This window comes from Mirounga leonina, unplaced genomic scaffold (genome assembly GCF_011800145.1).
Source record: "Mirounga leonina isolate KUSES-001 unplaced genomic scaffold, KU_Mleo_1.0 Mir_165, whole genome shotgun sequence".
NCBI lineage: Eukaryota > Metazoa > Chordata > Mammalia > Carnivora > Phocidae > Mirounga > Mirounga leonina.
Genome location: NW_023270415.1, coordinates 9,085,048 through 9,157,136, shown reverse-complemented (window position 1 = coordinate 9,157,136; position 72,089 = coordinate 9,085,048). Strand labels below are relative to the sequence as shown.

Below are 72,089 nucleotides of genomic sequence, written 5' to 3'. Positions count from 1 at the left end.
TAAAGTTACTTAAAACTCCTTTTGGTCTCAAATGCTTCTTCTAAGACAAGTAGCATAGCTACAAATCTAGTAGTCAGCTTAATATTGTTAGTAACTAAACTTAGTCCCTCACAGAGTTATATATATATATATCTTTCGCTGCAAGTGTGCTTACTGCAACAGTACTGCACTTGTTCCAATTTGTTATTGATGAAGCCAGCTTGTCCAAAACAGAACTGAATTGTAAAGTGCCAAAATGTTCTATAAATTCAAATAATATGCTCCACACCCACCACCTAAATGTAAACTATTAACAGTTTACTTGCTCCCAAACCACACAAGTGAAAATTTTTTGAAAAATATTAATTTTTTTTTCTGCTCCTCTGCCCAAAACTTCTTGTTTGTAATGACCTTCATATGTAAAATTCACCAACTGAGGCAAATTTATTTTGAAAGGAATAAGATCTTAGATGATTTCTTGTGATATTTTGAACTTGTACATGCCACGAATAGAAAAATTGTGCTAATATGCTTCTAAACTGGGTCTCTTTTTCTTATTATTTGGATTCAGAAGGGGATGACAAAGCAAAGACTTCTGATATGTGAGGGAAAAAAATGACAACCCTGAGGAAGAGTAAAACTTAACATTTGGATGGAGGAGACCAGACAAGTAAAACCAAACTGCCCATTCTAGGATTCAAGACAATGGCTGCTGGTACATAAGATTTAAAAGAGTGAGGTGACTGGATTTTGTTATTAGGACCACTGTGACTTCCATTTAGCAACAGTAGTTTCTGTGACTTGTGGAGGGCAAGGCCATTGCCAATGGACCAGACAGTTACAGCGAGGACTTGATGTAGAAGCTATACTTGGGCTGTTGAGGAAAAAGGGGGGAACAGAAACTTTCAAAAGGGATAAGATACATATGTTCTTGGGTTTGGGGTTTGGTTTAGTTGTCTTGGGATGAAGGAACTGAGTTTATGTGTGAGTGAAGCAAGAAGAGACAAAGATAACTGACAAAATTTAAGAAGTTATAAAAGAAATGAAAAGTAGTACCTAGGAAAAGAGACTATAGCTTTGCAGAGAAAGAGCATCTCTTCCCAGATGTGAGCAAAGGAAGGTGGGACAACTGCCATGGAAGATAAGTTTCTACATAAGAAAAAGAGACACTGGGGAGGTTCGCATCTGTGGACTTCTATTTTTCCTGTTAAGAGTGATTGAGAGTAGGAGGTCTACAAGGAGATCATGGTTTGGAACTGTTCTTGAGGGAAGCAAAAGGGAGCTGTCCATGACTACATAAAATATTGGTTCAGTTCTGCTAGCTCTGTCCGTGTAGCTTAGAGAACAAACCACCCATATACCAATGACTAATTTCCTCCTCTGTTCATTGTAGCAACAGGAGTTCATGTTGGAAAGTTTAAGATACAATGGCTCACAAACAAAATTATGACAAATCTGTTTGTTCCACCATGTGTGCTAAAATGAGATTCTAATTATGCTGAATACCTCATTAACAGACTGTCAGTGAGCTACATGAGGATCCTCTATGAAAAGTATTAAGGTCCAGAATTCACTTCCGGAATGAACATGGCCACAGCTTAGATTCAAATATCTTCCCTTCTCCTGGAAACCAAAGTGGGAGGTACCTTGTAAATTCCATAATCAGTGACATGAGGAGACATAGAAAATGTACAGACTCTGAAAGGTATGCAGTGATGCCGGATGACTGGACGGAGCCTGTAGGAAAAGAGTGCACCGAGCAGCGGAGGATAGCTCAGGGGAGGATCTGTCAGTGGCAGATCTCAGAAAGTCTTGGCAAACATAGATGTCCTGAAGAACAGATACACACTGAAGTGCAAATGTTGAGGAAAAAACTCCTGAGGAGCAGGATGAGGTCAGACTGAGCTGAGCTTACAGGAGTTGATAGAGAAAGAAGGAACAGAGTGTTGAGGAGGGTCTAGCCACGGCAGAGCTCAGAAAGTGGAAGCAACTGAGCCCTTTCTGGAGGTGCCTGAGTGGCTCAGTTGGTTAAGCATCTGTCTTCAGCTTCGGTCATGATCCCAGGGTCCTGGGATCGAGCCCCGCATGGAACCCCATCCCAGGGTCCTGGGATCAAGCCCTGCATCAGGCTTCCTGCTCAGCGGGGAGTCTGCTTCTCCCTCTCCTCCCCACTGGTTCTCTCTCTCTCACTATCTCTGTCACTCTCACTCAAAGAAAGAAATAAAATCTTTTTTTAAAAAAAGGAAAAAAAAAAAAGCCCCTTCTGCACATGAGAGAGTCATTCTGGGGGTGGGGCCAGGGAATGTAAGACAGACACAGAAGCCTCCTAAGCCTGGTTTGCTTGGAGAGAGAAAAAGGTGTGGTTGCCTGAAGAAACCCATAGAAATGCCATACTTGAAGGAAACAAATACAGTCTGTGGGGTCAGAGAGAAAGGAAGTCTTTGAGCTGTGGGAAGACTGCTCTGACAGGAGGTAGAGTAAGCATGTGGACTTCTTCATCTGTAATAGTTAACAGTCAAAGGAAGTACAAAGATAAGTATTAAAGATATTCTATTGACTTAAATTGGGGCAGAGGAGGACAGAGGGAAAGGGATATAAGCTGTCAGTGTTATTACTGTTCATAGAAGTAAGCTCATATATATCATCTAGGATTAAGGAAATTATATACAGTTAAATAATTGAACAAAGATACAACAAACATCCTTCCTCAAAATCAGAACTATTGAAACAAAACAAAAAGGCAAAAGAACCAAGCACAGAATGCAAGACAACAACATAAACTACAGAAACAAAATAACATAAAATGTGAGAGTTAAGATCAAACTCATCTGTCATTATCAATAAATGCAAGTGGCTTAATTCACCTATTAAAGAAAATCTTTGTGCTGTAAGATATAGTTCTTTTTTAAAAGCACAGACAAAAATATACCAACTAAATGCAAGCCAAAAATAGGAGCCACAATTTTATAAGAGAAAATGGAATTGAAGCCAAAGAAGGATATTGGACAATGTCAAAGAATACAATTCACACTAAAGAAACAAAAGTTAGAAATAACTGTGAACCAAACATTATAGTAACAGTTTTCACAGACCAGAAATAACAAGCAGTATAAGAACAAATTGAAACATTATCCATAAAAGACTAACAGATTAGATGGGCACAAAAAAGAGATATGATGTAGAAGACATTGAAAATTAATAGAATACATTTAATTGTAACATAGACATTCAAGACCATAAAAAATAAATATAGCTTCTTTTCAAGTACCTGTGGAAAACTGATCCATACCATGAAGAAAACTTTAAATTCCAAAACCTAAAAATAGTAAAGATAAATAAAATAGAAATTTTAACAAAATTTTCAAAGCACCTTTTTCTAGAAATTTTAATACTCTTAAGTAACTGTGCATTTGGGGCGCCTGGGTGGCTCAGTTGGTTGGGCAACTGCCTTCGGCTTGGGTCGTGATCCTGGAGTCCCGGGATCGAGTCCCGCATCGGGCTCCCTGCTCGGCGGGGAGTCTGCTTCTCCCTCTGACCCTCCTCCCTCTCATGCTCTCTGTCTCTCATTCTCTCTCTCTCAAGTGAATGGGTAAAATCTTGAAAAAAAAAAAAAAAAAAGTAACTGTGCATTTAAAAGAAAAGCTAGTCAAAATTGCAGGAACTCCAGAGAGCAACAATAATGAAAACACATATATTAGAGCCAAAGGAAAACAATGAAGTCAAAGAAAATTTGTAGTCTCAAGTAGTAATAACACCTACAAGAATATATAATATTTTAGAAAACTACAATTTACCAAATATGGCACCAGTGAAGATAGAAAATCTAAACAGGCCAATTTCTACAGAGTAGAGAAGGTTGTCCAATCCTTCCCCTCCCCACCCCATAAGGCATAAGACTCAAAGTCCACTGACTTCTAGCAAACCTTAAGGACCAGGTAATCTTGGTGCAACTTAAATTAGAAGAAAACTTCCAAATTCTTTTTGAGAATAACACACTGAAGCCTGATAAAGATTGCTTTAAAAAGAAACTACAGACCAACCTCATTTATAACTATCAGTGTAAAGGTTCTAAATAAAATATTAGCAAACAGAATCCAACAGTTAAATTTTTTTTAAGATTTTTATTTATTTATTTGACAGAGAGAGAGAGACAGCTAGAGAGGGAACACAAGCAGGGGGAGTGGGAGAGGGAGAAGCAGGCTCCCAGTCAAGCAGGGAGCCGATGCAGGGCTCAATCCCAGGACCCTGAGACCATGACCTGAGCCAAAGACAGACGCTTAACAACTGAGTCACCCAGGCGCCCCATCAACAATTATAAAAATCATGCACATATACATGATTAACAAACATGCATGATAAATAAACATGGATTTATTCCAAGATGCAAGGATGGTTCAATATTTAAAAATCTATTAATTCAGTGGGGGGAGGAGCAAGATGGCGGAGGCGTAGGAGACCTAAATTTCATCTGGTCCCAGGAATTCAGCTAGATAGCTATCAAACCATTCTGAACACCTATGAACTCAACAGAAGATTGAAGAAAAGAATAGCAGCAACTCTCTGAACAGAAAAGCGACCACTTTTTGGAAGGCAGGATGTGTGGAGAAGTGAATCTGAGGCAATATTTGGGAAGATAGACGGGGGGAGGGGGCCTCTGTCAGCCACTACTGGCAAGTGATAGAGCAGCAGAGCACAAAATCGGAACTTTTAGAAGTCAGCTCCACTGAGGGCCGTCACTCCAGTGGCTAAGCGGGGGGTGGAACCCTCACTGGGACAGTGTGGTCTCAGGACCCCCGGAGTCACAGAAAGACCAGGGGTGCCTGAGTGCAGCAGAGCTCTCAGGTATCGGAGTGGGGAAGTCGGCTGCAGAGACGGAGCCAAGAAGCAGGCTCTCAGCTTGGGGTTGCCATAAACCGTGATCCGCGGTACAGTCAGGCCACTGCTCTTCCAGCAGGGACCCAACAAGCAGCAGATCAGGGGAGACTCCCCTGCCGACTCTGGGAGGAGCAGCACAAGAGTGCACCACAGGAAATCTGCTGGGTTTGGAGACTCCACACGGGGTCAGATGCCAGAGATAGAAATGCTTGGTCACAGGCTGGGTGAGCATGGAGTGCGGCTGGAGACCGGGGAGATGGGCGTGATTGACTGCTTTTCTCTGGGGGCTTGCTGAGGAGTGGGGCCCTGAGTTCTGGGCTCCTCCACCTTATTTTTGGTATATATATAAGTTGTTCTCTCTTTAAAATTTTGGGATACAATTTCTTCTAACAGACCAAAATATACCCTAAATCTCTAGTGTATGGCTTTGTTCTAGTCTCCTGCCTGATCACATTCTCTCCTTTTTTTTTTTTATTCCTCTTCTTTCTTTTTTCAACCAAATTCTTATCTTATCAATTCATTTTATAAAATCTTTTATAATTTTCATCTTTACAGTCATATTCCATCCCTTCATCGTATTTACCCTTACTTTGTACATATATAAGTTTTTCTTTCTTTAAAATTTTGGGAGGCACTTTCTTCTAACCAAAATATGCCCAAAATCTAGTGTGTGGCACTGATATGCACCAGCCTGCTCATATTTGATCATATTCTTTTTTTTTTCTTTTTCTTTTCCTTTTCCTTTTTTTTTTCTTTCCCTTTCTTTTACCCTGGTTTCAGGTCTCTTCTGACTTGTTTAGCGTATATTTTTCTGGGGTCGTTATTACCCTGTTGACATTTTGTTCTCTCATTCATCTATTCTCCTCTGGACAAAATGACAACCGGAAAAAATCACCTCAAAAAAAAGAACAAGAGGCAGTACCAACTGCCAGGGACCTAACCAATACAAATATTAGTAAGATGTCAGAACTAGAGTTCAGAATGATGATTATAAAGATACTAGCTGGGCTTGAAAAAAGCATGGAAGATATTAGAGAAACCCTTTCTGGAGAAATAAAAGAATAAAATCTAACCAAGGCAAAATCAAAAAGGCTATTAATGAGGTGCAATCAAAAATGGAGGCTCTAACTGCTAGGATAAATGAGGCAGAAGACAGAATCAGTGATATAGAAGACCAAATGACGGAAAATAAAGAAGCTGAGAAAAAGAGAGATAAACAACTACTGGATCACAAGGGCAGAATTCGAGAGATAAGCGATACCATAAGACGAAACATTAGAATAATTGGGATCCCAGAAGAAGAAGAAAGAGAGACAGGGGCAGATGGTATATTGGAGCAAATTATACCAGAGAACTTCCCTAATTTGGGGAAGGAAACAGGCATCAAAATCCAGGAGGCACAGAGAACCCCTCTCAAAATCAATAAAAATAGGTCAACACCCCGACATCTAATAGTAAAACTTAAGAGTCTCAGAGACAAAGAGAAAATCCTGAAAGCAGTTCAGGACAAGAGAGCTGTAACCTACAATGGTAGAAACATTAGATTGGCAACAGACCTATCCACAGAGACCTGGCAGGCCAGAAAGGACTGGCATGAATCTTCAGAGCACTAAATGAGAAAAATATGCAGCCAAGAATACTATATCCAGCTAGGCTGTCATTGAAATTAGAAGGAGAGATAAAAAGCTTCCAGGACAAACAAAAACTAAAGGAATTTGCAAACACGAAAGCAGCCCTACAAGAAATATTGAAAGGGGTCCTCTAAGCGAAGAGAGAGCATAAAAGTAACATAGACCAGAAAGAAAAAGAGACAATATACAGTAACAGTCACCTTACAGGCAATACAATGGCATTAAATTCATACCTTTCAATAGTTACCCTGAATGTAAATGGGCTAAATGCCCCAATCAAAAGACACAAGCTATCAGACTGGAGAAAAAAAACAAGACCCATTGATATGTTGTCTGCAAGAAACTCATTTTAGACCCAAAGACACCTCCAGATTGAAAGTGAGAGGGTGGAAAACCATTTACCATGCTAATGGACACCAAAAGAAAGCTGGAGTGGCAATCCTTTATCAGACAAATTAGATTTTAAATTAAAGACTAATAAGAGATGAGGAAGGACACTATATGATACTTAAAGGGTCTATCCAACAAGAAGATCTAACAATTGTAAATACCTATGCCCCTAACATGGGAGCAGCCAATTATATAAGCCAATTAATAATAAAAGCAAAGAAACACATCAACAACCATACAATAATAGTGGGGGACTTTAACACCCCCCTCACTGAAATGGACAGATCGTCTAAGCAAAAGATCAACAAGGAAATAAAGACTTTAAATGACACACTGGACCAAATGGACTTCACAGATATATTCAGAACATTCCATCCCAAAGCAACAGAATACACATTCTTCTTTAGTGCCCATGGAACTTTCTCTAGAATAGATCACATCCTAGGTCACAAATCAGGTCTCAACTGGTACCAAAAGATTGGGATCATTCCCTGCATATTTTCAGACCACAATGCTTTGAAACTAGAACTCAATCACAAGAGGAAAGTCGGAAAGAACTCAAATACATGGAGGCTAAAGAGCATCCTACTGAAGAATGAATGGGTCAACCAGGAAATTAAAGAAGAATTAAAAAAATTCATGGAAACCAATGAAAATGAAAACACAACTACTCAAAATCTTTGGGATGCAGCAAAGGCAGTCCTAAGAGGAAAGTATATAGCAATACAAGCCTTTCTCAAGAAACAAGAAAGGTCTCAAATACACAACCTAAACCTACACCTAAAGGAGCTGAAGAAAGAACAGCAAATAAAGCCTACAGCCAGCAGGAGAAGAGAAATAATAAAGATCAGAGCAGAAATCAATGAAATAGAAACCAAAAAAGCAGTAGAACAGATCAACGAAACTAGGAGCTGGCTCTTTAAAAGCATAATAAGATTGATAAACCCCTGGCCAGACTTATCAAAAAGAAAAGAGAAAGAACCCAAATAAATAAAATCATGAATGAAAGAGGAGAGATCACAACCAACACCAAATAAATACAAACAATTATAAGAACATATTATGAGCAACTATATGCCAGCAAATTAGACAATCTGAAAGAAAGGGATGCATTCCTAGAGCTGTATAAACTACCAAAACTGAACCAGAAAGAAATAGAAAACCTGAAAAGACCTATAATCACTAAGGAAATTGAAGCAGTAATTAAAAATCTCCCAACAAACAAGAGCCCAGGGCCAGATGGCTTCCCAGGGGAATTCTACCAAACATTTAAAGAATTAATGCCTATTCTTCTAAAACTGTTCCAAAAAATAGAAATGGAGGGAAAACTTCCAAACTCGTTTTATGAGGTCACAATTATCTTGATCCCAAAACCAGACAAAGACCCCATCAAAAAGGAGAATTACAAATATCCCTGATGAACATGGATGCAAATATTTTCACCAAAATACTAGCCAATAGGATCCAACAGTACATTAAAAGAATTATTCACCACGACCAAGTGGGATTTATTCCTGGGCTGCAAGTTTGGTTCAACATCTGCAAATCAATCAATGTGATACAATACATTAATAAAAAAAAGAGCAGGAACCATATGATCCTCTCAATAGATGCAGAAAAAGCATTTGACAAAGTACAGCATCTTTTCTTGATCAAAACTCTTCAGAGTAGGGACGCCTGGGTGGCTCAGTGGATTAAGTGGCTGCCTTCGGCCTGAGTCATGATTCCAGGGTCCTTGGATCGAGTCCCACATCGGGCTCCTTGCTCAGCAGGGAGCCTGCTTCTCCCTCTCTCTCCCTCTGCTTGTGCTCTCTCTGTCATATAAATAAAATCTTAAAAAAAAAAAAAAACTCTTCAGAGTATAGGGATAGAGGGTACATACCTCAATATCATAAAAGCCATCTATGAAAAACCTACAGCGAATATCATTCTCCATGGGGAAAAACTGAGAGCTTTCCCCCTAAGGTCAGGAACATGGCAGGGATGTCCACTATCACCACTGCTATTCAACATAGTACTAGAAATCCTAGCCACAGAAATCAGACAAAAAAATAAATAAATAAAAGGCATCTGAATCGGCAAAGAAGTCAAACTCTCACTCTTTGCAGATGATATGATACTTTATGTGGAAAACCCAAAAGACTCCACCCCAAAACTGCTAGAACTCATACAGGAATTCAGTAAAGTGGCAGGATATAAAATCAATGCACAGAAATCAGTGGCATTCCTATACACCAACACCAAGACAGAAGAGAGAGAAATTAAGGAGTCGATCCCATTTACAATTGCACCCCAAACCATAAGATACCTAGGAATAAATCTAACCAAAGAGGCAAAGGATCAGTACTCAGAAAACTATAAAATACTCATGAAAGAAATTGAGGAAGACACAAAGAAATGGAAAAATGCTCCATGTTCATGGATTGGAAGAACAAATATTGTGAAGATGTCAATGCTACCTAGAGCAATCTACACATTCAATGCAAGTCCCATCAAAATACCATCAACTTTTTTCAAAGAAATGGAACAAATAATCCTAAAATTTGTATGGAACCAGAAAAGACCCCGAACAGCCAGAGGAATGTTGAAAAAGAAAAGCAAAGCTGGTGGCATCACAATTCTGGACTTCAAGCTCTATTACAAAGCTGTCCTCATCAAGACAGTATGGTACTGGCACAAAAACGGACACATAGATCGATGGAACAGGATAGAGAGCCCAGAAATGGACCCTCAACTCTATGGTCAACTCATCTTTGACAAAGCAAGAAAGAATGTCCAATGGAAAAAAACAGTCTCTTCAACAAATGGTGTTGGGAAAATTGGACAGCCACATGCAGAAGAATGAAACTGGACCATTTCCTTAGACCACACACAAAAATAGACTCAAGATGGTTGAAAGACCTAAATGTGAGGCAGGAGTCCATCAAAATCCTAAAGGAGAACACAGGCAGCAACCTCTTCGACCTCAGCCGCAGCAACTTCTTCCTAGAAACATCGCCAAAGGCAAGGGAAGCAAGGGCAAAAATGAACTATTGGGACTTCATCAAGATAAAAAGCTTTTGCACAGCAAAAGAAACAGTCCACAAAACCAAAAGTCAACCGACAGAATGGGAGAAGATATTTGTAAATGACATATCAGATAAAGGGCTAGTATCCAAAATCTATAAAGAATGTCTTAAGCTCAACACCCAAAGAACAAATGATCCAATCAAGAAATGGGCAGAAGACATAAACAGACATTTTTCCAAAGAAGACATCGAAATGGCCAACAGACACATGCAAAAGTGCTCAACATCGTTCGGCATCAGGGAAATCCAAATCAAATCCTCAATGAGATACCACCTCACAGCAGTCAGAATGGCTAAAATTAACCACTCAGGAAATGAAAGATGTTGGTGAGGATGTGGAGAAAGGGGAACGCTCCTACACTGTTGGTGGGAATGCAGGCTGGTGCAGCCACTCTGGAAAACAGTATGGAGGTTCCTCAAAAAGTTGAAAATAGAGCTACCATACAACCCAGCAATTGCACTACTGGGTATTTACCCCAAAGATACAAATGTAGGGATCCAAAGGGGTATGTGCACCCCAGTGTTTGCAGCAGCAATGTCCCCAATAGCCAAACTGTGGAAAGAGCCAAGATGTCCATCGACAGATGAATGGATAAAGAAGATGTGGTATACATATACAATGGAATATTATGCAGCCATCAAAAGGAATGAAATCTTGAATGACGTGGATGGAACTGGAGGGTATTATGCTAAGCGAAATAAGTCGATCAGAGAAAGACATGTATCATATGACCTCACTGATATGAGGAATTCTGAATCTCAGGAAACAAACTGAAGATTGCTGGAGTGGAGGGGGGTGGGAGGGATGAGGTGGCTGGGTGATAGACACTGGGGAGGGTATGTGCTATGGTGAGCGCTGTGAATTGTGTAAGACTGTTGAATCACAGAGCTGTACCTCTGAAACAAATAATACATTATATGTTAAAAAGAAGAAGAAGATAGTAGGAAGGGAAAAAGGAAGGGGGGGAAATCAGAGGGGGAGACGAACCATGAGAGACTATGGACTCTGAGAAACAAACTGAGGGTTCTAGAGGGGAGGGCGTGGGGGATGGGTTAGCCTGGTGATGGGTATTAAAGAGGGCACATATTGAATGGAGCACTGGGTGTTATACGCAAACAAGGAATCATGGAATACTACATCAAAAACTAATGATGTAATGTATGGTGATTAACATAACATAATAAAATAAAAATAAATAAATAAATAAAAATCTATTAATTCATTATATTACTTGGTCAAGAGAAAAAAAATAAGAATATATACTGAGAAGACATTTGACAAAATTAGACATTCATTCCCAGTTTTTAAAAAGAGACTAAAAAAAGAGGAATCCTTAATATTTTTAAAAACACTCTACATACCAATGTTAATTTCTTAGTTTTTATAAATGTATCATGGTTATATAACATGTTAACATTAAGGGAAGCTGGGTGAAAGGTATACAAGAATTGTCTGTACTATCTTTGAAACTTTTCTGTATTTCTAAAATTATTTCTAAATAAAAATTTAAAAATCATAAAACACACACACATTTCAGCCCAACAGCCACCATCTTAATGGGTAGTCACTGGAGGCCTTCCCACTAAAGTCAAGAATAACAAGTATGTCCTCTACTGACCTACTATTTAACACTCTATTTGTCAATGAAATTAGAAAAAAGCAGGAAATTTAGGGTCTAATAATTGTAAAGACAGAGGGAAAACTACCTCTGTTTACAGATTCTATTTTCAGAATGTATAACTGAAAATAAAAAGAATTAATAGAAAAACTAATGAGCAATGAAAATATTTTGTAAGGTAGCACTATATAAAATTAACATGAAATATGTCAACTATATTTCAATAATAAAAAAATTAATATGAGTCAATAGATTTCAAATACGTAAACAATTTTTAAAAACCCAGAATATATAGAAGAGAATTCCTTTTACAATAGCAATGAACAAGAGAAAATATCCTTCCTGACACATCCATGGCCTGCTTGGTTGGCGATACTTGGGCTATTTGGCCAGTGTGGGAGGGATATTAGTTGTATACCTAGGGGCTGAAGAAGTGAACATATTGAGGATAATGGGAACCATATTTCACAACTGTTGGAGAAGGGGGCTATAAGTACAGAAAGGAGGAAGTCCATAAGAAATTGTATTCTGTTGGATTGAAATAGGAGGTATCAGTGTGAACTCACAGTTTTTAATAGAGATAGGTGGCTAGAGAGATACAGATAGATACAGAAATAGACATAAATGTGTGTGTATATGTATATGCACATACATGTATTTCCTAGCTCTGTCCTTTGAGAGGGTCTAAAATAATGATCTTTTGAAGCAGACTTTAGCACCAGATCTTATTTTGTGAATTCTGAGTTTTTAGTTTCTAAATTCTTAATTATTCACAATAGAAGGAAGCCAGAGCTTCTTGAAAAAAATGACTGATTCGAGAGCAGGAAAACACAAAATGGACCTAGAACATCTTATGCCCCAAATAAGAAAGTGCTCCAGGAATGAGAGGGACATGTCAAAAGGACACAGGACAAGTCTCCACTGGCCAAACCTAACACTATTTGAGCATTAAAATAATAATAGCAAGTAAAGTAGGAACAAATAATCATAGTGAATGAAATAGGAATTCATACTAATATGAATAATTAACTAAATAAGGGAGAAAGTAAAGTCCTACCTTACAACAGAATTGCTAATAAGTATAAAATACTTATTAATTAATTATTATCCTTATAGTGGAGAAGACCTGCTCACATTATTTTACAAGTGATATAGATAGATATAAGCTATTTTAATCAAGTTAATATCACCAGCAATGGGATAAATTGACATCATGTGCCTCCTGATATGGTGCACTGAAAAAAACAGCACCATTTCTGTGATATTCCTGAGAAAGATATATAACCTGATTCAAATTGAGGAAACAACATACAAACCCAAATTGGCCCGTGTAGTTCAAAACTATCAAGGAAAGACTGAGAAGGACATGACAATCCAATATAACACACAATCTTGAATTGGATCATGGTCCCATAAAGGACATTATTAGGACAACTGGCAAAATTTGAATGGAGTCTCTAGATTAGATGCTTCTATTATATCAATTTCTTGATTTCCATAGATATACTGCAGTTATGTTGCAGTGTGTTCTTGTTTTTAGGAAATACTCACTGAAATACTAAAAGGTTAATGAAGTGTCCATGTCTGTAACTTACTCTCAATTGGTTCAGAATAAAAAATAATTGGTTCAGAATAAAGAGAAAAGGTAAATGTGGTCAAATTTAACAATTGGGGCAATCTTGGTTGAAGAGAATTTGGGAGACTTTTGTGTCATTCTTGCAACTTTTCTTTAAGTTTAGCATTATTTAAAAACAAAACAATTAAAATAAAGAGAAAAATGTAGGTATAAGTTTAATAAAAATGTGCAAAATCTTTATGTGGAAGACTTTAAAACACTTAACATAAGTGGCATCCAACAAAATTAAGACTTACTATGAAGGTGGCAATTCTTCCTAAATTATAATTTTAAAATGATTGCAATTTTCAATATATGTGTGGGGGGGGGGCGCCTGGGTGGCTCAGTTGGTTAAGCGACTGCCTTCAGCTCAGGTCATGATCCTGGAGTCCCAGGATCGAGTCCCACATCGGGCTCCCTGCTCAGCAGGGAGTCTGCTTCTCCCTCTGACCCTCCTCCCTCTCATGCTCTCTGTCTCTCATTCTCTCTCTCTCAAATAAATAAATAAAATCTTAAAAAAAAAAATATGTGTGTGTGTGTATATCTCCAACTGGAAATCAGACAAGCTGACTCTAAAACTTATTTGAAAAATAAAAAAACAGGGCGCCTGGGTGGCTCAGTTGGTTAAGCGACTGCCTTCGGCTCAGGTCAGGATCCTGGAGTCCCTGGATCGAGTCCCGCATCGGGCTCCCTGCTCAGCAGGGAGTCTGCTTCGTCCTCTGACCCTATCCCCTCTCATGTGTTCTCTCTCTCTCATTCTCTCTCTCTCAAATAAATAAATAAAATCTTTAAGAAAAAGAAAAAAACAAAAAGAGCCAAAAAATTCAGAAAGAGATAAGCAATAAGGAAGCACTAACCCTATTAAACATTAGTATGTAGTACAAATCTAATTAATAAAAATATGGTATGAGGTATGAATACACAGACCATTCAAACAGAAGGAATGTCCAGAAAAAGACTCATATGCATATGGGAATTTGGTATACAATAAAGATGGTTTCTTAAATCTGTGGAGAAAAGATGGACTTTTTTACTGTATGGTGACTAACATAACATAATAAAAGAAAAAACAAAAAAAAATTAAAGATGGACTTTTCAATGAAATTATGTTCGGACAGCTATGTGGCCAACTGGAACCAAAATTAGGTCTAGATCTCACAACATATGGATATATTCTCAATGAGTCAAAGATTTAAGAGTAAAAAATGAACTAATGAGAACTACCAGAGGGAGGAAAAAGAGTAAATTCCTTTATAACATTAGAATGGAAAAGTGTTTCCAAAGCCATGAAAGGAATAATTGGTATTCTCAACTACAAAAAGAAGGAACATATCTACATGGGAAAAAATTAACAATATAGATAAGGTCAAAAGAGAAATAACAAACTAAGGGGAAACTATTTGTACTTCAAATCACAGCAAAGAGCTAATCTCCCTAACATAAAAAAGAGCTCTTAGAATTTGATAAGAAAAAAAAAACAAAGGATGAACAATCAGTTCACAGAAATAGAAACATGAACAGTCCTTAAATATATGAGACTTCCTAATTAAAGCTACTCTGAGATACCATTTTCTATTATAGAAATTGAAAATAGATCACCAAAATGTAAAAAATTGGCAAATATCATTGTCGAGGCATGGGGAACTAGGTCCTCTAAGACATTGCTAGTTCGTTACATCTATTAAAATTACAAAATCATTTCCCCTGTGATCCAGTAATCCTTTTTTTTTTTAAGATTTTATTTATTTGACAGAGAGAGACACAGCGAGAGAGAGAACACAAGCAGGGGGAGTGGGAGAGGGAGAGGCAGGCTTCCCGCGGAGCAGGGAGCCCGATGCAGGGCTTGATCCCAGGACCCTGGGATCATGACCTGAGCTGAAGGCAGACGCTTAACAACTGAGCCACCCAGGTGCCCCTGATCCAATAATCCTACTTCTGGAAATGTATCCTGTTGATATACTCATAGATATATGAACAAGCTTATTCATTGTAGCATTTTTGTAATAGCAAAAGATTAGAAGCAAGTCAAGTACCTTTCCATAAGAAATGGTTAGATTATGATACATCCAAATACTAAAACACTGCTTGTGAGCAAAAAGAATAACCCTTTTACTGTTACTGAGAAATCTGCATAATGTATTTTTAAATCCAAAGCAAGGTGTAAGACTAACAAATGCAGTATGCCACGCTATGCTTTTGTGAAAGAAGGAAAATAAGAATATATATTCATATTTCTTTGTATTTGTATAAAAACCCTAGAAGGAAAAACAAAATAAAGGTTATTATCTGTGGTAGGAAAAGAGATAGATGGAGCAGGAATGGTAAGGAGAGTTTTTAATGCATATCCCTTCTATTAATTTGATATTTGAACCATACGGATGCATTGCCTATTCAAAAGTAGAACCATTTAATAGTAACAAAATTTAAAAATAAAGTCAAACCTCAATCTGTACAAGTTTGCCTTAAACCACCTTGAATCCTCTCACCTAATTGTTCCCTTCATCCAGCTTTCCTCGAGCCAATGAAATCATGGTAAACACGCTTTTAAGTATGCCAGGAAATTCGTTTCTTTCTGGCCTTTCTCAGATTCAAAGCAGAGAGCAGCCGCCAGGGCAATGGCCTCTGAAGGAAAAAGACTAAAGCTCATCCAGGTTAAGTTATATCCTCCGATAAACATTCCCGTCACACTCTACATCTCCACAGCACCCATCACTCTTGTAATTACTATCTTTACTGCTTAGAAGAATCATCAACGTCAGAGCTTAACACTATTCGGAGCATTATGTACCAGGAACGGTGAAGTGTTTTACATAGATATCAAATTAAATCCTCACAACTACTCTTAACATATTTGCTATTATTATTTCCTATATTTATTGCTATTTCCTTGTTAAATATTGAGGAGACAGACACAGAGAGATTAAGAACTTACTTGGGTCATACAGCTAAAGGATAGGGCCAGAACCCCTGTCCTTAACCATTTCACTCCAGCACCTAGGATGGTGATAGGGGCAGGAAATACCTTATTCTTAACTTCATTATTTCAAATGTTTAAACAATTTCTTTTATCTAATTCATAAAAATCAACCAAGAAAATTACTATTTAAGGCATTACTTTGTACAAATAGTAGAATAATGCAGTTGAGGATGATTTTTAAAAGGAAACAGAAGGGGTGCCTAGGTGGTTCAGTCATTAAGAGCCTGCCTTAGGGCTGGTATCCAAGACCTATAAAGAACTTCTCAAACTCAACACCCAAAAAATAAATAATCAAGTCAAAAAGTGGGCAGAAGATATGAAAAGACACTTCTCTGAAGAAGACATACAAATGGCTAACAGACACATGAAAAAATGTTCATCATCATTAGCCATCAGGGAAATCCAAATCAAAACCACATTGAGATACCACCTTACACCAGTTAGAATGGCCAAAATGGACAGGGAAAGAAACAACAAATGTTGGAGAGGTTGTGGAGAAAGGGGAACCCTCTTACACTGTTGGTGGGAATGCAAGTTGGTACAGCCACTTTGGAAAACAGTGTGGAGGTGCCTCAAAAATTTAAAAATAGAGCTACCCTATGACCCAGCAATTGTACTACTGGGTATTTACCCCAAAGACACAGATGTAGTGAAAAGAAGGGCCATATGCACCCCAATATTCATAGCAGCAATGTCCGCAATAGCCAAACTGTGGAAAGAGCCGAGATGCCCTTCAACAGATGAATGGATAAAGAAGATGTGGTCCATAAATACAATGGAATATTACTCAGCCATCAGAAAAGATGAATACTCAACTTTTACATCAACATGGATGGGACTAGAGGAGATTATGTTAAGTGAAATAAGTCAAGCAGAGAAAGGCAATTATCATATGGTTTCACTTATTTGCGGAACATAAGGAATAACATGGAGGACATTAGGAGAAGGAAGGGAAAAATGGGAGGGGGAATTGGAGGGAGAGATGAACCATGAGAGACAATAGACTCTGAGAAACAAACAGGGTTTTAGAGGGGAGGGGGGATTGGTTAGCCTGGTGATGGGTATTAAGGAGGGCACGTACTGCATGGAGCACTGGCTGTTATATGAAAACAATGGATCATGGATCACGACATCAAAAACCAATGATGTATTGTATGGTGACTAACATAACATAATAAAATTAAAAAAAAAAAAACAAAAACAGCCTGCCTTCGGCTCAGGTCATAATCCCAGGGTCCTGGGATCAAGCCCCGCATTGGGGTCCTGCTCAGTGGGAAGCCTGCTTCTCCCTCTCCCACTCCCCCTGCTTGTGTTCCTTCTCTCACTGTCTCTCTCTCTCTGTCAAATAAGTCAATAAAATCTTAAAAAAAAAAAAAAAAAAAAAGGAAACAGAAAAGATATCTGAGAAGTATATGGTGCCCAAGGCTGAAAAAAAGAAAATGGTTATAGTCTGTACTTACTCCTTTCCTTCACATAAATCTAATCATAAAAATCATTCTTATCCATGTACTCACATATTCAGCAAGGCTATATTTCATCACCTAATATATCCTCAGCACCATGGCAGGCACAGCATGAGAAAGCCCAGGGACAAACACAGACCCAGGATTTGATACTGCATTCTAGTTGAAGAGGTCATGCAATACTACATATAATTTAAAACTTTGTGGATACTGATTTCATTATTGGTATATTAAATACATTTCCAAAATTTAAAATTGCCTGACCATCCTGGAAATTTTGGAACTTCCAATGAATGATAAAGGGCAAAACATACTCATTTATCTCTCTCTTCTGCCTCCTAGAGCTCCATATTGACAGTCGATGAATTTTTTAAAGAATTAATTCATAAGGACAAAGAGAATGAGAGAGCAAATTATAGAAATAAAATCTTGGAAGCTGACAAGTTCAGTATGCCCCAGAATGCTTGATCCTGAGCCAGCAGTAGAGGAAACTGAGATACAACCTGAGTTGTAGCATAGAATGCCCAAAGGTCTTAGCATTGGTTGTTTAAGTTCACAGAATCTGGCAACTGAGCTAATACTCTGTAGGCAAAGAAATATGAATAGTCCAAGAAATGTGAATAATCCAACAGTGGAGGTTCCCCAGTAAAACAGCCAGAATAACCTACAGTGAGGCTTTCATTCTTAATGGTCCATCCACATGTACAGAGTTACCAGTCAGGTTTTTGGTACCCTACTATTAAATAGGAGCAGATAGTTCAGCTTATTTTTTTTTTTTTTGAAGCTCAGCTTATTTTTAAAGAAAGTCTTGAATATGAAAGAGTAAGATCAAAAACCCTTAACTATCCTCAAAGACATATATATAAAGGGAGCTATTGGCAACATGAAAAAAATAGGGTTTTATTTAAAAAAAACCCTCAAAATAGTAAAGAGCTCTTGAAGTTAAAGCAATGATAACATAAATGAAAAATTCATTAGAAAAATTGATACACAAAGATAAGTAAATCTTTCAGAAAATAGAGAAAAACATTAAAAATAGAAAGACAAGACAATGGAGGGTCAGTCTGGAAAGTCTAATATCCAAATAATAGACGTTCCAAGAAGAGAAAATGGAAAACAGGAGAAGATTATTGACAATTTAAGAAACAAAAGTTTCCAGACTGAAAAGATGCAGGATTGATTGCCCAGACAATAAATGAAAACAAACTACATGAAGGCATATTACCATAAAATTTTAGAACAGTAGGGACAATGAGAAAGTCCTAAAAGCTTCTCCCCACAAAAAATCACATACAAAAGATAAGGGTCCTAAAAGGCAATTGAGGCTGCCACCTCCAAACTTCTGAGGGAAAACCATTTCCAACTTAGAATTCTATACCCAGCCAAACTATCGAGTGAATATGCATCTGACTGAAATCCTTTCCAGGCATGGGAAACTACTTGAGGAGGTATTCCACTAAAGCAAAAGTATAAACTAAAAAAAAAAAAAAAAAAAAAAAAAAAGAGAAGAAGAAGAAAATATGGGATCCAAGAAATAGTTACAGCTCAATAGAGAGACAAAGGGAATCTCCAAAGATGGTGGTGACTGAAGCTCACAAGCTATCAATCATGCAGTAATGCAGATTACAGTAGATCTGAAGACTCAAGAAGATGAAACTAATGAATATCTGTGTTTGAGTACACTGAAAGAACATTTCCATAATCTGAGGAGAGTTTGGGGTTAACTGATGAGTACAGAGAAAACAAAGCAAATGCAACAAAAAATTAACTTCAGGGGACACAAATAATTGGGCAATACAAGAAAAGCAAATATGGCATAACAAATGGTTCAATTCAAAATAGCCTTATGTAGCTATAATAATGCAATATTGTATGTCAATCTAACCAAAGTTATAAATAAGGTTATAACGACAAAGTATGAAACAATATTACAATGAAGGAAAGACCAATGGAGGGGAATTTTGATCATAGGTACTGGAGATAGGAGTGGGGAAAAAACTAAATCCTGATCTTCTGAAGACAGAAGTCAATAGGTAATTCCTAAAACTAAGGGGAAAAAAATCAAGAAATGTCCACATAAGTACATTACTTCCAGGGACCAGACACACATACCAAAACCAACAGCAAAAGGGAGTTGGAAATGATTGCAAGACTCCAAGAGTTGGTGTGGCATTCTAGAGGCCTTTTTAAAAATATTTAGCAATAATCCCAGTGCAGCCGTTTGACTCTTTAACTGATGTTCATGTGTAACTGATGAAAAGTAAAACTAAATTTGAGAAAGAAAAAGAAAATAAGTCTGTGGGTGTGTCTCAGGGAAAGGTGGATGATAGGGAAATACTTTAATGTGCTTTTTCTATGAAATGAATTTTAAGAAAAAAAATCAAAGTAACTAAGCTAAATATTCTCTTTGGTACTTTGATACATGTTAATCAACTCACTATGTGAAATCCATACTTTCTTTATAATAGTATGATGAAATAGTACAGCTCCCTCAAAAGGGGAAAAGCTTAAAAGAAGGAACAAGCCACCCATTCAGCTAAGGAAAGCAGAAGCAGCAGACTAAAGTAAAGCAAGACAGCTTCCTGAACACTGCTGAATAGGGCATCAAATTACAAAGAGGGAAAACCTAAAGGTCTATGGAATAATAGAGTAGAGCCAGAAGAAATTTAAAGGGAAAGGAGAGAAAAACTTGACAGAATAATGGCAGCCAATGCCAGAAGCAAGTCCCTTTACAGAGGAGTCAAGTTACAGCATTTCCCTGACTTCAGAACTGGAAGTAGATTTTCCCCCTTTCAGGAACAGTGAATCATATTAGAACACACTGTACAGTCAGTCTGACCAAACATTTGTCAAACATTGAGTAATCTTTACTGAAGTCCTTAAGAAATTGTGATTCTGCCACAATCTGAAGAATAAACCATTAGGAAAAAAAGATAAGAAAATAAGCTGTTTTCTCCCCTATTTCTCAAACGAATGTCATGGCAGGGTCACGCTAGTCTACTATATATAGGTAGATCATATAACTCATTAATTGTCTACTGAAGTGTATCTTTCCATAATTATTTCAGAATTTCCTGCTAGTAACTTGAGCTAGAATTACCCATCACAAGGACAATTCTGTCTCTGTGATAGAGTCTACTTAATTCAGGCTTGAGTATGTAATTCATGGATTGTTCAGGATCTGTCTTCTGGGTTTCCTGCTGTCCATATTTTGGCCATTCTGGCACTCCTTAGCACCTTGACTAGGGTGTAAGAGAGAAAATGATGGAGAGACATTCAACAGTTTATTTTTCTAACAGGTGTGTTATCCAGTATTAGCTTTATTTGGATTTGAGAACTACTTTTAGATTTCATTTATTTGTATCCTCTCCACCTCCTTATTTTACAGATTCCTCCTTAGGCAATAAAAATTCAATTTTAAAGAGGTGAGGTTTTTTTGTTTTGTTTTTTTTTTAACTCTTCAATGAGATCCCAGAGTCAGACCTATAGTTGGAACTCACAACTGCAGGTATCGGTGAGGGCCAGACTAGGATTTTGTTTGTACAAAGCCTCAGAGACTTCATGGAAGAGATCGCTAAGAAGTTGGGGCTAATAGCTGGCCCCCACCCACAATCCCTGCACCTCTCCCTATCAAAAAGATAAACAGACAACCCGGAAATAATGACCTCTCCTTGACTGAGGAGGAGTTTGTTCAAATGGAAAAGAAATTTACTCTGAAAAGAGTATCAGGGCAAGTAGGTTAGGCTACCTTCGGGACTGAGAAAGAAGATCTTTTGAGGTGCCTTCCAGGAAAAATTACCAGTGGGGAGGGTGGACGGTTTTATGAACAATTGAAATCAGAACAATTAAAATAAAAAGAGGCGCCAGGGGGCGCTGCTGGCTAACAGCTGGGGTAGCCTTTTCCCTGCTTCTGAGAAGGTAGACATCCGCAAGGGACGACAAAGGCAGCAGCCCCTGGGGAACTGTCATGATACCAGCAAGGGGACAAGCACTTGGTGTCTCTGAGCAGAGAGAAGGATGGGGGACCCATCTTTCCCGACTGTAGCTTGGCTGCTGCAGCCAGAGGAAACAGAGGCCGTGTTTAGCGAGTCTTCTGTCTGGGAAAGTGGAGGAAACCAGAGTGAAAAAGTCATGCTTCCTGTTTTCAAGGAGCTTTTAGCCTACCACCGATGGCCTTCCTAAAACTATATATTTTTTTAAATAAATACTTTACATACCACACACTAAAATCATTTCCAGATGGATTAGAGAGCATCTGTAAGACTGGAGGAAGACAGAATTGAATAGTTAATACAAATTCGAAGGAGGAAGCGATTTCTAAACTTTTCTACAAGCAAGTGTAAGAACTATAGAGATTGCCACATTTAATTACATAAAAATGATAACCTCTGGATATTAAAATAAAATAAGTAAAATGAAGACAATGAGCTGAGAAAAATATTTGGTCAAAATGTGACTGATAACAGGTTAATCCTTTTTCTATAACAAACACATACAAATAAAAATGAAGTATCACCATGCTCTAATAGAGAAATGTACAAATCTTGAAAAATCGATTCACAGAAAAGAAAACACATTTAGGAGACAAATACGAAAAATAGGAAAATGTTAATCTCACAAGTCCTTGAAGAAATGCAAATTGAAAATAGGGTGTTTTAAAAATAGACAATGCACAAAATTCTTAATGCTAATGAAGCTGCGGTAAAACTGAATCTTCCATATGTTGCTGGTGACAGTAGAGATTACTGAAATTTTTTGGAAAGCCCTTACAGTTTGGCAACAAACATCGAGAGCCTCAAAAATATTTTTATTCACTGACTCAGTAATTATGCTTCTGGAACTCCATCCTAGGAAATGCTACAAAATAAGTATTTTAATTAACAAAATTTTCACTAAGAGCCATTTATTTTGAGCAAAATTTGAAACAAGATAAATGTCCAAAATGGTTAAATAAATTACAATACAATAGTTAATTAAAAAATGTTATGGTGATTATAGCAACACAGAAATGGTTATACTACATTGTTAAGTGAATGGGGCGAGATACAAAATTATCAGTTTGGTTATAACTTCTTTAAATAAACAAATCATTTTCGAAACATGTAGAAAAAGAAAGAAGTTTTTGTTTGTCTGGGGCTGGTTGTCTGGGGAACTGTGGATGTCTCTTTTTATTTTTTAAAAGCTTTTCTTATTTTCCAGTTTCTAAATATTCTTTATAATGTAAATACTTACTTAAAAATAAATGGCCACCGGGACGCCTGGGTGGCTCAGTTGTTAAGCGGCTGCCTTCGGCTCAGGTCATGATCCCAGAGTCCTGGGATCGAGCCCCGCATCAGGCTCCCTGCTCGGCGGGAAGCCTGCTTCTCTCTCTCCCACTCCCCCTGCTTGTGTTCCTGCTCTCGCTGTCTCTGTCAAATAAATAAATAAAATCTTTAAATAAATAAATAAATAAATGGCCACCAAAATCACTTGCATTTGTATACATTAACAATGAACAATATGGAAAGGGAATTAAGAAAATATTCCAATTTACAATAGTATCAAAAAGAAGAAAATAGTTAGGAATAAATCTAACCAAGGAGGTGAAAGAGTTATACCCTGAAAATGACAAAATACTGCTGAAAGAAATTAAGGAATAAGTTAAGTGGAAAGATATCTTATGTTCATTAATCAGAAGACTTTAACATTTTTTAAGAATGTCCATACTACCCAAAGCAATCTACAAATTCAACACAATCCCTATCAAAATCTCAATGCCAATTTTCAGAAATAGAAAAATTCACCCTAAAATTCATATGGAATTTCAAGGGACCCCAAATAACCCAAACCATTTTGATTAAAGCAGAACAAAGTTGAAGGCCTCACAACTTCCTGATTCAAAATGTATTACAAAGCCACAATAATCCACAGTGTGCTAATGGCGTAGACAGACAAACAGACCAATAGAATAAAATAGAGAGCCCAGAAATAAACCCTCACACATACGGCCAAATGATCTTTGACAAGAGTGCCAAGAACACTCGATGAGAAAAGAACAATCTCTTCAACAAATGGTTCTGAGCAAACTGGATATGCAAAAGAATGAAGTTAGACTCTTATCTTACTCTTATGCAAATATTAAGTCCAAATGGATTAAGGACCTAAACATAAGACCTAGAACTATAAAACAAGGAGGGGGAAAGCTTCATGATATTGGACTTGGCAAAGATTTCTTGGATATGACACCAAAGACACAGGCAACAAAAGTAAAAAAAGGACAAATGAAACTACATTGAACTTAAAACCATTTGTACATCAAAGGAAACAGTGAAAAGACAACCTACGGAATGGGAGAAAATCCTTACAAATCATATATCTGACAATGGGTCAATATGCTGAATATGTAACAAACTCATACAACTCAATGACTAAAATCAAATAACCTGATTTAAACATGGACAAAGGGCTTAAATAGACATTTCCTCCAAAGAAGACATACAGATGGCATATGAAAAGATGCTCAACACCACTAATCATCAGAGGAATGCAAATCAAAATCAAAATGAGATATTGCCCAACACCAATTAGGATGGCTATTATCAAAAAATTAAATTAACAAAATAACAAAAGTTGAGGATGTGGAGAAATTAGAACCCTTGCGCACTGCTGGTAGGATTGCAAAATGGTGCAGGCTCTATGGAAAACAGTATGCAGGATCCGCAAAATTTTAGAAGTAGAAGTACCCTATAATCCAGCAATCCCACTTCTGGGTATATGTCCAAAAGAATTGAAAGGAGGGTCTCAAACCACAACCCTGTTCATTGCAGAATTAGTCACAACAGCCAAGAGGTGGAAACAGCCCCAAAGTCCATAAACAGATGAATGGATAAATATGTAAATAAAATGTGGTATTTATGCAGTGGAATATTATTCATTATCCTTAAAAAGGAATGAAATCTGGCAATATGCTATGACAATGATGAAGTTTAAGAACATTATGTTAAGTGAAGCAGCCAGTCATAAAAAGATGAATACCGTACAATTCCATGTGCATGAGATATCTCAAATTGTCAAATTCATAGAAACAGAAATTAGAATGTGATTAACAGGGGCTGGGAAAGGAGGAAAAGAGGACTTGTTAATAAGTACAGAGTTTAAAATTTTCAAGATGAAAAAGTTCTGGAGATCCTTTCCTAACAATGTGAATACACGTAACACTACTGAGCTGTACACGTAATGCTTTAAGTGGTAAATTTTATGTTTTTTATCACAATAAAAAATTAAGAAGTCAAAAAATATAATAAAACGAAATAAGTGGCTTATGTACCTACATGCTTCCATTTAAAGTAAAAGTTTTTCAAAGAGTAGTTCCCACTTCAAACCACACTAATACTGTCTTGAAACATCTTATATCAAGGTCACTCCATGGCTTCCACTTTGTGAAATCGATGATCCATTCTCTATCTTGTTTTTTTAAAAACAGCCTTATTAAGATATAATTCACATATGCAATTCACCTATTTAAAGTACACAATTAAATGGTTTTGAGTATATTCACTGTTGTACAACCATCATCATAATTGATGCGAGAATATTTTCATCATCCCCAGAAAATCTCTGTACCCATTAGCAGTCACTCCACTTTCCTTCCCCTCCCAGCCCTTAGGTGAACACTAATCTACTTTCTCTCTCTACAAACTTGCTTAGTCTTGACATTTTATGTAAGTAGAATCATATATGATGTGGTCTTTTTGACTGGGTTCTTTCACTTAGCCTCATGTTTTCAAGATTAATTCCTTTGTAATATGTAGCAGTACTTAATTCCATTTTATTGTCAAATAACATCATATATATTATATATATACTACTCTATGTTATATTAAAATAACAGTACACACACACACCATTTTATGTATCTGTTCATCAGTTGTTTCCACTCATTGGCTCTTATGAATAATCCTGCTATGGACATTCACATGCAAGTTTTTGCATGGATATGTTTTCATTTATCTAGGATCTATATCTAGAAGTGTAATTGCTAAGTCACGTAATAACCTTTTGAGGAACTAACAAACTGTCCTCCAAAGCACCTGAACCATTTCACATTCCCACCAGCAGTGTAAGAGGGCTCCCAATTTCTCCACATCTTCACCAATGCTTGTTATCAACTGTCTTAATTCTTATGTCTTCATTTCATTGATGGCTAATTATGTTGAGCATCTTTTTATATTTTTATTGGCCATTTGTATATCTTCAAGAAGATATTCTTGGCTCAACTTTCAATTGGGTTATTTGTCTTGTATTATTGAATTATAAGAGTTCTTTATATATTCTATACATACATCCCTTATCAGACATATGATTTGCAAATATTTTCTCACATTATATAGGTTATCTTTTCACTTTCTGATAGTGTCCTTTGCTGTACAAGAGTGTTTAATTTTGATGAAGTCTAATTTCTCTCTTTTTCTCTTGTTGAATGTGCTTTTGCTGTCATAGTTCTGAAAACATCAAATCCAGGGTCACAAAGATTTATGTTTTCTTCTAAGAGTTTTAAAGTTTTATCTCTTACATTTTGGCCTTAGATACATTTTGAATTAATTTTTGTATATGGGTGAGTAGGGGTCCAATTTCATTCTTTTGCCTGTGAGTACCCAGTTGTCCCTACACCATTTGTCAAAAGACTATTCCTTCTCCCCATTGAATTATCTTGGCACCCTTTTCAAACATCAATTGTCTATAATGTGAAAGCTTATTTCCAGATTCTCAATTCTATTCCATTGGGTTAAATGTCAGTCCTTATGCCAGTACTACACTGTCTTGATTACTATAGCTTGTAGCAAGTTTTTAAATCAAGAAGTGTGAGTCCCCCAACTTTGTTTTGCTTTTTCAAGATTGTTTTCAAATTTCCATGTGAGTGTCAGGATCAGCTTGACAATTTCTGCAAAGAAGCCAACTGGAATTTTAATAGCGATTGCACTGATTTTGTATATTGATTTGAGAAGTATTGATGTCTTGACCATAGTAAGTATTCCAACTCATGAACATGAGATGTATTTATACTTACTTAGGTCTTCTTTATTTTCCTTCAACAATGTTTTATAATTTTCAGATTATAAATTTTTGACTTCTTTTGTTAAATTTATCCCAAAGTAGTTTATCTTTTTGATACTATTAGAAATGGAATCTTTTTTTTTAATTTCATTTTGGATTGTTTATTGCTTCAGTTTAGAAATACAGTTAATTTTCATATATTATTCTTGTATCCTGCAATCTTGCTTGTCTTTCACCATTAGGTAGGATGTGGATTGTGGGTTTTCCACAGAAGTCCTTTATCATGTTGAGTAAGTTACATCCTTGTCCTAGTTTGTTGAGTGTTTTTATCATTAAGATATGTTGAACTTTGTCATATTTTTCTTCCATGTCTGTTGAAATGATCATGTGGTTTTTATCCTTTATTCTAGTGATATAATGTAATAAATACATTGATTTTTGAATTCTCTCTCCATTCTTCCAAGCAACACTAACACAGTCTGAGCACTGCTTTTTGAAATACTCTACTTTCTTCTCTTGACTTCATTATTCTATTTTTCTCTTACTTCACAGACTCCTTTTCCTCAGTCTTATTCTAAATGCTGAGTGTCCAGGGCTTTGTCCTGAGCCCTCTTCTTTTCTGTTTGCACTCTCCTTGCATGATTTTATCCAGTACCATGATCATCTCCATGCTAATGGTGCCCAATTTGTATTTCCAGCCTTGATCTCTTTTTTGAGCTCAGAGCAAGATCCTACTGCCTCCTCCATGTCTTCATTTTCTATTAACAATGCAAACTTAACTTGTTCAAAACAAAGTGATTATTTTCCACTGCTTTCCAAGTCTCCTTTAGCTCAGTTAAGGTTTCCAAAATACACCTATTTGCTAGCCAACAACTAGAAGTTGTCTTTTTCTCCTCCATCTTCCAAACCCAATCTAGTCATGTCTACTTCAAAATACATCCCAAATTCAATGACTTCTCATCATCTATATTGTTAAGGCCCACTCCAAACCACTAATATCTCTTCTCTGGACACCTGTATAAGCTTCCTAATATCTTGCATTCCTATTGTCAATTCTCTATGCAGAGGCTGTTGCATAGAGAATTGATGGTCACATCATACCACATCCTTACTTAAAAATTTACATTGCCTTCCCATTCCTTCATAATGAAACGTAAACCCCTTGTCATAACCTAAGAGATTCAACATGATCTGGGCCTTGCCTACCTCTCAGACTTCACCTTTCACCCTCCTCCCACATTTACCATGCCTAGACACACCATCTTTCATTCTGTCCTGTAATGTGCCAAGCTTCTTCCTGCCTCAAGGAATGACTAGTTCTTTGTCATCACTCAGAATTCAGCTTAAATGTTTTCTACCTTGAATATTCTATCTTAAGGAGAAAGTCACACCTTACTCGCCAGTCACTCCCTATTCTATACAATTTAACTTTTATTTTCGTTAAAAAAATAAATATGGGGCGCCTGGGTGGCTCAGTTGGTTAAGCGACTGCCTTCGGCTCAGGTCATGATCCTGGAGTCCCTGGATCGAGTCCCGCATCAGGCTCCCTGCTTGGCAGGGAGTCTGCTTCTTCCTCTGACCCTCCTCCCTCTCATGCTCTCTGTCTCTCATTCTCTCTCTCAAATAAATAAATTAAAAAAAAAAAAAAAGAGTTACTAAGAATGGAAACTTTGAGAATCACTGTTCTAAAAAATTGCTAAAATTGACCCCAGAACAGAGATATCGAGGCAAATTAATTACCATAGAAGAAATGATAGTTTATAGTTACCTCTCAATAAAACATGCATTCTACCAAGTCTAAGAGACACATAACCATAATACTGTATAAACTTTTCACAGCATGAAGGAAAGCTTCCAAATTTGTTTCTTTGATGCCAGCACATTAATACACACACACACATATCTTAAAAACAATCTAATTTGGGGGCACCTGGGTGGCTCAGTTGGTTAAGTATCTGCCTTCGGCTCAGGTCATGATCCCAGGCTCCTAGGATTGAGCCCCATGTAGGGCTCTCTACTCAGTGGGGAGTCTGCTTCTCCCTCTCCCTTTGTCCCTCCCCCTCTGCTTGCTCTCTCTCACACAAATACAATCTTTAAAAAATATATTTTTAAAAAATCTCATTTGTAATATGTTTGTCATGAGATTTTTTCCAGAAATGCAAAAAAGTCTCAATATTAAGAAACTTATTCACCATATTAATAGATTTAAAAAATCATATGACACCTACTTAGTTACTGCAAAGGCATTTGATAAAATTCCAAATTCATTCCAAAATGAAATAGAAAATTTCTAAAAGGAACCATGGGATAATTAAAAAAAATAATCTCAGAACATGAAGGGTCTTTCTTAGCAATCAATTAACTTCTTGATGAGTCCCATCCAGTGGGATATAAACATGGAAAACTTTTTTCTTCTAATTATTGGTTTCAACGGCATTGTGTCACTCATCTTTTCCCACCCCTTAATTAAAATCTAGGAAAGAGTCAATGACTTTCCGGTAACTTCAGGTTATTAAAACTCAATCCAACTCAGTTTGAAACCCTAAATGGATCCAGTTCAAAGCTTTGTCCTTGCTATCACTGGTAGACTTGTGCTTGAGTAAAGAAACTATAACATGTATAATCCAAACTGGAGCACTCCTGAGTGAAAGTTAGCACTAGTAATAGTAACATCTTGGTGGTGTACTGAGGTTATCCTGGCTAAATCGGATGAATGGCCACCTGAGATCAAAGGACTTGAAATGGGGAGAGGGGAGTCTCCTCTGCTATTTCAAGCCTCCTCCCCTGTGGATTCTTTTTTTTTTTTTTTAAGATTTTATTTATTTATTTGAGAGAGAGAGAATGAGAGAGAGCAAGCACATGAGAGGGGGGAGGGTCAGAGGGAGAAGCAGACTCCCTGCCGAGCAGGGAGCCCGATGCAGGACTCGATCCAGGGACTCCAGGATCATGACCTGAGCCGAAGGCAGTCGCTTAACCAACTGAGCCACCCAGGCGCCCTCCCCTGTGGATTCTATACCTAGTTCCCCTGGTGCTGGGGAACAGGAAGGAGAGACAAAGGAGGCAGAAGCCATCTTGAATGTCTGGCAATATGTTGGTGGTGAAGAGATATTCTTGGATTTGTTTATTTCCATGCAATAGCCTTTCAAGGTGGGAAGATCACATAGTCCAGCACCCTCCTTTTACAATGAGATGACCAAGGCCCATGTAGATGGGATGACTCCTGAGAGGTGGCCGTCCTAGCAGTGGACTTAAGCATGTCCTCACAACTCCTGTCAGTGCCCCCTTTGCTGCACTACATCTGCCTCTCCTACACGTGCCCATCAGAGCCAGGACCAGTGCAAGACCTTGAGAGGTACTCACCTCAGGTGTAATACCTCAAGGGGTGCCAGTGCTGAGGTCTCGTCTGAAAGCTCGACCAAGGAGAGATCTGCTTCCAAAGTCACATGGTTGTTGGTAGAATTTCAGTTCTTTGGGGGCTGTTGGACTGGAAGCTTCAGTTCATGCTGGCTGTTGGCCACAGGCTACCCTCATTTCCTTGCCTGTGGTCCTCTCCCTTTAGCAGCTCCCAATATGGCAGCTTGCTTCATCAAAACTAGCAAGGGAGAGAGTCTGCTATAGAACCCTGTTTAATCTATTCATGGAAGTGACATCCCAGAATGTTTGCGAAATTCTAGCATTTAGAGCAAGTCACACATTTCCACATTTAAGAGGAGATTCCACAAGGCCATGAATAACAGGTGGTAAAGATCACTGGGGCCATATTTGAGGCTATCCACCACACAAGCAATGCAACAGAATTAGTGTGTGGTGAAAGCCATAGGTTCCATAAAGGGAGGCAAATGGTATTTTCTAAAAAGTTGTACCAATTCTAAACAACATGAAAGACACAACCTCGGGGGAAAAAATGATTGGTAGGTAAATCTAACCATGGCTCCCCTGCATGATATCAGGATCACAAAAGTGTGACCATGGGAGTCCTCTGCAGGTTATCTGCTAAAACTAGGAAATGGCACTATGTGACTGAAGTAGACCAATTTTTCAGATGGAATTTCAAGAAATGTTAGAATCTCTAGGCCTGCAGGCCTGGGAATAGGAGAAAGAAAGGGGAGAAAGAAGTACTATGAGGCCTGGTGGATAGGACATTCAGTTTCTATCCCTACAGAGAATTCTGTGAGCTGTTAAATATGCTGTTAAATATGATTGAAAATTACCAACCCAATGCAAGTTCCATAGGAATCATTCTCAATGAAAAGATCTGTGTCCCTAGTTCTGTTCCATAACTCACTTTCGTGAAATGATTTTAATGAGCAAATAGAGTTAACTGGCATTGAGTATCTACAGAACTTCAAACCAAAACAATGAAAGAGTTAAAAAATAAGGATTCAGTCTTACAATGGACACATATTAGTAGCTCAATAAAATTTCTAACTTCAAATAGTAAAATACAGAGAGCGTTCCTATGCTATGTTATTTCACATAATAGGATTCTATACCTCGTGGGTAAGTACAACTACTAATGATAATGGTAAGAGCTAATATATATTGAGAGACACCACAGTGTAGTGGGTAAGAGTGCAGACTCTGGAGTTAGACTGCAGAGGTTCAAACACCAGCTCTTCCTGTGACCTTGGGCAGGCCACCTAACCTCAGCTTTGCCATGTATAAAATACGAATAACAGCACTTATGTTCCAGGGTTGATGTGAGGATCAAACAAACTGATATTAGTACAGTGCTGGCTACTGCCATGTTCCCAGTATTGTTCTAAGTCCTCACCTGTAATCCTTGTAAACCACAAGGAATTGACTCCACATTTCACTCTCCTACCAATAAGACATGGGTAACCACGAGAGAAAGTTTTAAACTGTTTCTGGTTTTTATCCTTAAATTTCAGACTTTATTCTTAAATTTTAGCACGAAGTTATTTAGATTAAAAAATTCTGCAAATGAAAGTGTCTAAACAGACACTTAACACATTCCTTTGGAAAATTTGCCTTTATTGTTTTACTAAAAGCATGTATACCATGAATTAAGTAGTTTTTAACTTCTGTTAATTTCCTTTTCTGAGTAGTATGATGACACTGTCATTGCAGCAAAAGACCAGTAGATGGCTGTCCAGAAAAAGGAACAAATACCTACAGTAAGGAACAAATACCTACAGTGAGAATTTTTACAAGATCACTTAAAAAGACCTACAAAAATCAGTAGAGGAGGGCACCTGGGTGGCTGGGTTGGTTAAGCGACTGCCTTCGGCTCAGGTCATGATCCTGGAGTCCCAGGATCGAGTCCCACATCGGGCTCCTTGCTCAGCAGGGAGTCTGCTTCTCCCTCTGACCCTCCCCACTCTCATGCTCTCTCTATCTCATTCTCTCTCAAATAAATAAAATCTTTAAAAAAAAATCAGTAAAGGAAGGCTATGGATAGATATGTTGAAAACACAGAGTTTGCAATGGTCTTAAGAATATTTTTTTAATTTTAAAATGAAACGGATATTTAATTCATCCTTTTCACAGTAAAATATTCATTACACTGCTGAAGGAAGTATCTATTTGGGTGTAACCTTCCCAAAGGCCAACTTACTTAACAGCAAAGTACTTATAATCTTATAGTCTGCATATCTTTGATTAAGCTACCAAAGGATACGTATATCTAGTAACTGATCTAAGGCATTAAGGCTGGTATACTGTCTTTGCTTCTTTTGGATAAATTGTTAATTTTACTTTTTCCCCAATATCTTATGTTATGTTAGAACATTACTTTCTTAGTGAAAATGTGGGGCCCACAGGAGCAGTTAACTTTCAAAAGAAAAATACAACAAAATGTCTCAACTAAACATAAATTTGAAAATAGTGATGCTTTCATTACATTTTTCTATTATCTCAACCAGCTGTTTCCTTAGTTCTAGTCACATCAACAATTTTTCCCATACATGCTGGGCCACATTTAGCCTTTTTCTATACTGAAATTCTTTTCTAAGGTCAAGGAAGTTAATTTGTTCACCATTTTCTCAAGTTCTTGAAGGGGAAAGGAAACCTAAGAATAGCTGTACCAGATTTGTTCCTAAAAAAAAATCACAAACACACTTCTCAAGCATTCCTACTGGTAGCCATAGCAATAAGTTAAAGCCCTAAGTTATGAAGTCTCATTTAGGTTACAGCTAGTAAACTAAGAATGCAGGTTTTCAGATTTTTTGCTGCAAATTCTACTAATTACTAATATGTTTTTTACAGCCGGATGACACTATAGAATAACTGAACTGGAAATATACAAACTTTAATATTTAAATTAATTGGTAAATGGCAGAAAAATCTACTATACATATTTTTGTGAGCCAAAGAAAGCCAGCTATTAGCTATGCCCAATTATCACGAAACAAACAAGTTCATGCTATTATTTGATAAAAGTTTTAAGTATAATTTCCCTTCAAAGAACAGAAGAGAAAGGCTCAAGACGGAGCCCTAATGGGGGGGGGTCAGAGGTCCGTCCTTCACCAGTTCTGTGTGTCTGAGCAAATTAACTCTTCTGCACTCAGCAGGTCACCCGTAAAATCATGAGGTTATTTACTCTTCCTTCTGCCCTGTACCAAAACCGGTCTTACCGATTTCGTTCTACTTAACCACTCTGTCATCTTTAAGTATATGTGTCCTTATGCTCTCTCTCCTGGCTACCCAAGTCAGTTGACCGCTCTTGGTTTTTCCACTGCACTTTGTCCCATACACTCAGTATTAGGGAGATCTTGAAGGGTCTTATCCGATACTAGGTTATCCGAACAGAGGGGAAATAACATGTTTTAGAGTTAGGGAGACGTCCTGGGTCTCCAGGATGGGCCTCCGGACGCACAGGATAATCCTGGCAGCCGGGCATTTTTGCCCTCACTTTCCCGGAGGCAAAGAACCCAAGTTCAGGTGCTTTCTAGAAACGGATCAGATGCATCCGCCGCTTTGGGAAGCCAGAAGGCGAAATATCACGAAAATGTATTTCAGGCTATGAAAAGGGTTTAAAACAACACGCCCAGGTTGTCAGTCATTTTTCCTAATATCCACGTGAGTTAAACTCAGAAAAGTTACCCACCTGCTCAGAGAACGAGTGATTCGGTTTGTATAGGCAGCAACATTTGCACTGTAAAAACCACTGGAGTCTTTGCAGAGGCCAGGGGTAGGTGCACCAGGAAGAGGAGTTTCTCAGGTTTTAGGTCATAGTCTCCCTGTCATCTCTTGCAGGTGGCCAGAGGACCGCGGTAACCGCTCTGGCGGGGACGCCACCTCGAGGGGCTCTAACTCCTCCCGGCCGAAAGGGGGCACCCACAGCCACGTCTTTCCCGCCAACTCCACGGGAGCTCCAGCCCCGGCTCGCGCAGCCGCCTCCGGAGCCCTCAGGGCAATTCCTCTTCCGGGGCAGCGCGAAGGCGCGTGCGGGACCCGGATGCAGACGCGAGCGCAGCTATATAAGCGCCACGCAGGCCTCACGCTTTTCTCTTTGAGGAAGACGCGGTCGTAGCTACAGCGGAGGTGTGGACGCCCCGCTCCTGCTCCTGACTCACCGCTGTTCGCTCTCACCGAGGAACAAGTCGGTCAGGAAGCCGCGCCGCAGCCATGGTGAGGCGGGGCCCGGTGCCGCGTGGTTGGGGACGCGGAGGGACACGGTCCCTTCTGGGGACGGATTCCGGGATGGGAGGAAGCGGTGGGAGTACGAGTCTCACTTAGTAAAGAGGGCTCGTGAAATGGTGGAGGAGCCTAGGAAGTCTTTTCGTTAAGGTCGTTTCCAGGCTTCTAAAAGAAACCTGTCTCCATTTGTGTAATAATAGGCTTTTAAAGACACCGGAAAGACACCCGTGGAACCGGAGGTGGCGATTCACCGAATCAGAATTACTCTCACCAGCCGCAACGTAAAATCTTTGGAAAAGGGTCAGTACGATATTTTCAGAGTGAGACCTTTGGGCAAAAAAAAAAAAAAAAAAGTATTCGGCTTTGTTGCTGTACAAGATTGACTCAGAAGTCAAGTGACAAGTCGCTTAACGTAAAGGCAAAGGAAGAACGATCTGTGCTTAACTGTTAGTGTGTTTTTTAAGTCGTTGTTGGCGATGAGGAGACAATTACTGTGTTGAATGATGATGATAGTTTTATACGCTATTCTGAGCCAGCGTCAGTTAAAATTCTGACGCTGACCTTTGTTTTGAACGAACTGAAAGATGCTTTTATTTTTCTGTAGTATGTGCTGACTTGATCAGAGGCGCAAAGGAAAAGAATCTCAAAGTGAAAGGACCAGTTCGGATGCCTACCAAGGTGAAAAAAATCAGGGGCAGGGGAAGAACACAAAGCGAAAGAAAAATTAATGGTAGAATTTGGTTCACCTTAAGTACCTGATTTTCGCAGATACCTGTTAAAAGTCTTTGCTGCTCTTTTTCTTGGGTGGGGTATGGTGTTTTTATAAGGGCACTGCCCTGGCTGAGGAAAAAATGGACTTGCCATTGTAAATTGGTGGTGATTTACGTAAAAGGGAAAGATGCTCTGGGAAGTATTCAAAAATAAGAGTAGTGGTTTTGCAGGTGTCCTAGGGATAAGCATAAAATCATAAATGCTTGGTTTCCTTTGTCTTTTGTTGCAGACTCTGAGAATCACTACAAGAAAAACTCCTTGTGGTGAAGGTTCTAAGACCTGGGATCGTTTTCAGATGAGGATCCACAAGCGACTCATTGATTTGCACAGTCCTTCTGAGATTGTTAAGCAGATTACTTCCATCAGTATTGAGCCAGGAGTTGAGGTTGAAGTCACCATTGCAGATGCTTAAATCAACCTTTTTAATAAATTGATTATCGGTTGTTAAATCTTGTTGACTTTCATTCCTAATACCCATGTATTTTAGGAATACAGAATTGTGCTACGGGATTTCCTCCACCTTTGGAGTAGTCAAAATTAGACTAATATCCTAGGGGTGGGTGGTCTATCCTTTTCTCATTGTATCTCAGAGGCCACTAAAGCAGTTGACACTTGACATCACTTGAAAATGAATTGTATTAACTAAATACCTGGAGACCTTAGCATTGAGAATATACACAGTGTGGCGGTTCATAACTGGCTGCATATTAGAGCTTTTGCAAAACACACCTGGGTTTTACCCCCCAAAATTCTGATTTTAAGTGGATACAGGGTGCTGCTTTTGTGGGCAGGTAACTAACATTGGAAATAATAAGTTCTGCCAATTAATACATCCTTCCTCTTGACGTTAGGCTAGAGTAAACTTTGCAAATTCTCAAGTATTTTGGAAATACTGGCCTTTATATTAAGCAGTTTTGCAGGGAAATTTTTTAATTATGTTAACATTTAGGTTATATCTATAGAAATATTTTAAATACAGTCCTTGGTATTTTAATGTGGAGCTATACTAACATGTAGTTTATATATAAATGTTTAATACATTATGTCAACTAGGAGAAAAGCACGTCATGGGGGTAGAGCAAATTTATTTAGGTAAACCCCTATTGGCACAATAATGGATAACATTGTTTAGCTACTAGACTCTGCTTTACTTTTTTATTTTTTTTTTAATTTGTTATTGTTAATCACCGTACATTACATCATTAGTTTTTGATGTAATGTTGCATGATTCATTGTTGGTGTATAACATCCAGTGCTCCATTCAGGACGTGCCCTCTTTAATACCCATCAGCAGGCTAACCCATCCTCCCACCCCCCTTCCCCCCCCAGAACCCTCAGTTTGTTTTTCAGAGTCCGTCGTCTCTCATTGTTGGTCTCCCCCTCCGATTTCCCCCCCTTCAAGTTTATTTTCTAGAGCAAGAGTGCTTGGGGGCGGGGCAGTGGGAGAATCTCAAGCAGACTCCCCACTGAACATGGAGCTCAACAGGGCTTGATCTCAACCCCAAGATCATTGAGGAAGAGTCAGACGTTCAATCACCTGAGCTACCCAGGCATTCCTCTGTTTATGCTTTATTTTCTTAAATGCTATTTCTGTAGTGCAAATCTGGAAATTGGTGGTAATTGGAGCATTATTAGCATAGATGAGATTTAAATGGGCTCATGGAATGACCATCCTCTTAATGTTCCATTACTGAAATTTTTGCTTTTTAGGATGTATAATCCTCTGGATATCCTAAATAGGTCTAGTTTTCTACTAGAGAAAATTGCCAGAAATATTTAACAAAAACATTTTTGCAAATTACAAAATTCAGAAAAAGTAATTGTGATAGCTTTGTGATGCTTAATAATAGGATTACAGTCATGAAACTCATGCCTTTTTTCTGGGTTTGGGCTTGGACCTTCAATTCTCTGGACTATCTTGTCCACTGTCCTCAGTTACCATGTGTGTTCAAATTGAACTTCAGCTGAGATTGCTCTGTACATCCATTTGTGTACTATACAACCTGCATCTCACATAGCTCAAACTTGTCTACAAGATGAAAATCCTCTTCCCTCCCCAAAACTTGTGTTCTTTCTCAATCCATGGTCCTGTCACACAGCCACATGGGTCACTCAAACATTGAATCCACATCCCCTATCTCTTCCAATATCCAAGTCCTCTTGATTCCACCTTTTTTCCTCTTAGATTTCAAAAAAATAATTCAGACATAGGGATTTGAGTGGAACTGAATCTGGAAAGAACTATGCCAAGTTGAAAAACTCAAAATCCTGGGTATTTTTTTAACTAGTTTGGGAAACTAAAAGGTATCACTGTAACTGTTAAACATTGAGCCATAAGCATAGTATTTGAAGAATTCCACAGTATGAGTCTAGTTAAGGCTCCTGAGTAAGCAGTGATCCATTCTTAGAAGCTTGTGTTCTTAGGTTTATAAGTGAAAGAATTGTTCATCAGAAGCCAGGTAGTGAGCTACTAGCCTGTTTTCCAGCCCAATTTTAAGCTTTCTCTACATTGGAGGACTGAAGAGAGCTCTTTAGGTAGCAGTTAAAATCATTTTAAAACTTAAGTAACTGGGGCGCCTGGGCAGCTCAGTTGGTTAAGTGACTGCCTTCGGCTCAGTTCGTGATCCCAGGGTCCTGGAATCGAGCCCCACATAGGGCTCCCTGCTCTCTGCGGGTAGCTTGCTTCTCCCTCTCCCTCTGCCTGCCGCTCCCGCTGCCTGTGTGCGCGCACTCTCTCTTAAATAAATAAAATCTTTAAAAAAAAAAAAAAAAAAACTTAAGTACCTGTTAATGTGTGGCCCCCTTATACCCACATAGAAGTACCTATAAGCTTGTTTTGGTGATCTAAATATACTGTAACACAGAAGTCTTTGGAATACACTCAATAACCAGAGAATTGGTTGAGAAAATACCAGTTCTGTGAAAACATAACCACTTAGGACTAAAGAATAGGGAAAAGGGTGCCTCAGTAAATCAGAAGGTGTTGAAAGAACAGCTTTATGGCCTTATAACAGTTGTGAATTTTAGCTGATCTGTGCCAAAGTAACTAATACATCAGCAATTGTAATTTTTCCCACTCAGATTGTTGGAGTTGTATTTAAACTATAGGTAATATTTAGAGAGCCTGTAATACAGCCAAAACACAGCACTTAAAATTTTGGGTACTGCGGTTGTCCTCAATCCCTCAAACATTTAAAAACTACTTGGAAACAAAACCCCTGCAGGACCTCGGGATATGTAGAAACCAACTAAAGGTTAAATAGTGCAAATAGTGTCAATGATTCTGAGAGTTACAGGGACGTGAAGAAATGTTGGAGGTGGGAGGCCTCTCCAGTCCTTACCTCCTTTCCTTTGGGTTCACAGAGTACTGCTGCTGTTAGACAAATGTGAGCCAAACATAAGGCAACAGAAACCACCATGGCTGTGCATTTGCTGATCCATTTCCTCACCTGACATCCCTAAGTGCAGTGTGCAAGCTCTGTGGATATAAAGTGAACAGGCAAGAGAAAGAAGTAGAAATGCCTGGCCTGCTGTCAGATCTGCTCGAAACATGGTTATTTGGATATGTGGGCTTGATGAGCTACTTCTTTGGGCCTCAGTTCTCATGTGTAAAATACTTAAGAGTATCTATCTCAAGAGTATATATATGCCTGTTCCTTTATGTCTCTGGGGAACATTTTCCTACCAAACCAAGACTGGCATAGGTTTCTCACACCAGGACCTCGATTCCCACAGGCTAGGGTACACTGCTGGCCAGTGTGTTAGGTCAAATGACATTTGCAGAAGTACGCATGAATCCTCAGGGGCATGACCTTTCTGTGTCCTTCACCCAAAAGTAACCACGTAGATCTAACTATACTGGAGAACCTGGCAAAGCCAAAGTTTTATCTTTGGAAAGTAAGATGAATTCTTTCCTTCATCCTAGGAATAGTATATTTCACTTTTATAGCAAGTTAAGCTTTGAGAGAAGTGAATCCTTCCATACATTTTGTTCTGTAAACTGCTTTTTTTCTTTACATAGAACCCAACCTAAGAAATACTGTTAATATTGTATTATCTGAAACTTCATGTGCATAAAAGTAATTATAATCTTCTCTTTAGCTCTATAAAATTTTATCTTTAAAAAATAAAAATGAGAATATTCAATGTGTAAATTATTTTTATCATTAGTTATGTATCTGGGAGATATTTCTATATCCGCACATAACTTCATTTCTTTCAGTGAATTTTGCATCATATGGATGTACCTGAATTTAAATAACCAGAATTTATTTAATAATTAAATTATTAATTTTAAGAATTAGTCATTTATTTGAGAACATTTACTATATGCAGGTCTGACTTTTCCTAGGGTAGATAAAAGAGATTTCAGTCATAGAATATCAGAATTTTTTAAGATATTACCAAATTGATGCCCTTACATGACTCTGCCCATTTATATTCCTACCAGTAGTTGAAGTGCAATAACATCCATCTGATTAAAAAAATACTATTTTGGGGCACCTGGGTGGCTCAGTCGGTTAAGTGTCTGCCTTCTGCTCAGGTCATGATCCCGGGGTCCTGGGATCGAGCCCCATGTCAGGCTCCTTGCTCAGTGGGGAGCCTGCTTCTCCCTCTCCCACTCCCCCTGCTTGTGTTCCCTCTCTCTCTGTGTCTCTCTCTGTCAAATAAATAAAATCTTTAAAAAAAAAAAATACTATTTTATCCCTGCCCTCCATTTGTTTATTTTCTCTTTCTGGTCCTCCTATTGATTGGGTGACCTTCTGGAGGTCCTGTACGGCTCTTAGCTTTCTTTCACATGCTCTTTTAGTCTTTTTTCATTATACAATGTGGGATATTTCCTTGACTTTCTCATTTAGCACTTTTTAAATTTAATTTTCCATTTTGATAATCTTGTTCTTTTTTAACTCCTCCATTCTGGAAAATTTCAAACATACATAGGAGTAGAGGAAATGGTATCATGAACCCACTCAGCTTTAAGAATTGTCAACTGAGGGGCGCCTGGGCGGCTCAGTTGTTAAGCGTCTGCCTTCGGCTCAGGTCATGATCCCAGGGTCCTGGGATCGAGCCCCGCATCAGGCTCCCTGCTCGGCGGGAAGCCTGCTTCTCCCTCTCCCACTTCCCCTGCTTGCGTTCCCTCTCTCGCTGTGTGTCTCTCTCTGTCAAACAAATAAATAAAATTAAAAAAAAAAAAAAAAGAATTGTCAACTGATGCCAGTCTTCAAATATACTTTTACCCTTTCCCCCAAGCAACCTTCAGATTATTTTGAGGTTAATCTCAGACATCATAATATTTCATACACACATTTTTCAGTGTCTAAATAAAAAAGGACTCATTTATTACTTTTTTTCAGTTTAGTAGTGTTAAGTATGTTCACATTGCTGTGCAACAGATTTCCAGATATTTTCCATCTTGCAAAATAAACTCTATACCCATTGAACAACTCCCCATTCTCCCGTCTCCCGTGACTTTGACTACTTTAGATACTTCATATAAATGGAGTCATATAGTATTTCTTTTTGGGACTGGCTTATTTCATTTAGCATAATGTCCTCAAGCTTCATCCTTGTGCTTTACAAGATTTCTTTCTTTTTAAAGGCTGAATAATATTTCATTGCATGTATATACCACATTTATTTCTTACTTATTCATTTCTCCCTCCATGAACATTTGGGTGGCTTCTACCTCTTGACTATTGTGAACAATGCTGCAGGAGTACTAATGTCTCTCAAGACCTGACTTTCAAGTTCTTTTAAGTAAATACCCAGAAGTGGGATTGCTGGATCATATGGTATAATTGTATTTTTAATTTTTTGAGAATCCTCCATAACATTTTCCCATAGCGGCTGCACCATTTTACGTTCCCATAAGGATTCCAGTGTTTCCACCTCCTCAACAACACATTTTCTGTTTTGTTTTGTTTTGTTTTGTTTTGTTGATAGTAACCATCCTAATGGGTGTGAGGCAGTATCACATTGTGTTTTGATTTGCATTTCTCTAATGGTTAGTGAAGTTGAGCATCTTAGACTTGTCAGACATTTCTATATCTTTTTTGGAGAAATATCCATGCAAGTTCTTTGTCCATGTTTCCATCAGGTTATTTTTGCTCTTGTTGGGTTGTGGGAGTTCTTTCTATATTCTGAATATTTAACTCATTATTAGATACGTGATTTGCAAATATTTTCCCCCATTCTATAGGTTGCCTTTTCACTGCAGATCGTTTCCTTTGATGGGCAGGCTTTTTTAAGTTTGATATAGTCCCATTTGTCTATTTTTGCTTTTGTTTCCTATGCTTTTGATGTCATATCCAAGAAATCATTGCCAGATCCTATGTCATGAAGCTTTTCATTGGTGTTTTCTTCTGGGAGTTTTGTTGTTTAGGCATTAGTTTAAGTCTTTAATCAATTTTGAGTTAATTTTTGTATATGATCTAAGGTAATTTTTGTATATGGCTTCATTCTTTTGCATGTAGATATCCAGTTTTTCCAGCACTGTTTGTTAAAGAGACTGTCCTTTCCCCCACTGAATGGTCTTGGCACCCTGATTGAAAACCGTTTGACCCAATACGTGAGGGTTGAGGCATCTTTGCATTCCAGGAAAAAAATCCCACTTGGTCATGGTATAGAATTCTTTTAATGTGCTGATGAATTTGTTTGCTAGTATTTTGCTGAGGATTTTTGCATCAATATTCATCAGGGATATTGGTCTCTAGTTTTCTTTTTTTATTGAGGTATAATTGACCTATAACTTATTAAATGTGTTTCAGGTGTATGAGGTAATGATTCAATATTTGTATAGAGTCTGTAGTTTTCTTGTGGTGTCTTTGGCTTTAGTATTGGATTGATGCTGTCCTCACAGAAGGAGTCTGGGAGTGTTCACTTCTCCAGTTTTTTAGAGGAGTTTGAGGAGGGTTGGTGTTAATTCTTCTTTAAATGTTTGGTAGCATTCCCCAATGAAGCCATCTGATCCTGGGGTTTTCTTTGTTGGCAGATTTTTTATTACAGACTCAATCTCCTTACTAGTCTGTTCAAATTTTTAATTTCTTCATGAGTCAGTCTTAGGCTGTATATTTCTAGGAACTGATCCATTTCCTATGGGTTTTTCAATTTGTTGGCATATAAGTGTTTGTAGTATTCTCTTACAATCCTTTTCGTTTCTGTGGCCTTAGTTGTAATGTCCCACATTTCAATTCTGATTCTAGTTATTTAAGTAGTCTCTCTCTCTTTTTTTTTTTCAAGTGATCTAGCTAAGGGTTCTTCAATTTTATTGATCATTTCAACAATCCAACTCTTAGTTTTATTAATACCCCTATCAGGTTGGTTTTTTTTTTTTTTTCCTGTTCTCTATTTTGTTTATGCTCTAATCTTTAGTATTATCTTCCTCATGCTAACTTTGAGTTTCTTCTTTCTCTAGTTGATATAAAGTTAGATTATTGATTTGAGACTTTCTTCTTTCTTAATGTAAGCATTTAGACCTATAATCTTCCCTGTTGGTACTGCGTTCACTTCATCTCATACATTTTGGCTTATTGTTTTTCCATTTTCCTTTGTCTTACAATATTTTCTAATTTCCCCCGTGAATTTCTTGACCAAAGAATTTGGCCAAATTGGCTTTTCTGAATTCCAGAAAATTGTTGAACTCACAAGTCTGTTTCCATTTTCTATTTTGTTATTTATTTATTCCTTGGTTTTCCTCTATAATAATTTTAGTGAGGTCTCTAGGCCAAGATGAAGCAACATTAGTCTGCAGTCCTGAGCTAAGATTTAACTGATTCTTAAAGTTTCTTGAGCATCTATTTTATATAGATAACCCATCTAGGATACTTCTCATTAAGAAGAAAGGTAGAGTAGCATTGTGCCGAAGGGCAGGGGCTCCTGAACCAGACCGTCTGGGTTCCAAATTTGGCTGTGCTCTTTTGTAGCTGAGACTTTAAGTATGTTACTTATACTCTTCTATCTTAATTTTCTCATCAGTCAAATGAGAATAATAATAATAATAATAATAAATGCCTCACAGACTTATTGGAAGGTGAAATGAGTTAATATTTTTAATGTGCTTAGGTCAGTGCTTAGCATAAAGTAAGAGCTACTTCAATATTTAGAAATTAATAAATTTGAATTTCAGAAAATGAAATGTATCCGAAAATGTGGCCCCTTGAATTTGTCTCACTCATACCTGGTACAAAGTTCCCTGAATACAACGACATTTAAAAAATTTTTTTTTCTGCTTAGAAATCAACTAAAATTCAGTGGTGACTGCTTTCACAGTTAAGTAGGTAGTTAATAAAAAGCAAATGTGTAAGTTTAAATGACTGTGTGTATGCCTGACAAGATACACGGGCATCATAGTCACAAGTGAAATAAATTCATAGAAAGTCCAGCTAACAGAGGCAAGAGGCACAACCTGGCAAAAGAAACACTCAAGGAAACAGATTCCAAACATTTGTTTCCTTTTGTTTTTATTAATCATTGCATTCTCACAGCCAAAGCTTGAGGAGAGTAAGAGCTCTACCTAGTTAAAGCCCAACCAAAAGACCATAATAAATAGTGAAAAATATAGTTCTACTAAATTGCAGTATTTTTTAGAATGAACTTTTGACATTGTTTTCCTATAAGCAGGTGTTTTTAATCATATAATATTCATTATTTGTTCACTTACGATTTAGTACATTGTACATCATCAAGTCTCAAGAGTTTTCATTTCTAAAGGAGTCAACACTGTGGGCTTAAATCTCTTCCAAAGACAAAGCCCATTAAACTTTGCTTTAAAGAAAATGAGGGAAGGCCCACAAGAGCAAAAAGTATTTTGTTTCTTAAAATGAAGGAAAGAGAAATAAACCAATACCCTACAACCAGTAAGCCCGATTTGTCACAATTCAGTCAATGGCAGTCATAATGCCAGAAAATGAGGTTGACATGTGTTCCTTGAAGATAAACTCCTTTTGTTTCTCTCTTGAAATAAACTTACAGAAAAGCTGCAAGAACAGTACAAAGACCATTTTGTCAACAGGACACTCCATCACCCCAAAACACATCAATGTATTCTTTCCCGCACAAAAATGCATTCTCCATCACAACCATAATACAACCATCAAAAGTAGGATAGTCACACTGATACGCTAGTTCCATCTAATCCTCACACCTCATTCAAATTTTGCCAATTGTCCTAATTTTGCCCTTTAGAACACAAGGGTCCAGATGAGAATCATGCATTCCATTGAGTTAACAGGTCTTATTAGTCTCATTTAGCCCAGAACAGTCCCTTGGTGTTCCCTTGGCCTTCATGACCTTGACATTTCTGAAAGTTATAGGTACTGAAATTTGGATACCTTCCTTACCCAACTCAGGCTGCAGCACCTCACTCAGGACTGACTCCTGCAAGTGCGCCCTCCTCTACTGAGAACCTCCCACTTGGGCTGGATGCCCTAAGTTGGGCTGCTGCTGCCACTGCCACCGCAGTGATGCCACCTTGCCCTGCTCAGGCTCCAACACCCTTACACCCATGCAGGTACCCCTCTCACTCCACTGAGGCACCAGCCCGCTGCACTTGGATGTCCCTCCACAGACACCCACCTCACCCTGCTCAGGCGCTAATACCCTGCAATGGGACCGTTGCAGCTCCCCACTCCCTGGGTGGGTGGTCTCACACAAAGGCTGAATTGCTCAGGGAGAGAGGGATAATGGGAAAAAGAAGAGGACAGCTTTCGATAGTGTTAAGAAACATGTTTTAGTATCTGTCTAAACATGAATCGTAGCAGACAAAAGTCTGAACCAGTTGACGAGCTGAAGTCATTTTACTAAGCAGAAATTACAGATTTTAAACAAAAAAATCTTTTAGTTTATATCATGAACCCCAAAGGAATATTTTGAGATGTTAAAATGGGTGGTTACATTTGACTATGATTATTTTAAAAACATGCACAGAGAATTCAGTCTTAAACATTTTATGTCTATACACAAAAAATGATATTCCATCTACTTTGCTCAAACTAAAAAATGAAATAAATAAAAATTATGATATAAAACATTTAAATTAGTATGATATTATTATAAAACTTGGGTTCCTGTTTTGTAATGATGTGTTAGTGTTCTCTAGAGAAACAGAACATGTATGAAATTTACTGTAAGGAATTGGCTCATGTGATTATGAATGCCAAGAAGTCCCAAGATCTGCAGGGTCGGTCAGCAAGCTGAGACCCGGGAGAGCCAATGGTTTAGTTCTAGTCTCAGTCCAAAGGCCTGAGAACCAGGAGAATCAATGGTATACTTCCAGTCTGTAAGCCAACAGGCTCAAAGAGAGGCCAGGAAGAGGCAATGTTTCAGTTCTAGTCTGAAGGCAGGAAAAAGCCAATGTCCCAGCTCAAAAGCAGTCAGGCAAGAGGAGAGCCCTTTTACTCCCAGGAAGGTCAGCATTTTTGTTCTATTTGGGCATTCCACTGTTTGGATAAGGCCCACATATGCTGGGTGAGGGGCAATCTGCTTCACTCAGTGTACAGATTTAAATGTCAATCTCATCCGAAAACAATCTTGCAGAATAATATTAAGCCAAATATCTGGGCCTCTCATGGTCTAGTCAAGTAGACATACATATAAAATCAGCCATCACAGGGGCACCTGGGTGGCTCAGTCTGGCTCTTGATTTCAGCTCGGCCCCGATCTCGGGATTGTGAGATCAAAATTAACCATCATAAATGGCAACCTGAATGTTCCTACCAGAAACCCTCTTTCCTACAGGAAACTGCTAATCCATGCCACCATCACTTCTTTTTTTCTCTTGCACCTACAACATAAAATTTAACATCTTAACTACTTTTAAGTGTGCAGTTCAGTAGTGTCAAATATACGCACATTGTGGTGAAGCAGATCTCCAGAACGGTTTCATTTTGCGAAACTGAAATTCTGTACTCATTAAATAACAACCCTCCCACCCTGCCCCAGCCTCTCCATCACCATGCTACTTTCTGTTTCTCAGTGTGACTATGTCGCATACCTCACAGTACTGGAATCATAATAGTATTTGTCATTTTGTGACTGGCTTATGTCACTTAACAGAATGTCCTCAAGGTCCACCCATGTATTTCACAGGATTTTCTTTTCTTTTAAGACTAATCTTCCACTACATACATACCACATTTTCTTTTCTGTTTATCTATTCATGGACATTTAGGTTGTTTCCACCTCTTGGCTACTGTGAATAGTGCTGCCATGAACATGGATGTTTAAGACCCTGCTTTCAATTCTTTGGGGTAAATTTCCAGAAGTGGGATTGCTGGATCGTGTGGTCCACCATCATTTCTTACCTGGGCCATTTCAATAGCCTCCCTGCTGGTCTCCCTGCTTTCCCTTGTCCCCAGCCCCAGGCTCATTCTATTTTTTTCCATAGGTGCTAAAATTATCTTTCAAATATTTCAATCAGGTCGTGTCATTTTTTCTGTTTAAACCTCTCCAACAGAGACATCTAGTTTCTGCTTGGGATGTACAGAACTAGAAGTGCCACTCCCAATCTTACAACAATAACAAAGAAAAAAACCTCAAGTTCATGACTTTTATTGAACTCATCAGGCTGCTGAGATCTTAAGGCAACCAGTTACCTAAGGAGACACAGGCCTTTCCTGGGAGAGACCAGATGCAAGTATTTGCTTATTTGGGGGCAGATGCAGCTGCTAAGAAGAATCAAATATTTTTCATCCTTTGTAATTTATCAGTTTCAGAAAAATCTCAATTAGGGAATATTATCTTTTGAAAAATAATTTTACAGCTAATTAAAGTGTAATGCTTTAATTTCTAAAGCTTTTCTTTTATCCATTTGCAATGAACCCTTTCTAAAATGTGCTCTACTTTACCCTGCTTTATTAAATAGAGTATACATACCATTATTGGGCTTTTTTTAGGCTAGAGGATCACTCTGAGCCTCAGGTGTTATATCATGCTAGAAGACCATCATGTCCTCAAGGGCTATCACACCATGAGAGGCCCTTGAGTTCATTTAAAGAGATACTCCTCTAGCTGATCTTCTGTCCTTCAGAAAATCCCTTCAAAGGTGTCCTTTCCAGTGGCATAATGCTTAGTGGAAAACCTTGTTTTTGGAAAGAGCAAGGCAAAGGTCCAACTACCTTAGCTCTCAGATGAAAGGTACCAGTAGACGCAGTAGGGGTGGAGTGGACTGGAACCCATCTAGGTCCGTCGTCAATCTTATACCCATATGATTGTACTCACCTGCACTTCCAAGACTTTGAGACCATATTTGATGAGCGACACACCCACTAAACTCAAGAGTGTGCAAGCTTATCCAGATCTAGTTATAATGCTTTCCTAGAATTCTGTGTGGTATTGTACCATGAGTTCTTACTTAACAAAGACCTCCTTGCTAAAGATCTTTGGGTCACCAGAAATCTGTGAATGGGCTCCAATGAATTCACTTTGAAATTATAGACAAAATTTTGCATGTGCTTATGCTTGACTTTTCTGGGAAGAAGTTCCAATATTTTGTCACATTCTCAGAGGGAATGAAATGGGCTAAGACGTTACCCCTCTAACTCTGAAGAAAAGGAAGTGAGAAAGTGAGTTATATTAGTCTTTTAGGCAGGCTCAATCTGAGCTGAGCATCAGGTATAAATAAATCCAAGTAAAAGGGTTACCTCTATGGGATTAGCTTCTGAGGCATATATAACTGTATGTCACACTTGAGTTATAAGGACAGTGTCCTGCACTTTTCTTTTCTTCACTAATACATCATGGACATCATTTTAGGCATTTTATTTTTGTGTTTATGGAATTATGCTAATCTTTTTAATGCTTACTTGAGATTTCACTGTATAGCTATACCACAATTTATTTATCTGGCACCCCTTTGATAGATACCTAGATTTTTTTATTCTAGTTCTTGTTGTTGTTGTTGTGAACAATGCAGCACTGTATATGTGTACTTTTGACTTCGCATAATGTACAGCAGTGCCTTTTGGTTCATTCTCTTCTGATACAGGGCATTATTATTATCTTTGGGGGATTTTCCAGAATGATAGGTGAAAACTATGTCTTGTACTGTTGCTTTTTATTTATTCCCTTAAAGATTCCCATATATTTATGGAGTATTTGTATTTGTTTTTCTATGAAATGTATGTTTCCATTTGCCTCAATAAATGTATCTTTACAGTGTTAAGTGTTATAAAAGTGAGAAGCCCAGAGTGCTATGGGCTACACCCCCCATTTACCAACGGGTATGTAATTTGATCCTACTGTAGAACAAATTATTCATGTCTCTATTTTCTCTTTTCAATTATTTTTTTAAAAAGATTTATTTGAGAGAGAGAGCATGCGCATGTGCAAATAAGTGGGGAGAAGAGCAGGGGGGAAGGAGAGAGAGAATCTCAAGAAGACTCCACCAAGCAAGGAGCCTGACGGCAGGGCCCCATCTTACAACCCCAAGATCAAGACCCGTGCTCGCTTCGGCAGCACATATACCAAGATCAAGACCCGAGCTGAAATCAAGAGTTGGACGCTCAACCAACTAAGCCACCCAGGCACCCCTCTTTTCAATTATTTTTTGCAGGATCAGATAAGGGTAGCTAGAAATTTGATAGAAAAGTCAACTGCCAAAAAACTAATGATGCACTGATGCACTGAGTAGATATATTAATGTCCAAGGTGACATTTCAAGAAATACCAGGAACAGAGAAAATCAGGAGATAAAAATTTCTATAACCACGACTTCAACTTGAGTTAAGTATGAGCCTACTTAAGGAAATGTTCATAGTGATTGCCTATTTCTGTGTTTTTTTTTTAAGGTAAAAAATGCTTTGCTGTAACTATAGCTTTCATCATTATCTATAGAAAAATAATTTTATGTCCTATAGTGGAAACTTACAAAACTTTGGAAAGGTTGTGATTTTTAAATGTGAAGTTTGAGGTTTTATTCCTGAAGTCATCTCCCTGCAGGTTTTTGGCAGTTGTACTATTTCTTTTAATATTTTACTTGATTCTTTGAGAGTATATCAAGAATGTGGTTCCATATGAAGAAGACAGCCAAGCTCTGTGATGAAGGCAATGCTTGGTAGATCATATGTTTTTCTGTGAATTTCAGTGTGGTTTGGATAAAATCATGGTTTTCAAGGAGTATTTGTTTTATTATCTGCACAGCTCTCAGCTAGATGTTTCACCTAACTCACTGGGAGTTTGCCGAGGACCCATTAGCACTGTGAAATATAAGTAGGAATATATTACATTGAGGGCCTGGAGGTGGAGCCAAAGAGGTGCCAAGGAGGAGGAAGTAAACAGGTGAAGGAGTGTTTTAGGCAGAAGGACCAGCTCATAGGGGAGAAAAAACCTGGCATGTGAAAGGGTCTGAGAGAAGTTGAGAGTGGATAAAATATCTAGCCAGGGAGACAGAGGGGGCTGGAGAGGTAAGACAGGTCAGGTCATGCAGGGGCTTTATTCTATGCTAAGGAATATAGACTATCTTCAGAGAAAAAAGAGAATATAAGAGGGTTCTTGTCAGAGAAGTAAGATGATGAGATACAGTATAAAAATGGATTGGAGGGGTGGGAGAAACCTAAAGACTGGAAGACTATTTCAAAAGCCCAGATGAGACATGACTGCAACTTTAACTAAGGTAGTGGAAATTGGAATAGAGAGAATTCTATCACTGTAAAAAGTTTTCCGGAAGTAGAATCTATCATATTTGTAAATAGGTTGAATAGGAGGAAAAAGGTAAGTGAAGAGTGATGTCTCCAGCATTGGAGAGCTGGTAGAGCATTTACAAAGAACACTAGAAAAGGCTTGGAGGGCTGAATTGACGTGTTTGAAGTGGCCATGTGACATCCACGTGCAGATACTTGGTAGATAGCTAGATAAAGTGGATCAGAAGATTAGGAGAGTAATTTGGAATGGAGATCAGATGTGGGAGCATCAGCACAAAGATAATTGCAGTCATAGAGACAGATGAGATGGCCCAGGGGGCACATGTCAAGTGAGATAAGATGGGCTGGAGGAACCCTGGAGATGACAAATCCTGATCAAGAAAACCAAGGGAGTGTGGAATAAGGGAAGCCAAGGAAACATTGTAAGAATAAGGGAAGTATCAACTGGGTCAAATAAGCAAATCAGATACAAGTCAGATAAGATGAGTCCATTAGATTTAGCAGAAACTTACACAACAGTAGCTTCAAAAAGCTAGTGGAAATGGGAGGGAGATGGGGGGTGGGGGCTGAGGAGTGGGAGGAGGGTGAGACAATGGAAGCAGTTAGCACAAACACTCTGGAAAATTTGGCTGTAATGGAGGTAAGAGATAAAGGGCTAGAGGCCAGCAGCATGTGGTTGAGCTGATTTTGTGTTCTTCAGATGAACTTAAGGTGTGTTTAAAGGCTGATGGGAAGAGAGGCAAGAGTTGAACACGGGAGAAAGGGGTGGCAAGTGAAGGAGAAAACGTGAAGGATGACATCATCGTGGGAGAAGGAGATGGTGGGGTTCATGAGAAGGAGGGATGGATGGAATCCAGAGACAGAAGGATTAGCTTGAAGAAGAGGAGGGACACCTTACCCTTTTCTATTGTAGGTAGGAGGAAAGAGGTAAGGACAAGGCCTGTTGGCAAGTAAGTGCATTTGTTTAGTACCTGAAGTTCAGTAATTGCTCATATGTTAATTCCTAGTGTCTCTGTGAATAAGGAAAGAGTCATGAGTACGAAAGGAGGGAACTGTGGAATCCAAGACTTGAAGAGAATGAGGAAAGTATGAGAAAGCTTAAAGCAGACCAGGAGAGAAATAGAGCCAACCAGAAAACAGAAGGATTTGGGGGTGGTAAGGCTGATTTTATAATGGCACCAATCCAAGCCATTTTATTACTTTTTCTGTAGTTGCAGGCTCAAGATTTAGAAATAGGGAAAGCAAATGGTTGTGTTGATCCAGGATTGGGGTTTTCCAGAACACAACAATGGTGGGAGATAAGACAAGAGAGTGGAGAATATTATCAAGAATATTACCAATAGTGGGGCACCTGGGTGACTCAGACAGCGTCTGCCTTCGGCTCAGGTCATGATCTCTGGGTCCTGGGATCGAGCCCCACATGGGGCTCCCTGCTCAGTGGGAAGCCTACCTCTCCCTCTCCCACTTCCCCTGCTTGTGTTCCCTCTCTCGCTGTGTCTCTCTCTGTCAAATAAATAAATAAAATCTTTAAAAAAAAAAAAAGAATATTACCGATAGTAAAAACACCCCCAATAATTCCATTAAAAAATAAGCCAAGAACTTGAACAGACATTTTCCCAAAGAATACATATAAATGGTCATCAGGTATATGAAAAGATGTTCAACATCACTAATCATCTAGGAAATGTAAACTAAAACCACAAGATATCATCTCACATCTGTTAGGATGGCTATGATCAAAAATATCAAAGACAACAGTGTTGGTGAGAATGTGGAGAATTGAAACCTTCATGTACTATTGGTGGGAATGTAAACAGGTACAGCCACTATGAAAAACAGTATGGAAGTACCTCAAAAAATTAAAAATAGAATTACCATATGATTCAGCAATCCCACTTCTGGATATTTATCCAAAAGAATTGAAATCAGGATCTCAAAGAGCTATTGGTACTTACATGTTCATTGTAGCCCTACTTGTAATAACCAAGATGTGGAAACATCCTAAATTTTCTTGATGATGGATGAATGGATTTTTAAAAATGCAGTATATACACACAATGGAATGTTATTCAGCCTTAAAAGAGAAGGAAATCCTGGGATATGTGACAACATAGCTGAATCTTGAGGATGTTGTGCTAAGTGAAATAAGTTGTGCCAGTCACAAAAGGATAAAAACTGTATGATTTCACTTATCCTACACAGTCAAACTTACTAACAGATACATGAAAAAAGTGTTCAACATCATTAATCATCAGGGAAATGTAAATGAAAACTACAATGAAATATCACCTCACACCAGTCAGAATGGCAAAAATCAAAAACACAAGGAACAACAGGTGTTCGCAAGGATGTGGAGAAAAAGGAGCCCTCCTGCACTGTTAGTGGGAATGCAACTGTGCAGCCCCTGTGGAAAACAGTATGGAGGTTCCTAAAAAGTTAAAAATAGAACTCCCTTATGATCCAGCACTCGCACTACTGGGTATTTACCTAAAAAAATACAAGAACACTAATTCAAAGGATACATGCACCCTTTTGTTTAAAGCAGCATTATTTATAATAGGCAAGATATGGAAGCAGCCCATTAACAAATGGATAAGGAAGATGCAGTATATAAACAATGGAATATTATTTAGCTGTAAAAAAGAATGAAATCTTGCCATTTGCAAGGACATGGATGGAGTTAGAGAGTATAATGCTAAGTGAAATAGCTTAGAAAAAAACAAATAACATATGATTTCACACATATGTGGTTTAAGAAACAAAACAAATAAACAAAGAAAAAAAAGAGAGAAAGACAAACCAAGAAACAGACTCTTAACTATTAGAGAACAAACTGATGGTTACCAGAGGGGAGGGGGTGGAGGGATGGGTGAGATAGGTGATGAGGATGAAGGAGGGCACTTGTGATGAGCACGGGTGATGTATGGAAGTGTTGAATCACTATATTGTACACCTGAAGCTAATATAACACTGTATGTTAACTACACTGGAATTAAAAACTTTAAAAAATTTTAAAAAGGGAAATGCAAATCAAAACCACATAAGCTAACACCTAACACCTGTTAGAATGGCTGTTATCAAAAAGACAAGAAATAACAAGTGTTGACAAGGTTGTAGAGCAAAGGAACCCTCATATACTGTTGATGAGAATGTAAATTGGTGTAGCTATTATTCAAAAAATTAAAAATAGAACTACCATATCACTCAGCAATGCCACTTCTGGGTATTTATCCAAAGAAAGCAAAAACACTGACATGAAAACATATGCACACCCCCATGTTCACTGCAGCATTATCTACAATAGCCAAGACATGGGAACAGCCTAAGTGTCCACTGATGGATGAATGGATAAAGAAAACGTGATATATATATATATATTAATTCCACAATGGAATATTATTCAGCAATTAAAAAGAATGAAATCTTGGCATTTGGGATAAGATGGACAGAACTTGAGGGCATTATGCTAAGTGAAATAAGTCAGACAAAGATAAATACCATATGATCTTATTTATATGTGAACATAAACAAACAAGCAAACAAAAACAAAAACCAAACCTGTAGATACAGAGGATAGATTGATGGTTGCCAGAGGCAGGGGGTGGGGGGTGGATCCAAAATGGATGAATTGGTCAAAAGGTACAAACTTCCAGTTATAAAAAAACAAGTCCTGTGGATGTCATGTACAGCATGTGACTATAGTTAACAATATTGTATTGTATATTCAAAAGTTGCTAAGAAAGTAGAACTTATAAGTTCTCATCACAAGAAAAAAAAATCGTAACTATGTATGATGATGGATGTTAACAAGACTTGCTGTGATCTGCTTGCGATATTTACATATATTGTATAATTATGTCATACACCTGAAACTAATATAATGTTATATGTTAACTATATGTCAATAAAAAAAGAAAATACTTTTGGAATAAGATCAACAAATTCAATTAAACCTTCCACTTCATCTGTAGAAAGACTTTTAAAACCTTGCCTTCATAAGTCACATGCTTCTTTTTTACATATGAAGATACATATCAGGCCACAAACATCCCATGTGAGGAAATAATTAGTGAAAAATTCTGTTAGAAGAATAAATGGACTTTCATATTTATAGAGTTGACAAAAGAAATAACATCTGAAGAATACAGTGGTTTATTTTTATTTATTTATTTATTTTTATTATGTTACGTTAGTCACCATACAGTACATCTTTAGTTTTTGATGTAGTGATCCATGATTCATTGTTTGTGTAGAACACCCAGTGCTCCATGCAGTACATGCCCTCCTTAATACCCATCACTGGGTTAACCCATCCCCCCACCCCCGTCCCTTCTAAAACCCTCAGTTTGTTTCTCAGAGTCCATAGTCTCTCATGGTTCGTCTCCCCCTCCAATTTCCCCCCTTCATTTTTCCCTTCCTTCTCCTAATGTCCTCCATGCTATTCCTTATGTTCCACAAATAAGTGAAACCATATGATAATTGACTTTCTCTGCTTGATTTATTTCACTTAGCATAATCTCCTCCAATCTCATCCATGCTGATGCAAAAGTTGGGTATTCATCCTTTCTGATGGCTGAGTAACCTTTCATTGTATATATGGACCACATCTTCTTTTTTCTTTTTTTTAAAGATTTTATTTATTTATTTGACAGAAAGAGACACAGCCAGAGAGGGAACAAGCAGGGAGAGTGGGAGAGGGAGAAGCAGGCTTCCCTCTGAGCAGGGAGCCCGATGTGGGGGCTCAATCCCAGGACCCCAGGATCATGACCTGAGCCAAAGGCAGACGCTTAATGACTGGCCACCCAGGCACCACTGGACCACATCTTCTTTATCCATTCTTCTATTGAAGGGCATCTCAGCTCTTTCCACAGTTGGGCTATTGTGGACATTGCTATGAACATTGGGGTGCATGTGGCCCTTCTTTTCACTACATCTGTACCTTTGGGGTAAATACCCAGTAGTGCAATTGCTGGGTCATAGGGTAGCTCTATTTTTAATTTTTTGAGGCACCTCCACACTGTTTTCCAAAGTGGCTGTACCAACTTGCATTCCCATCAACAGTGTAAGAGAGTTCCCCTTTCTCCACAACCTCTCCAACATTTGTTGTCTCTTGCCTTGTCAATTTTTGCCATTCTAACTGGTGTAAGGAGGTATCTCAATGTGCTTTTGATTTGAATTTCCCGATGGCTAATGCTGATGAACATTTTTTCATGTGTCTGTTAGCCATTTGTATGTCTTCTTTGGAGAAGTGTCTGTGCATGTCTTCTGCCCATTTTGTGACTTGATTATTTATTTTTTGTGTGTTGAGTTTGAGAAGTTCTTTATAGATCTTGGATATCAGCCCTTTGTCTGTGATGGCATTTGCAAATATCTTCTCCCATTCTGTGGGTTGCCTCTTTGTTTTGTTGACTGTTTCCTTTGCTGTGCAGAAGCTTTTTATCTTGATGAAGTCCCAAAAGTTCATTTTTGCTTTTGTTTCCCTTGCCTTTAGAGACGTGTCTTGAAAGAAGTTGCTGTGCCCAATGTCAAAGAGGTTATTGCCTATATTCTCCTCTAGGATTTTGATGGATTCCTGTCTCACATTGAGGTCTTTCATCCATTTTGAGTTTATCTTTGTGTATGGTGTAAGAAAATGATCGAGTTTCATTCTGCTGTCCAATTTTCCCAGCACCATTTATGGAAGAGACTTTTTTCCATTGCATATTTTTTTCTCTTTTGTCGAAGATTATTTGACCATAGAATTGAGGGAATACAGAGGTTTAAAATGGAGAAGCTAGGGGCGCCTGGGTGGCTCAGTCAGTTAAGCGTCTGCCTTCAGCTCAGGTCATGATCCCAGGGTCCTGGAATCAAATCCCAGTTGGGCTCCCTGCTCAGCAGGGATTCTGCTTCTCCCTCTCCCTCTGCAGCGCTCCCCAATTGTGCTCTCTCTCAAATAAATTTTTAAAATCTTTAAAAATAATAAATAAATAAATAGATGAATAAATAAAATGGAAAAGCTATTCACCCCATTGAGAAAAGAAAGTCACTCTCTGACCCTTCTTCCCCCCGCCCCACCCCCGAGACCCTAGTCAGTTCTTCTCCCCAAACACCAGTCCATTACCACCACCCACCTCATAGGTTTCAGTAGCCAGACATACAAACATACACACTTCTCCTCCATGGGAAGCAAGGTCTTAACTTGGATTCAACTAGAATAGAGAGGGGTGGTCCCTCTAGTTTATTTTCATCCACTGCTAAGATGTACCACTAAAGGGAAAGGAGAACTCCAACCAAAGCTGGGGAGAAAGCCAGAGAAAAATGATTTTTAAGTACAGCACAGAATTTGTTGCTAAGTCTGTCAACTGCCCAGCTTCCTCAAACACCTGAATTGTAGTGAAAAGGGAGATTGTGATAAAATGCAGAAGAGAAATCTCTGTAAGACATTGAGAACAAAGGGAAGCCTTGTTTCCTAAATCAGATACCAAATGGGAGTGAGGAGCGCTCCCCACTTGAGGATACGGCCGCCTTAGTGGCAAGCGGGTCCTGCCCATGTTGGTGCCTCTGATCGGCGGTGGCAGCAGCAGCCTTGGCTGATGCTCAGTACCTATGCCAAGCTCTGCAGCATCTGCTTACTCACCTGGAACCACAGGAAGGAAGAATTTGAAAGAACCATGGGTTGTAGAACAGTTGATGGGGAGAACAAAAAAATATATATCATTTTGCTATTGTTTTCATCCTATTTTTTTTCCCTGGGCTGGTATATTCTAGGAAACTATGGATTACAAGAACTTCAGACTCCATCCCTTTTATTTCTTTCTCCATATCACTGCTCAAGCCTTCTTGAGCTGTTAGCTGGACTATTGCAATAGCATCCCAACTGGTTTGCCTGCCTCCCCCATTTCTAACCCATCAAATGCAACTTAACCAGATTGTCTTCCTGACTAATCAGTGTTGCCATGTCACCACATGATCAAATTAAGTAAAACCACTCCTTGTCTCCCTGATAATTTGGTTGCAGCCCACCTCTCCAGCCTTGAGCTCTGATTAAACAGCCTCTTTCCCAGGCCCCCAGTATCCTATGCTTAGGTCTCTGCCTCTTCCCTGTCTGGTGCATTATGATCCTGCCGCTTCTTCAAGGTTTATCTCAAAGAACACCTTCTCCATGGAGCCCTTCCCAACTCCCAATATTGCTCTGTTATCACCTGCCTGAGTCCCCACAGCACATTGCTCACACCTCTCCTCTAGCAATGAGGATTTATAAAGCATCTCCTCTGTGCCAGGCAAGATTCAATAGGCATGACCTCGAGGAGCTTATGTCTAGAAAAGGAGACATATACTACAACAGATAAAATGTATAATGAGCTGGTAAGTGATGCATCAGAACTGAAACACACTTTTATCGACACTTGATAACACTCTTAGGTAAATGGCAACTTCAGTCTGGTCCTGAGTTATCTGTGTATCTCCCACACCTCCCATCACCAATTGATTGCACTTTGCCTGAGAAGATGTCTTACTCTGTCTAGATCCAGAGCAGTAATTCATACACTGCCTGGCACACAGACATTTTTTTTTTCATTCAAATGAACTCCAATTTGAATAGAAGAGACAGAAAGTCCTCTTCATCTCTAATCCACATCCTTCTGTCATCTCCAATGGCCTGGGACACCTACCTTACTCTTCCAGCAGGAGAAACAATAGAGCTTGACCATTTACAGAGGTACTGGGTAGCCTCAACCCCCAACTACATCCCTGTCTAAATTTGAAAAGCCAATATCAAAATCTTTCCTGGAAACTATTTTCCCCAGGTCCCAATATCTTCAAGTTCCTTGAAATAGGAACAAGAAGCAAAACATAAAACATTAACAAATAAGAAACAAAACTAAATAACTACATCAGAGAAAGAACATAACTTATTTAAATTCCACAGTGTCGGCATTAAGTAAAATAAGAGGATTATAAAAAAGAGCTAAAATAGTCAAAGTCATGGGAGCAAAGAATTGTGGTTGCTAGGGACTGGGGGGATGGGGAAATAGGGAATTGCTAATCATTGAGTATAAAATTTCTGTTACACAAGATAAATAAGTTCTAGATATCTGCTGTACAACATTCTGCTTATCAATAACAATACTGTGTTGTGCACTTTAAAATCTGTTAAGAGGGTTCATCTCATGTTAAGTGCTTTCACTATAACTAAAAAAAAATTACTCAGTGCTAAACCATGAAATCCATGAATGAAAGAGAAGGTGTGCAACAAAGGCAGATTCTGATAATTACATTCTGGCAGAATGAAAGAAAATCAAATCAAATAATCTCACATCAACATTCAAGTTACACACACACACACACACAGTGTACAGATATAAAGAGCCTAAGACTCGGTATTAGAAGATGTGGATTCCAATTCCTGTTTTTGTCCCTCTTGTTTGACCTTGAGCAAATAATCTGACCTCTCTAGGACTCAGATGCCTTTTGTATAGAGGTTTAGGCTAAAATGATCTCAGAAGTCCCCTTCAGCTTTGAAATTCTAGAATTCTGGGATTATATTGAAAAGAAATTATTTTCCCATGATTCTACATGGCTGTGATGCTAACTTCCAGCTATGGCTATAAACCATGACTAGTAAGAATGATATTACACTCCATAATCACAAGAAGACTTTCGGTTGTTTTAATTTGGACTAGAGATCTGAGAATATTGACATAACAATTTGGAGAAGTATTAGGATTTTTATTTTAAAGTGGTTACAGCAAAGAGTCTAATAACATTCAGTAACATAGTTTTTTGTTAGAAAGGAGTTCTAGGAAATAAAAGATGCTAACTCGTTTTTCATTTTAAAATAAATGCACCCAGCACTGCAAATCCAAGGAGATATGCAAAACTAGGGACATAGTAAAGAGTCAGTGTGATGAGAAAAAGGAATTACTTTAAACTGATCTCCTGGCCTTTATTGTCTTTTATGATATAACTATGGCTGTTAGTAAGGTTGCCCATATATCATAGTTTGTCTGGGACAGTCCTGGTTTATGTCTTTGTTCTTATGTAATTAAGGGTATTTCTCCCTTTTACTCTCGAAAATGTCCTAGTTTGGATGCGAAGTTATAAGGTCACCCTATTGTTAGTAGATTCGTTTCTGCATTGCTTAATTCCTAAACCCACTTCAAAGATATTCTTCATCTGGTTCTCGAATGTTTCTTCAGATGGGCCTTATGAAAACCAATTGCAGCCAGAAGAATTGGTTTTCCTCTTTCTTTTTCATTTCCTTGCTGCAGCATTATGAAGAGCCACATTTGTCACAGTGATTTAAACTGCTGATGTTAGTGTGATTTCTTTCCGACATATAAAGAGCTTGAAGTCATTACTCCTTGCCTTATGACAAGAAAAAGCTGGGCAAACTGAAAAATCAAAGAATTTTCTTGTACCCATCAGAGAACTGCAGTCACAGGGCAAACCACCTCCCCTGAATCTGGAGAGTCAATCACAACCCAAAGATACCTGGAACAGGAGCTGCCAGAATATTTAAACAGTAATTTTGACAAATTTATTGGAGGCTGAGATCAGACTAGCAAGGCAGTGAAAAACTCCTGGGGCTACAGTCATGGAGTGGGACCCACATATTCACAGGCCTCTCCTCCAAGGACCTCACCAGGTTCTTACAAGCAGGATTCCAAAAAGCTCCCCAAGTGAATTATCAGGAGTAGAGAAAGGGTTGCCAAAACGAAACCATCCCAGGTTCTTCTCCCTGACAAAGGACTGACCTCCAACAGAAGGACTGAAGAGACAATTCTGAAACCTTATCCTCACTGAGAAAGGAAACGAGGCACTCCCGCTTCTGCAGCCTACCTGTCTCACCTAAGGAAAAACAAGTACATAAAGCTACAGTCAACAGGGCAGAGGATTTTGTGGAAAGTATCTGGAGATACTGAAGTCAAGAAAAGAACTGGGGGCAAAGAAGGGGGAAAGCTCTGTTTGGGAGAAGGGACAGAAACACTTCTGAGTCACTCCTGAGATGAGACAACTAAAAGATGGAGACTTAATTATAAAATCAGAGAATGCCCTTTCCCCCACAGCCTCTCATGATGCTAACAGCAATAGTAACTGTAGTCATAATGGAAAGGAGCTGAGAGAGCTGTGAGACACAGCAGGTCAAAGGAAAACCCCAAAAGCAAGAAGGGAGGAAAGACAAACCCACTAGCAGAATGTGAAGCCTCTAGTGTTTATAGCTGAAACAAACACTAAACACAGCCCAATTCCAAGCCAGAATAACATAGATCCTCACACAAATAGCCTTTTACCTCAGTTCTTATTACCAGATAAAACATACCTAACTTTCAAAAAAATTTTTTGGAAAGTGTGCCAAAAGACAAGAAAAACACAGACATAGAGAAAAAGCAAGAATCAGAACCAGACTCAGATAAGACCAATTATCAGAAAGGTAATTAAAAGTAATTACAATGACTGTGTTAAATGCTCTAATGGAAAAAGTAGATAACATGCATGAATGGATGGATAATGTAAACAGAGAGATGGAAACTCTAAAGAAAAATCAAAAGGAGGTGACAAAAGTCAAAAGCATAGTAACATAAATAAAGAATGTCTTTAATGGGCTCATCAGTAGACTAGATAGAGCTGAGGGAAGAATCAGTGACTTTGCAGGTGGGTCAATGGATAGTTCTCAAACTGAAATTCAAAGAGAAAAAAAAGAATAAAAAAATAGAGCAGAACATCCAAGAACCATAGGGAAATTATAAAGGTGTAACATGCATAATTGGAATATCAGAGATAAAATAAAAAAGAGAGTGGAGTTGAAGAAATGTCTGATAATTTTCCAAAATTATTAACAGACACCAAACCACAAATCCAAGAATTTCAGGAGACATCATGTCAGTTAAATACCAAGAAATCTACACGTAGATGTTATCATATTCAAACTTCAGAAAAACAAAAACAAAAACTGGAAGATATCACAGTGAGGATAAACGTTTTGCCTCTAGAGGAATAAAGACGAGAATGACAGCTGAGGGGTGCCTGGGTGGCTCAGTCTGTTAAGCATCTGCCTTTGGATCAGGTCATGATCCTAGGGTCCTGGGATTGAGCCCCACTTCGGGGTCCCTTCTCAGTGGGGAATCTGCTTCTCCCTCTCCCTCTGCAGCTCCCCCTGCTTGTTCTCTCTCTGTCAAATAAATAAATAAAATCTTTAAAAAAAAATTAAAAAAAGAATGACAGCTGACTTCTCCTCAGAAACCATGCAAGCAAGAAGAGAGTGGAGCGAAATCTTCAAAGTGTTGAAGATTGAATTCTACATCTAGAATATGCCAGATGTCTATATATAGCAAAATTAGCCTTCAAAAATGAAGGAGAAATAAAGACTTTCAAAGACAAACAAAAACTGAGGGAACTCATTGCCAATAGACCTACCCTGGAAGGTTTAAGGAAAGTCTTCAGGCAGAAGGAAAATGATCTAAGTCAGAAACTCAGATCTACAAAAGAAAGGAAGAATATTAGAAAAGGTATAAATAAAGGTAAATAAGTTCTTTACTTTTTCTTATTTTTAACTGGTCTTTAAGGGAACTGTTTAAAGGAGTTACAACAACGTGTTTGTTGTTTACAGCATATGGATAAGTAAGATGATACCGGCAGTGTCACAGGGATGGAGGAAGGACTTGGAATATTCTAGTATAAGGTACCTGCATTACATGAGGCGATATAGTATTATTTGAGGGTAGACTTAGAGTAGTTGTAGGGTATATTGCAAAGTCTAGGACAACGACTAAAATGTGTTTCAAAGAGGTATAAATGATATGAGAGGAGAGATAAAAGGGGATCAAATAAAATTCTCAATTAAAACCAGAGAAGGTAAAAAGTGGAAGGGAGAAATAAGGTATAAATGCAGCAAATAGAAAACATTTACAAAGATGGGAGATTTTCACCCAGCTATATTGATAATCAATTTAAATGGGACTGACCTAAACATACCAGTTAAAAACCAGAGATTGTCAGGTTGGATAAAAAAAAAAAAAGATCCAACTCAGTTTAAAAATTAGGACTCAATATATTAACCATGTTTCTAGCTTCAGTAAACTCTGTGTTTTAACACCTATTCTACATGTATATGTTGACATGTCTTTTTCTAGGCAACCCAATAATATATCTTAGTCACCTTTCCTTGACTTCCTGCCTCCTACATTGCCCTCCCTCCAGTGGAGTGTGCTTTTCTTTATTTTCTTTTTTTTTCTTTTTAAGATTTTATTATTTATTTGAGAGAGAGAAAGAGCGAGAGAGAGAGCACAAGCAGGAGAGAGGGAGAAGCAGACTCCCCGCTGAGCAGGGAGCCTGATGTAGGGCTCTATGCCAGCACCCTGGGATCATGGCCTGAGCCAAAGGCAGACGCTTAATGGACTGAGCCACCCGGGCATCCCTGGAGTGTGCTTTTCAAATACAAGCTAATTAATCCAGACTCCACGCTCCCAACCACACTGAGTCATTATCCCCTTGCTCTAACTACCAGATCCAGGTGCCCCTATGCCCAGGAGCCCACTGAAATTATGCAAACTAACCAATCCTAAGCCTGCTTGTCCTTCTTTGCCGTTTTCATCCTAAAGAAAGCTCAATAAAGACTCTTGCCAACAGTTCCCCTCTCTCTGCCTCTTGACTGACCCTGATACTTCCCCGTGTGGCTCCCTGTGGCATGGTGTGTCCCCTCCTCTTAGGAACTGTGAGTAATAAACTGTCTTTTTAACGGCAATCATCTCCTGATTATTCACCTTACTAAAACCTCAGGTTTTCTATCAATACATTATACTTTGAAACACTCAGACACATAAGAAGTAAAAAGATGGAGAAAGCTGTATCATGCTAACACTAATTTTTAAAAAGCTGGGGTGACTATATTCATTTTAGACGAACCGTAGCTACCTTGCGATACAATGACGTTTTCCGAAGCCATTGCACAAGGACCACCACATGGTGAGATTTCTCTAAATCTCTTGTAATTAAAAAAATCCTTTGTCGGGCGCCTGGGTGGCTCAGATGGTTAAGCGTCTGCCTTCGGCTCAAGTCATGATCTCAGGGTCCTGGGATCGAGTCCCGCATCGGGTTCCCTGCTCAGTGCAGAGCCTGCTTCTCCCTCTCCCTCTGCCACTCCCTCTGCTTGTGCTCTTCTCTCTGTCAAATAAATAAATAAAATCTTTAAAAAAAAAAAAAAATCCTTTGTCATTTAAGGTTCCTGCCTACCAGTGTAAGGCATTAGGCTGACAAAGATAATGTAATTCTATTTTGCATTTGGATCCGACGCATGTGCCATGCACAGAAGTGTTAAGGGTGAATGAAGACGGAGATGTTTCATGGACTCGCTCAGAGACTGATGGACTCTGGAAGACAAATGATGAGAAAGAACAATGGCTGGAGACAGGTGGGCACCCAACAAATGGATGATCTGCTGGGCTGGATGGGAACATATTTACTTTCATGTCAAAATAGCTGGTAAAAACAATCCCCACCTCATCACTTCCATGAACAATGATTCAGATATAGAAACAGGATGGGGCTCACCACGTCTTGTCTGTGGTGCCTTACTTGTCCTGAAATGCTATCTGACTTCAGGCAGGAATCTGAGCCAAGTTAAGAGGATGCCAAAGAAGAAATATTCTCTTCTGGTGGAAGCTATATATGGAGGGAAGTTTTATGACTTAGAACCCAGGAGTTCCGAATCCTTTATAGAAGGTCTGTATCCTCTGGACCTGTCCACAAATAACCATGCCATTATTTATCCATTCCAGTGAGAGTAAGAAGCTAAATATTTTACACAGTGGGTTGTCAAAAATGAGATTATGTGTGTTATGTACAAGGATGCCAGCTTTTGCAATTAATTATTGTTCCCATTAAAAATGAGTATTAACCAATGTCCTAACTTCTTATGCCTTTTCCCTTGCATGTGTAAAGACCCTCAGCCTTCTCAGATCTCTCTTTTCTTGACTTGCTTGGCTTTCTATGCCTCTCTCTTTGAGAAAGAATGACTGGCTAGGCTACTCTTGGACATTGTTTTTGTTTTTCTATAATAACCCTGAAAAAAGCTCAACCTTCCTCGAGTTGGATCTAAAAACTCTATCATCAGTGGATCCTACTGAATTAGTTTGGCCAACACATAGCAGAGCATCAGAGCATACTTGCCTCGATAATCTGTAAACTGTTATACATGTATAAACTCTAGCATTTTTCATTCTCTTCTTACTCTTCTACTGTTAACTTTTCTTTAAAAGATCCCTTTTCTTTTCATTCCCATGTCAGCTTCTCCCTTCTCAAAAAAGGCTGGAAAAAAAAGTTTATAAAATTTGTTTTTTCTTTTTCATGAGAACATGGATCTAAAGCACTTAACATGGTACCTGACATAGAGTGGATGGACATGAAATATTGACTTTCATGCCCTTCCCTATGAAAGATTCAAACAAACAAACAAACAAACAGCTTCTTGCTTTCTGGCTTTCTTTATTGATGCCTTTTTGGAAGAAGATGCATCTGTAAGAGTCTGAACAATCTGATTTTATCAAGGGACCCTTCTGTCTCCTTCTTTTTAGGCCTTCGTGTAGTTCCTCACCCCCTGCCCCCAGGTTGAACCCATCTCAGCCCAGGGGTGTTTTGCTCTTTTTTGAGGACCCAGACAGGAGTCCTGAGTATGGGGCCTGTCGCTGGCTGAGTCTGAAGAAATACTCTCGTTCAGATGACATCACTCTTCTCCTCAGCCCCCAGTAGCCCCTCACAGACTTAGTTGTAAGGAAGAATTTTCCTTCCACTCTTTTGGCCCAGGATAAGTCTTTTAAAAAGTGCATTATTTGAAGAAAAGTCAAGCTGATGTGGGATTTGGGGGAAAACAAACAAATAAATCCAATTTGTGTGGTGGGATTTTATCCCCTCCCCTACTACACACACACCACAATCTAAACCTTATCATGGCTTTCAGTGCCTCTTCCCACCAGTGAAAGCTACTTGTGTCAGGACTCTTCTTTCTCTCCTCGTGCCTGGTTCGAAAGGGAGACCTTTGAAAGGCAGGGTGAAGAGATGTCCAAGTTATGCTGTGATAGTCCTAGAAACTCTTCTAGTTGCTTCCTTCTGACAAATATGCAAGACCCCTGTCTAGTTTCTGGGGCACGGTAAGGGTCCATTACTGACCCTGCAAGATGGTCGGCTGTCAACATGACTGGATGGGTTTTACAGCCACACAGGTGGAGTTGCCAGAACCCCAGTGACTACCGAGGGCAACAGGGATCCAGGGAGGGACAGGTTAGCCCACAAAGTAATTCATCTTCTAAAAGCAAAGCAAAAAGTCTTTATGCCACATGATTCCATTTATATGAGATTTTAGAAAAGGTGAAACTATGGTGACAGAAGGTGGGTCAGCAGTTGCCTAGGGCAGTGGTGGGTGCCGAGGTGCAAAGGAACATGAGGGAAATTTCTGAGATGATAGAAATGTTCTACATCTTGATTGTGGTGGTGGTTAGATGATATATCAAAGCTCGTTGAATTGTACCTTTAAAATTACACTGTAATACGTATCTAATTAAAAAAACAAACAAACAGTGTAAGACACCCTCACTTAAAATGTGTGGGAGGGCCAAGGTTGCAAACTAAACCAGCCCCCCTCAATTCCTCTCCTCCCTACATCTCCTGGGGGACCTCCTCCATTGGAGATCCATGGTCTGGATGTCCTGGTTATTGACTGAAGAGAGGGAGCAGCATCGAGTGGTGCAGATTGCCTTACTTATTTTCTCTTCCTCATTTTCCTTGCAGCTCCAAAGGCACTGTGGAGAATGATAGCCGTACATGGTGATAATGAAATAAATCTGGAATCATGTTCGAATCACTTCTGCTCCTAACTGGGCCTTCTTGAAAAGCAAGGGGAGTCATACCTATATCCCCAGATTCCATTTCCCCATGTCCATCTCAGAAGAAGTGCTATGGCATTCCTTGTTTGCCGTTTTGCTGGGACCGGAGAACATGGTGCCTTACCCTGGCACTGCCTGGCCCCTTGTAGAGAGTGGTACCATTAGACCAGCCCCCAGGACCCTCTTTACTCTCTATGCCCACCTTGTTTCTTTAAGAATGTCTCTTTAGTTCTTCAGGAGGTTCCAGAACTCACAGTGTAATATATCTCTATATGTTTTTATTAATCCCAGGGACTCAGGATTAGGTTGAAATTTATTAGAGAAAATTTAAATCATTGTGCAATTTAATTGCAACTTTGAAGAGATTCCTGAGGGACATTTTTTTTTTTAACTTTTACTTGAAAATTTAATGAAATAACCCCTTGGTCAGTAATCTGCCTGGGGAGTTGGTGGGGAATGTGTTCACACCTGCAGTGATATATACTCCAGACTTCATTCAATTTTAAATCTCTGTGAGCTCAACTCACCTACCGGGGTCATTGAAAGTCATTAAAATGTTTTAAATCCACTTAAGCCCTAAGGGATACCTTTATAATTACAGTTATGTATAAAATTGTGTAAAGTAGGTGAACAATTCTGAAGTCGCTATACAACAAACATGAAAATGGTGAGGAGGTGCATTTATGAAAAGACATTTCTCAAAGAAAATTCTACTAAATCCAGCAACCTCTTTGATATTGAGGGTGGGGGCATGATTATCCATTGGACATGAAGGGAGAGCAGGAGCCCATTGGGGCTTCTATTTGTTGTCCAGGTTTTGGATGCTAGAGGACCAGGTGCCACTATGGCTGGACTTTGTTACTTCTTATTTCATAAAGTCTATTTCTCTCTGATAAAGTCTTAAAGTGGAAGGGGCTTATATTCATCTTCGGAGAGAGCAAGAAAGTGAGAGCTGAAAAGAATCCTGTTTTGGAGACAAAAATCCCAATGGATAGGCCCAGCGGTGGCCACCCTTGGGAAGAAAGCATCCTTGGGACCCTCAGTAAAGAAGAAAGGAGAGTATGGGAGCTGGCTTGGCTCTAAGGTAACAGGAGTAGAGAGCGTCCCCCATTCATGGCCTGAGGGCTCCTGGTTGCTCCATGGGAAAGAGGCGGAAGTCATATTTCACTTGGCGGTAGCCCCACAAAGTACCTGGAATATGCCTATCGAATGCCCAGCATTTCTAACTTGTAAGTTCCTTAATGTTATTTTTTGAGATACAAAAAATAAAATCGTTTTTGAGTGCTTGTTCTATGTCAGACTCTGTGGTAAACATCTTCACACATACTAGCTCACTGACTCCTGAATATAGTCTCGTGAGGCAGATGGTGTTAGTCTCAGTTTACAGATGGTTTTTAGTGAAATCCAGTAACAACAGTCACTTTGCCTTCCGTGGACAGCAGGGGAGTCCACAGAGCCTGCAGGTCACTGCAGCTGAGCCCCCTACCACCATGGGCTTGCTCCTAAGACTCATCCTAATGGGGCAGCTCTCCTGGACCTTGCTGCTGTCTAAGAGATGAATTGTATCTTCCTTGCCTAAGGGCCCACTAATTTTCATGAGAACATATTAGCACAGCAGAAAGCTATTCCTTCCCAGCACCACTAGATTCCAACCCCCTCCTCATAAAGTTCCGGCCAGTGTTTTGTTTTGCTTTCTATTTTTGTTGGAGTTAGTGGTGGCATATTGCTTCTTCTCATGGTGCTTTTTCTCTGGTAAAACTGCCTCCCCTTCATGTGCCTCTCCAAGTACCAATACAGTGCTGCTAAGAGATCTGAAGATGACTGAAAGCTCTCAGTCTGTGAAAACCATTACAGTACAGAACATTTATGATACAGGCTTAAAAAGAAATGCACCATGTCCCAAGCTTTTTAGACTGATAACAATAATCCTATTCTTTGTTCTGTCCTAGATTTTGAGAGGACAAAAACGAAATCTTCAGAATCATGAAAACTGCACTACCATAAAATAAAAGTCTGTCTGTCTTTGGTCATCGTAAGATGCAGGCTTTTCTTCTTCCAGAACCTGGAGGGTCATAAAGGTGTTCTCTTGTAACACAGGCTAGTTTTTGTCTGTGCTGAACATTTCCTCTAGTTGATCTTTGCTCTGCTTCAGCTCAGAAAAGAAAGCAACACCATAGTTATTCTGGTAAGCTCATGTTGTGAAAGGGAAATGTTTCCAAAGTACCTGGCATAATTGTGCCCGGTATATGTTGGCAGGTGGAAGCTTTTGTCCTGGGGACCTCTCCAGCCTTGTGCTTGACCTCTCTGTTGTAGGACATCTATTTCTGTGCACATCTTCTACAGAAGTTTCCCCATTGTTTAGAGCCTTGTGGGCAGAGGCTTATGAACTGCTGCTTCTTGTTCCCGAAGATTCCTAGCACAGATGAGAGCCACTGTCGGATGCCTGTTGACTCTGTCCCAAATTCTTATTTTCTGTTCCAGCGTCATCGCTTCCTTAGATGATTTCTGTTTGTTTCTATCATCAGGAAAAATATTTGGCTTTCTCTCTGTATCAGGGGAAACAAATTCTGTTTTATCTCCTAAGTGTCACTATTGATAAGAGGCGACCCGGAGACCAGCAAAGCATGGTGGAGTTGGGACTGCTGGACGGTGGAAAGGCACCTGGCGTACACCTCTTTGCAACCACGATTCCAGGTTAGAGCTGCACAGGGCAGTTGTGGTGAATGTGGGGAGGGAGTCACCTGCTTCTAGGGAAGAAGGGGTGACCATTTCCAGTTACCACCATGCTCATTGTTGGAGCCAGTTTTGTCCAAATTCTTGTACTGTGGTTTATTACCACATAGTTCTCTTAAGGCTAAACCTTGTAGGAGAAAATACTCTACACGTCTCTGTTATGTATCTTACATTTCAGACATTTTCTGTTTTCTTGCTGTCACTGCTTTGTTTTGTAGCTGGGCAGTTTAATATTTCCAGAGCAAAGACATCAACCAAGAAAATGGGGTAAATTGTCCATAGTCACATCCTAACTCAGATATCATCACTGAAGTTGGACAATAATTTGCTTGCCCTCAGGAAAACTTTTAAGCCCCAAACCTAAAAGAAGTTTTTATGTGCAAAAGCAAACCAAAGCACTAGAAAAAAATTATAACCTCAGTGCTTTTAAGCTCTCTACTAACTAAATCTTAATGAAATCTGAAAAACAAAACCCAGAACCAATCTTACCTGAGAGGTGACTTCTTCATACAAGGACACACCTCTTAATTCAAGGTATGATGGAAATAATTGCTTTTAGGGCCTAACTTAACATGTCTACGTGGTCAGAAGAGAACAAGAAGTGTCATTCAAATTAATAACTGGAGTGGGTTTTTTATACTACATGCCAAACACAGAGGAAATTAGGGGTGGAAAGTAAACTCTTGCCATTTATATTCTAGGCAAACTACCTCTTAGGTTATTTGCAATTGGAGGTGCCAGTTATTTCAGCTGTGTTCCTTTCTTTTTGTGACACATTTTGAAAAATCATTCAGGTTCAAGAACAATATATATTAACTAATCACTTGAGTCTTTTCACTTGAGACGTTTAAGACCTTAATGGAGCTCATTTTTTTTTCCTTTTTTCTGTTGTTATGTTATGTACTGTTGTTATGTTATGTTGTTATGTTAAAGACATAACTTTATGAACAACAATCTCATATTAAAATAGGCATGAACTTATTAAGCAAGGAGACTTGATGTAAGGGTTGGATTAAAGTTAACACAATAGGAACTTGTCACAGCTTTGCAGTTTCTAGAACAGCTGGAATGGAGATCTGCTGTTTTATAAGGCGTAAGTCATTTTATAACTTTTAAACAGTGACTACATCAGTAGATATTTTCATGAGTTTGTATTTCTGATAAAATCTCTTTCATACACATTACTTTCTGACAGAATTTTTGAAAATAGATGTACATGTTTTATAAGCAGAAAGATTCAAGGCTGAAGTTGTAAATGTTACCAGTTTATTTCAGTTGGATTACTTGGGTCATTTGAGATTATGAGCACTCTCTGGGGGCTTGGGGTAGAGATATATTTCCATTTCATTGTTCTTTTCAGCTTTGACATAGGACTTAAGCTAATGTATAGCAGCCCATGGAGAAGGAACCAGAACCACCATTGGTTCATTTATATAACTAAACACTAGATGGCGCTGTCCCCTGGAGGCATTAACTGGAATACTAAGTTTTTTAAAAGCCTACTGTCGGGTTGGTTTGTTATTTTGTGTTTTCCAGAAGTCAGATAAAAATATTCCCTTTCCTTTTTGTTCTTAATGAAGCTTTAACTTTGTGAATAAGCATCTACACTTGAAACAAACATGGACTTCTTGAATAATATAACTCTGAGTAAGATGTCAGCTAAAGGTAAATGACAGAATGGTAACTGTTACAGCTTCATGGTACCAAGAACAGACTCAAGGAACTTGTTTACCTTTCTGTTGTTGTTGTTAACAAACTTAATTTTTTTTTTAATTTTAAAAAATATTTTATTTATTTGAGAGAGAGAGAGCATGAGCGGGATGAAGGGCAGAGGGAAAAGCAGCCCCCCCAATAAGCAGGGAGCCAGACGTGGAGCTTGATCCCAGGGTTCTGGGATCATGACCTGAGACCAAGGCAGATGCTTAACTGACTGAGCCATCCAGGCACCCCACAAACTTTATTTTTAGAACAGTTTTAGATTTACAGAAAAATTTCATAGCTAGCACAGCAAGTTCCCCTATACCTTGCATCCAGTTTCCCCCACTATGGTCCATTTGTCACAACTAATGATATTGATACATTATTATTAACTAAAGTCCACACTTTCTTCAGGTTTGCTTAGTTTTTACCTAATGTTCTTTTTCCGTTCCAGGATCCCATCTAGGATACCACGTTAGATTTAGTCCTTGTGTCTCCTCAGGCTCCTTGGCTGTGACAGTTTCTCAGACTGTCTTCATTTTTGATTATCATGAAGGTTTGGAGTGTTACTGGTTGGGTATCTTATAAGATGCCCCTGCATTGGAATGTGTCCGATGTTTCCTAATGATTAGATTGGGGTGATAGATTTGGGGGAGGAAGACCACAAAGTTAAGTGTCATTTTATCCTATCAAGGATACATACTATCAACGAGACTAATCACTGTTGCTAATGTTCACTTTTATCACCTGGCTGAGGCAATCTTTGTCAAGTTTCTTCACTCTTAAGTTACCTTTTCCCTCCCTTCCCACACTTTCCTCCTTGGAAGGAAGTCGTTATGCACAGTGACCACTTAAGGAGTGGGGTGTTATGCTTCGCCTCTTTGAAGGTGAAATATTTACATAAATTATTTGGAATTCTTCTGCATGAGAAAATTTTCTCTTCTCCACTTATTTATATGTTGAATTGTTTATTTATACCAGTGTAGACTCATGAATTTTTATTTTACACTCTGGGTTATAATCCAGTACTTCTTGATTTATTTGGTTATTCAAATTATTCCAGCTTCGGCCCTTGGGAGCTCTTCCAGTTGGCTCCTGTGTCCCTTTGACATGTCCCCATCACTGTGGGTTTTTTTTTTTAAGCAATCTGTTTGCTTTTTAATAAATTTTAATAGTATTTAGCTCCATTATTCTTTGAGCATTTCTCTTTTCCATTGTTAAAGTAATAGACGATAATGAAAATTGAAAGATAAAAGAAAAAAGCTCAATTCAATCTTTATTACTTGAGTGTGTTCTCTTGAAGTGCCTTCTTTTCTTTTTTTCTTACTTTGCATACTTTACGCCATTTCTTTTTTTTAAAAAAATAGGTCTAATTGTTCTTTGTAAATAATTCATATTTGGGTTAATTCTATTTAACAATACATTATGAACATTTTCCTGCCTCATTAATATGTATCACTTAAAGTGTTCTACATGGATCAATTAACCTTTCCTTTTAATTGATTAAAATTGACCCATAAATACCCTTGGTGCATTGCATAATTCTGAATGCTTAGCAGGTCTTTAACACATAGGGACTGAATAAATTAGCTCTTTAGAGAGTTTCGATATTTTTGAACTATAAATAGTGCTGAAAGGAGTGTGTTTGAGTCTACGAGCTACTTAAGTACTTTTACATATTTAAGATTTCTAGAAGTTGAGCTGAGTCCAATAATAGCGTCAATATTTTTGAAGCTCTTAATTCATGATTAGACTTTACAAAATTGGGCAAATTGCATGAGGCCAATCATTGCAAGAAAGAGAAAAATATTGTCCAGACTATCCAAATAAGCAAGGGGTCGGTCACTGGTTGAGAATCTCAGCAGAATGGGCTGATTAATGAGACAGAAGACTGATCATAGACATGATATCTAATTCAGAGTCCGGGAGTTGCCCTTCTCTGCACACATTCTCACTACTGTGCTAAAACTCAGGGAAGTTGGGTGACCAATTTATTTCCACCTTGTTCAACACAGTGCAGGAGGAGAGGAATCCATATCATGGGCAGCGCAGGCAACATCACCCTCTTATGCACCTTCGTAAGTGGGCAGAACACTGAGAATTCAAATTTCTCCCTAAGGTCTCTGCTTAATGACACCTTGG

At 38.6% G+C, this 72,089-nt stretch overlaps 2 protein-coding genes and 1 non-coding gene across 3 annotated transcripts in view; all 3 read left to right on the top strand.

The window, feature by feature from the left end:
• The window catches only part of MOS (MOS proto-oncogene, serine/threonine kinase), a 1,172-nt gene extending 1,170 nt beyond the window's left edge, over positions 1-2 (top strand). The window contains exon 1 of the mRNA XM_035011181.1: positions 1-2. This exon is cut by the window's left edge and continues 1,170 nt beyond it. The gene's annotated coding sequence lies outside the window, so the exon portion shown is untranslated.
• A 34,048-nt stretch (positions 3-34,050) lies between these two features.
• RPS20 (ribosomal protein S20) lies at positions 34,051-35,472 on the top strand. Its single transcript, XM_035011177.1, has 4 exons — positions 34,051-34,243; positions 34,453-34,552; positions 34,857-34,930; positions 35,253-35,472. The coding sequence occupies exons 1-4, from the start codon at positions 34,241-34,243 to the stop codon at positions 35,433-35,435; spliced, it is 360 nt and encodes a 119-aa protein (XP_034867068.1). The 5' UTR covers positions 34,051-34,240; the 3' UTR covers positions 35,436-35,472.
• LOC118015491 lies at positions 34,724-34,790 on the top strand. Its single transcript, XR_004680657.1, has one exon. It is a non-coding gene; the product is annotated as a small nucleolar RNA U54 (small nucleolar RNA).
• Positions 35,473-72,089: the final 36,617 nt, after the last annotated feature.

Coding starts and splice junctions, on each gene's coding strand:
- RPS20 (XM_035011177.1), top strand. Junction 34,553..34,856: donor CGTAAAATCTTTGGAAAAGG/GTCAGTACGATA, acceptor ATTTTTCTGTAG/TATGTGCTGACTTGATCAGA. Junction 34,931..35,252: donor CAGTTCGGATGCCTACCAAG/GTGAAAAAAATC, acceptor CTTTTGTTGCAG/ACTCTGAGAATCACTACAAG.